This window comes from Ixodes scapularis, unplaced genomic scaffold, assembly GCF_016920785.2.
Source record: "Ixodes scapularis isolate PalLabHiFi unplaced genomic scaffold, ASM1692078v2 PGA_scaffold9__187_contigs__length_104089568, whole genome shotgun sequence".
Lineage (NCBI taxonomy): Eukaryota > Metazoa > Arthropoda > Arachnida > Ixodida > Ixodidae > Ixodes > Ixodes scapularis.
The window spans coordinates 28399524-28471612 of record NW_024609884.1 but is presented as its reverse complement, the minus strand read 5'-3'; the positions used below and the strand labels follow the sequence as shown (position 1 = coordinate 28471612).

The 72089-nt window shown below is 44.2% G+C and overlaps 2 protein-coding genes across 2 annotated transcripts in view; one reads left to right on the top strand and one right to left on the bottom strand.

Annotated features, from left to right (window-relative positions):
- The window catches only part of LOC8028152 (G1/S-specific cyclin-E1), a 27215-nt gene extending 4218 nt beyond the window's left edge, over positions 1-22997 (bottom strand). Inside the window, exons 1-9 of the mRNA XM_029980103.4 lie at positions 22765-22997; positions 22369-22425; positions 22141-22228; positions 20728-21081; positions 18984-19130; positions 10848-10943; positions 9345-9494; positions 4829-4940; positions 1847-1992 (exon numbers count right to left, since the gene is read on the bottom strand). Of these exons, the coding sequence (XP_029835963.3) occupies positions 1847-1992; positions 4829-4940; positions 9345-9494; positions 10848-10943; positions 18984-19130; positions 20728-21081; positions 22141-22228; positions 22369-22382 (1107 nt within the window). The 5' untranslated portion in view covers positions 22383-22425; positions 22765-22997. The remainder of the gene's footprint in view (positions 1-1846; positions 1993-4828; positions 4941-9344; positions 9495-10847; positions 10944-18983; positions 19131-20727; positions 21082-22140; positions 22229-22368; positions 22426-22764) is intronic.
- A 13212-nt stretch (positions 22998-36209) lies between these two features.
- On the top strand, positions 36210-71379 carry LOC8028155 (protein slowmo). The gene is made up of 6 exons (XM_002410576.5): positions 36210-36450; positions 44493-44658; positions 47951-48037; positions 63312-63382; positions 66994-67096; positions 68731-71379. The coding sequence occupies exons 1-6, from the start codon at positions 36419-36421 to the stop codon at positions 68896-68898; spliced, it is 627 nt and encodes a 208-aa protein (XP_002410621.2). The 5' UTR covers positions 36210-36418; the 3' UTR covers positions 68899-71379.
- Positions 71380-72089: the final 710 nt, after the last annotated feature.

The window sequence follows — 72089 nt, the reverse complement described above, 5'->3', positions numbered from 1 at the left end:
CGTTTACTTTTTTTTTTTTTTTTTTGAAGCGCAACTCTTAGGCGCCCACTTCCATGTTTTGCGCCGTCCGTATAACCGCCGCGCTGAATTTGGGAAATTGAATTGGTGTTGAGGTCACATGACATCAATTTTCCCGCTAAATCTAGTGGAGAAACTGAATTTGTTCATGGGTGCAGTGACACAAAGTAATGTGACGTCATTATCCCCGCTAAATATGGTAGGGAAACTGAATTGGCATCGAGGTCATGTGATGTCGATTTTCCCGCTGAATCTAGTGGAGAAACTAATTTGTTCATGGGCAGGGGCGGATGCAGGAATTTCCTGAAGGGGGGGTCAGGTGTTGGTCAGCATACCATTTGTTTAGGAACCTCCTCCCCCTTCCTTGTTTCACGCCCTAAATTTTACACATGCAGAAATCAACATCCGGACCCCCCTCTAAATCCAACCCTGTTCATGGGTGACGTGATACGAAGTAATGTGACATCATTTTCCCCGCTAAATATAGCGGGGAAACTAAATTTGTGTTGAGGTCACGTGACATCAATTTTCCAGCTAAATTTAGCGGGAAAACTGAATTTGTAATGAGTGACGCGACACAAAGCCATGCAACGCCATTTTCCCTGCTAAAATTAGCAGGGAAACTGAATTTGTGTCGAGGTCACGTGGCATCAATTTTCCAGCTAAATTTAGCGGGAAAACTGAATTTGTAATGAGTGACGCGACACAAAGCCATGCGACGTCATTTTCCCCGCTAAAATTAGCAGGGAAACTGAATTTGTGTTGAGGTTACGTGGCATCAATTTTTCCCTAAATTTAGCTGGGAAACCGTAGGAGGAAGGGAGGGTATGGAAGAGGAGGAGCGGAAGGTACGATGGAGAAGCATGGGAGGGTATGCAGGAGGAGGAGGGGAGAGGCACACCCTCCGCTCCTCCTCAAGTGCTGCGCTCTAATTTCGCATTACACATTTGTAAAGTGCGCAATTTTTCGGCACAGTGGCAATGAGCATGACCTCGTGCATTCGAAACTTTGCACGCAGTAAATCGCATACTATACTGTAAAGTCTCTTATGAACGCCCGTCCCCGAGAAATCACCCATCCCGTCTTTGGGGCTGAATATCTATAACATGGAAATACCAAAACACCGAGCCTCCCTCCCCCGATTCCCGACGGATATCGATCGCGCAATGTCCGGCGGGAATCGCATCAACCGCGCAAACCTGCGGTATTGGTATGTGTGACAAGCGTGTTCCCTCGTGCTTATTGCATTGTGACACGTGAATCTGCAGCATCCGCACTCTGGGGTATCCGTTCCCGTGACATACAAATTCCGAACTCGTTTTCGAGTCTTTTGTTTGTTTGTTTTTCCTGCGATTTGGGCGTGCGGTATTGGTTCCCGTGACACCTGAGCTTGTATTGGGTTTTTGCATGCATATCGCACTGTGAAGCACGAATACACTGCGTCCACATTCTGCTGCCGTGCCCGTGACGGGGGAATTCATAGCGAATTTCCACGTATTTATCGCATCGTGGAATGCGAATTCACTGTGTCGGCGATATCTTTAATGAAAGGACAGTGAATATGCAGGCAAGCTGGTGATAGTTAACCATGATGTTTAAAACCCGAGACTGTGGAGAGAGAAAAATATTAAACTTTGAAGTCGAAAAGTTCTTGTTTCACGTAACTTGGAGTTGTAGTTTCTTGTAACCTGACAAACCCACTGCCATGGCAGAATGTCAAGCCATGCAGTGGGACTCCACGATGTTAAGGTTACACAGGAAGAAACCGGGAGAACTTCTACCAACAAAGCATTGCTGTCGCAGGTTAACTATTGACAAAGTGCCTCACCACAAGCTGCAGGTTGACGTGGTGCACTTGAATCTCGTGGTTCCCTTTGACTGCCACAGGGATTCGGTCCTTGGTGGCTCGCTTGATGACCGTCGCAAATGGTGCCATCCACTCGATGCAACGTCCAAGTTCGACTGTCTTGTAGCCTGCAGTTTTGCTCAGGTTAAATGGCAGCCAAGAGAAGCTTTTGGCATGCACATGTGGTGGACCCTCCTAACCAAAGGCTTGGAATCTATGGAGGACAGTTGCGGCTGACACTGCAACCAACATTTTGTTTGTCATAAATACTGCCGACCTTTTCGAGGTGGTAGCAGGAGGGGTTAACAAACAAGTTAATAGGCAAGAATTGCTACATCTATACATACAAGCGTACTCTCCTCCTTGGTGTGCTTCAGCGTCTCTCTCTGTAAAGTTTCCTTTTGAATAAACCTTGTTGTCGAGCATACTATTATCAAACTACAGTGCTACAATTAGCAACAATATCTTGGCACTTTAGTGCACTGTGCACTACACTCACCTTCAAAAAAGAACAAAAAAATAAAAGCAAGCCTTGAGTATGCTATGCAAAGTAGTTACTACGGACTAGGTTATCAGTGAAAAACATTCAGCACAATTAATAACACTCAATAAGGAGTTAAATTTTTATTTTGCAATAGTTGTTGAGGTGAACTTTGATATAACAACCTCAGTTTAACAAAATTCGCAATGGAACATAATTTTTTCGTCTTCCTAGCTACCTTTCATTGAGGATCATGTTTCTCCATGTTTTAGTGATAATGAGTAGTCTGGTACCACAGTATCGATTTAACGGAGCCTTCACATATTGCATATACACATATTAGTAACCACTGCGAGAAGCCAAGGAAAGAACAATAGATTAATTTTATTGCTTACCCCTATATATCAAATGCATATATTGGCACATTACGATATCGCAGATACCTACAACACCGATTCGAAACAGCCTCTTCTGTGAACTAACAACTTCACCGTTAAAGGGGCCCTGCAATCATATTTAAGCGTCTACCTTTTTTGCGGTTTCCAAGTCTCTTGGGGTTTGCGCAAGCCAGCGGGCACCGAGAGAGTAACTAAATATCAGTGCGTCATATTTAATGGCTCAATACAAGCATACTCCAAGGAGGAGTACGCTTGTATGTATAGGTGTAGCGATTCTTGTCTATTAACTATATGACGCACTGATATATACTGGACGACGCAGAAACCTCCTCCAGCTACGGGGGCGACCCGCGGTGCCGAAAGTGCACAATATGTGAAGTCTTTGATCCTGGGCTTACTAATGGTGAGAGCTGCTAAAAGCTTCTTTTTACTCGAAATACAAACTATAAGTGGCACAAACCATTTCAGTTACTTATAAAAGTAGTTTTTGTTCAGTATTTTAGATCAGAAAAAAAAAACAAATGCTGTTTATGAAGTACGGAAGCAAGAAATGACCCGTCGCCGTACCCGCCACCAAGCGGTGGAAAAGGCGGCGCATACTAGAAAGGTGTACTGGGATCCAGCACCAACGAGCAGCAAGCGTAGAAAGGTCCCAGATGTATGCGGTGGCATTGCAATCGTATACAAGCTTGAGGATCCGACTGGTTCCGAGCGTTCCGAAGGCTTCGGAGAGCAGGTTTGGCTTGCGGTTTGGCCGTTTGGCGGTATGGCAGCGCAAAGTGGCTCCCCCTCTGACTGATCTTTACCCCACGTTTGCTGTCGTTTGTGGCCAATGAAGTGTCATGCTGAATTAGTGTTTACTTGTGCAGCAAATGCAATGCAAACCGCCCTGGCTATCCGCTTCATACAGCCTATCAAGAATGTGCTTTGGTGGCGCCCTCTCGAGCCGTTGACACGGAGTGCGGCAGCCGTGAGTGCTCGCTGAGCTCACTACCCCTGCTCTAGTTCACGGCCACTCAAGCAACCAAGGACGTCGTGAAGGAAGTTATTTTTTGCTGGTTTTTGTCATTTTAATTTGCCTATAACTTTTAAAATAAAGCGAAATTTGAGAAGAGAAAAGTTTCATTAAGTTACTACGTTCAGTGCGCTCAGGTTCGGTGCAAATTAAAAACCAGTAAAAAAGTCTTTGCAAGCAGACGGGGCAACTAGTGTGACCTAGCGTGTGCTCCTTGCTTTGAAGTGACTTCATGAGCGCTCGTTTCACAAAAGCAGAGTGCAAAGCCACGACCACATGCCTGGAGCCTTCTCTGCTTTGTAAGCTTAATGCTATATGGAGGTTCGTTTGATCCACCTTCATTGCTACAAGGTTAGGCAATATCTAAAATGATGGTCAGTATGCACTTCATCCCCGTAATTATTAGGGCCGCTTGTAGTGGAATTTTATATATTTAAAGGCCGACGAGCAACCATAAAGGACACCATTCTAATTTTCTCTTTTTTTTAAGAGAGAGGGACACCTTCTTTTCTGCAGGGAGTAGCTCAGAGGCCCGGTTTTGTCTGGCAAGGGGGATGAAGAGTGCGAGTGAATGGATAGGACACTGGGAAAAGGGATTCTGCTACAAAGAAAACGCAGCTAGTGGAGCAGCTGTGAGGTGGGGTGGGGGCGGGGGGAAGAAGCCTCATTGCCCACGTGATCACTCTCACCACACCTCATCCCCCTCTCCCACAACTGCTCGCTGCATAAGGTGTCTTAATTTAAAATGACGGCCAACTAGATACCAGAAATAAAGAAGAACCTAGCACCAAAATAATTTTAATTGTTCCAACTGACTTAGTGTGTATTGTGCGAGAAAGACTTGTTCCCGTGACAACAAGGCTGCATGACCTGAACACTTTCCTGTGTGAGGGGTGTGTAGATGGGGCAATATCTACAAGCTTTGTTCTAATACAGCTGGAAGAAATAACCAAGAAATAGGACAAGACACATTGCATTGGAAGTGCTTCACTTAACCTTCAGTATGACCTCATATTGGCGAGTTGCTCAGAACCTATTGACCTACTAAAGAGAGCAAAAAATTTAGGCACCTGAAATGTCGGAGGCCAGGGAGGGTGACAACATGTGGTGAATTGCTGTGGCAGCTATGAAGCTGTATGTGAATTGGAGGCACTCTACATCCAGCATGCATAGATCTGCCAGCTGTAAAAAGAAATACAAACAATGCAGCATGATCAAATATTTCAGCACTAATCAAAATCAACTGTCTCTAAATGGGTTAAGCCACAAAGAAATACTAAACAATCCAGTTTTAGGTTGGTGTTAACTGCATCATGATCAACAGTAACTTAATGGCACATCGTTCCCCTGAGAGATAAATTGTGGTTGACCAGAAGGGTCTCTACTGAGAAACTAGCACTAAGGATAAATTATTTTGTCAAGGAAAAAAAAACAGAATAAGGCGCAGTTTTCTTTTTTCTTCTTGACCACCATTTTCTCCCACAAACTGATTACTATGGTTATCTTGAAGGCATCTCTTTCAAAATCAACAAAAGGAGTATCCTTTGGGGGCAGATAACCTGTTGGATTCGTTGCAGGTGGAACAACAGACATGCTTTAATTAATTAATAAAACCACAAAAGCACCAAAATTTGAAAAGGGAAAGCCTGATGGCAATAGCCACTGGCAGCATTCAAAGACTCATTGGTGCAAAGTAGAGCTCTGCCTGGGTCCGGGTCAACTCTAAACTCAACTCTGTTCTCGTCCCGAGACGTGCTTGGTCTCCCACTGTCAGGCATCCATCAGTCCGGGCCCGTTAAGACTGTCTACAGGCCTGGGCCTCAAGAGGTAGGCCCGTGCGCAGTGCTCTAGTGTGAATATCCACAATTTGCTAGCAACAGTGATCTGATTGGTCCGAGCTATTTTGGAGCACCTCTTGCAGCAGCCAAAAGTCCACTTCGGAGTAGCAAAAAGAAGTTTTGGAGCATAAACACACACTTCAATTTCATTTGCACTAATGTCGAGACCGGTTATAACGAAATAGCAGCTACAGCAAAGTGATAATGATTTCCCCTTCCCTTTTGCACTTTTTCAACGCATTTAAGTCTGTTTTTAGCGAAGGAAATTGAGCTGCTCCCGCGGATATAGCAAAGATAAATTTTGTAACAATTTAAAAAAATAAAAATAAAATTCGGAAAGTTTACTATAGTCGGTGACAGGTCAACAAGGAAGTGCAAGCTCCTCCCACCTCTTTCCACTTCAGTAGAGCGAATACTGGAGAGAAGGTTGCCTCCACTCCAACGTTCACTCTGCTGAAGCGGAAAGAGGTGGGAGGAGCTTCCACTTCGTTCTTGACCTGTCACCAACTAAGTCTCAGACCACTGCACTTTGCTGCCTCGGCCGAGCAGCCACCCAGAACGGGCCGCAGACAATGCTGAGAAGGCCGCCGGCGGCAGCTTCCACATCATCGTCCGCTCCCCTCTTCTTATCTGAAAAGCGGCTTTTCCGTTTCGCACGCATTGAAGCCGTCGTGGCATGCCGATAGGGGCATTCTGAGCGCTATAGAGAGAACGCACCGACGAAGATGACAGAGAGAGAGCCTATATTTAAGAGAGGGAACAATTCCAACCATTGAGAGCATTTGCTATTTAATGGCAGACACCTCCAATGGCTGCATTAAATCTGGCTGCCTTAGTTGTCCCGTGGCCAGCGTGGCGAGAAAACTGGCTGGAGAGGCACACGTGTTTGCAGAAGGTGAACGCTTTTGAGTTTTGACTCCCTGCAGGCTGCAACTCGTTTTGCAAATGCTGCCCACGAACCACATGACCCCGATGGAGCAGTTGCCCCTCTCTTAAATCTTGGCTCTCTATACCGACGAAAGACAAGCTTAAGAGCGAACTCGGTGCCGTGTGCACTTCTTTGTTTGCTTCGTGTTCCATGTCAGCATCGCTGGTCGGTGTGGTCGCTCTTGCACGGATGTCTAACTTCGCTCAAGCATCGCCACTCTCCATCGTTGAGTCATCGCCACTCAACGATAGAGGGTTTCGGCACCGCCGGCACCTCAACAGGGAAGTCGAAGGCAATCTCTATGAAACAAAAGTGTGCCGTCCTCAACGAAGTGCGCATGAACGTAAAGAATGTCTTCCACCGCAAGCGTCCTCCGCGGCGGGCGTCGCAGCTGTCTACACGGTCCGTACGTAGCTCGCAAGGTCTTTTCTTGATTGGAGCTTCTTGCAGTTGGCGAGAAGCGGTTCCGATCTAGCAGAGAGCGCGTGCAAGGAAGTCTCGACTGCTTTCTGCAGGCACGATAAGCATGTTCCCCTAACAACCAGTGTTATCTTTTTTTTTTTTTTAGGGGGGGGGGGGGGGGGGGGTGTTTTTACGAGTTCAGATATAACGAAGAAGCAGATATAGCGAAGTGATTTTCCGAGTCCCGTTGACTTCGTTATAACTGGTCTCGACAGTGCTACAAATATTATGTCAAAAGTCGTGTTATCCGACCAATCTAAAAGACTGTCTACTTTGCCTTCCCACTTTTATCCAACCGCAGGGATCAATTGCACAGCGGATTTGATTCCCTCAAACGTGGAAATAGCTGTTATATTGCGTGTAGAAACACCAGACACGGCAACAAGGTGCTGATTGATGAAGGACAGCATGAACTGCTGTGAATTACTCATAAGTATTGAATCAAAGGTAAACCAAATAGTAGATTCCACTAGACTAATGATAGAATTATTTTTGGGCACCCAAATTGAGCTTTCATTCAAGCTCTACAGGTTGCAATAAAACTGCAATTCTTAATTCCGACAAAAAAACAAGGCTTCTGTCGTTATATTGACATTTTATACACAGAACTTCACGATAACAAAAATATTTAGGCATGTGAACAATAAATATGCCTTAGAAACTTAATTAAGGCATTAGGGTTATTCCCAAACTTCCAACCACTGCTTCAGCTAATCTACTTCAAATTTAATCTATTGTCTTTGTCATCGAACAGACGGAACCTATATAAAGGTGATAACTAAATAAGAGTTGACATAAAAATAAAGCTATAGAAGAATCCATATAAAACTTGTCGCAATGCCAATGTATCCTTGCTAAATCTGCAACCTGAAAAATATATTGTGAGAGTATTGCAGTCTATTATAGCTGCAGTTTTCTTCAGAAACTTTTACTACAAGGTATAGTTTTTTACATTAACACTTACAAGTTTTTTTGTTTTTTTTAAGATTATTATTGGATGCCTGCATATGTAATGTTCTCCCCTCAAGGGATGTTTTCCCTTTAGCACTAGGATGTGCGGCAGCAAAGCAAGATAAGCAAAATCGCATTGCTTACGCAGCGGAACGTGTGGCTCCACTGCAGTACACCAGTGCACGATGAGAAGCACACTGAACGAAACTAACTAACCCGCCAGAACAGACCACAAAACTTCCGAGTACTGTCAGTGTTTGATGTAGAGATAAAATCGAATAGTATGTTATACAAGGCGATAATGAAAAATTCTGAAAATTTGCGCAGGTTTACTGTAACGATCTGGCCGTGTAGGAGGGCCCATGCTACTGTCGAGACTGGTTATGACGAAATCAACAGGAATCGGAAATCGCTTTGCTATGGGAAATCGTGATCCTTCACTGTAGCCGCCATTTCATTATAATCGACTTCTTTATAACCAATCTTGACAGTATTACATTTTCAGTATTAATCGAGTGAAATTAAGATTTGGAGCAATGTTGGCACAAATTCCTCACACTTTGGCGATATGTAGCAGGATGGATAGGGTAAGCACTTTTGTGCTGCAATCACATCACTGTAGTAATGAATTGAATATTGGAGTATTCAATCCATTATTTCAATCAAATAATGTTTTGAATAGTTTTCTAATTATATCTGCTAGTTAGAACATTTTAGGGTGACAAGTTTCCTTCCACCGGCACTCGTCACATAGCCACCACACGTGCAGTGGCATCAGAACTGCTCAGATTGGGGGAGGGGGGGGGGGGGTTCTAACCAGATAGGTTTAGTGCTGACACTCCCATTATCTTGATGATGCACTGCCATCTTGGGTTGACTTGATTAGAAAGTTATAGCAATTTTAGAAAAGTTTCCATGAAAAAATGGGGCCCATTTCCCGGTAGTCGATGTTATTCATCTCCATGCATTCGTGCCTGGAGATGAGTGGCTTTCCACTGAAAATTTCCTGAAATCACTTAAAACTTTTGAATCAGATAATGGCAAGCTCTGAAACTTGGCATCTGGTCTGGACTGCTTGAGCTACACTTGGGCGGAGGCTGAGCATTCGGCGATGGTTCGTTCATATTTGCGGTGGAACAAACACTGAATTTGTCTCCCGGACACCCGGTACCCCTCTTTATGTGTGTGTGTGTAAAATGTTTAATGAGAAAAAAAGAAGTGGTCGCACTTGCGCATGACTTCTTCCCCTCTTTATAAAGTCTACCCGCTATTCAAAAACTATTTGACTTGATGTCGCCGCCATTCAATTCAGTATGAAAAATCGCTATTCGCAGACCCCTACGCACTGGTAAGAAGAATTATCTTGCTAGGTTTATGGAACAGACACTAAACAGTGACACTACTGACCTGTGCAACCTTGATGAAGGAACAGGTTGAGAATTCCGGAACGAGAAAGTTCTGTCCCTCTCGGTCCCGTGACTCCTTCCTGGCAATTATCTGGAGATAGGTGCTCAGCCAGCCGTTCACGGTCATCGGTGTCAGATCCCAGTTCAGGGCCTGACATACCAGACATACAGACACAGGTCAGTCTCTCAACTAGTCTCGTGATTCAAAAACGCTGTTCTTCTAGCAGTTTGATCTACTCTGCATATAACAGGTAGAAACTGAGGGAGAGGAGGAGACAAGAGTGCGCGGGGACGTCGGAACACCAAGCTATGGTTGGAAGGATTAGTGGTTACATGCAAAGCCTTTGTCACTCTTCGAACCCCGGCGTCCGGCATTTTAACTACCTAGCATTTATAGGCTAGCCTTAGGGATTTCGTGGCCACGGCATGTAGCCTCGACGACGCCATTCCAAAGCTGCTTTAGAGCATAGTATTTGTAAGTGTTCTGTGAAGTTGCACGACGCCATCACGTCACAGGACACCGTGACATGACGTGATAGTGCGACATCGGGATGTCACAAGGCGTGACATTGCATTACTTGGACACACGATGTATCTTCTTTTTGTATTCACAAAACCCTCGCCATATGCCCATCAGTGTCCTTGCTGTACCCACAAGAGGAGCCCAAAGGGGCTTGTATAAATGCTATGCATTTAGAATGCCTCTGGGATATGGCAGAAACTGATTTTTTCTTAATGGCCCGTCGAATGTCAGTGCTGGGTCTATTTATTCGATTTGTCCCCCATATTTTTGTTGCAATACTGTAAACCACTTAATTTTTGCAAGGATCTAATCCTGCTATATCGTGCGAATATATTGCCGTATGGTAATGAGCACACGGTATACCACTCCCAGTCGCGAGAACTTGTGCCCTTGAAATATTCCCGAGAGCCACACTATGCAAGATATTGAGCTTGCAAAAATAGTCATTTACAGTATGTACGTCTGCTATAATACAAGATCTGCACTGCAAAATCTGCTTCTAGCGCAAGCTTCATCATCTGGAGAGCATGCACAGTCAATGCACGACGGAAGATTACGAACACACTGTAGAGGCATAGCTTCTGTCTATGATTTTATGTCAGACTACAGTCAAAACTAGATGCATTGCTGTGGTTAATGAGAATATGAAAATAAATTGCTCAATATGGACCTGCCATTTAAGTTGCTTGCAAAAAACTGTTGCTCACAAATTCCGCATGTATGTGTAGTGTATGTTCCTTTTGTCTGTCCTTCTTTGTGTTCACTGTTTTTGCATCGCGGTCTTGAAGTGTATTGTGAGCACAAAGTTTGTGAAAAGCAAGGTTAGGGCACTAAATTCCAAGCTTTTTATTTTGTGTTTAGCATTCTATACATTGGAGAGCTATGGAAGTGCTCATCATCAAAAATGTGAAAATCGAGTTGCTTTACAAATGAACTTGTCCATGGCCCTTACGGTAACCCAGTGGGGAAAAGAAAACTTACGGTAAGAATGGCAAGTTCCTTCTCAAGGATCTCGCTCTCCTGGCAGGCACCGTCCGTGACATATGCAAACTCCGACAGTTTGGGTGGGTAGATCTCCTACGGGTAGAAGAACAAAAGCCGGCACACTTTAAAGGGTGCTGCTCTTGCCCCCCACACCAGGTCCAGTGATGTGATCTGTCAGAGTCATTTTGGAGCAGCAAAAATAACTTTTGGAGTGTAGACACTCACTTTAGTTTTATTCAAATCACTTTGAATATTATGTTCATATTCATATGCTGGCCTGTCCAACTAAAAGAGAAGTATACCTTGCCTTCCCACTTCTGTGCAACCTTTTGTTAGTATCAGTTGCATGGTTTGATTCCCCCAAATACAGAACCAGCTGTTTAGTTGTGTCTGGAAGCACCAAGCACGGCAACAAGATGCTGAGTGATGAAAGTGTAGAATCAAAGGTAAACCAAATCTAGTCCCCGACAGAGTGGAACAGCAGGGCGTGTCTTTCGAACGCCCGGCCTCCAGCATGCACTCCATGCGTTCTACTGTGCTTTGGCTTTGCATGCAGCCAAAGCACAGAACGTTATTGAGATGCCTTAGCGTTGCTGGAGGTGGGACAACTGAAGCTGCTCCCTGCCAAATTGCTGTTTCATTCAAGTCCTGAACAATTACCACAAAATTTGAATTCTTAATTCAGATGAGGAAAATTTGTCATCCCGCTATAAACGTAAAGGATGTTTTGTACAGAGAGCTGCACGAGAACAAAAATCGGCATGGCAATGATAAATACGCCTTCTTGAAACCAATCCAGCCGAACTGGTTAATAACAGTTAAGAGTTGAGCTTGTTGGTACATACCTGTAAATATATCAGCTTGAACGTTAGAATTATACATGAACACGAAGAAAGAAAGGACAGGAGAGAACAAACAGCTGACTACCAACGGAGTTTTAGTATAAACTTTTTCCTTGCACGTTTGCTTCTTCATTGAGTCCAAAGTAGAGCATGATAAACCTATTACATACATAAACCTATTGCACTAATAAACATCACTACCAATATTTACACTTTATACAAATTATACAGAGCAATTACACAGAATTCCCCAAAAATTATTGTTTTTGAACTGACCCACCACAAGCTCATGTTGTTGTTCGGGACGTGACATTTCCTAGGTATTGTCTTTCCTTTTCGTGAACGATGATTGATGAGGTGCCGAGATGCTCGCTATCGAGGAACATGCAGAAGACTGCATCAGCACCTCATCAATCACCGTTCACAAAAAAGAAAGACAATAGCTATAAAATGTCACACCCCGAACAACAAGAGCATGAGCTTGTGGCGGGTTAGTTCAAAAACAATATTTTTTAGGGAATTCTGTCTAATTTTTCTGTATAATTAGTATAAGCGTAAATATCAGTTGAAGTATTTGTATTACATCTGTTACCACTTCACCCCATGCAGCCGTGCAATAGGGTGAATATAAGATGGGATGAAAACAAGTTTCCAGGTGACTACCTCCGGGTTGAGATTTAAAGATATCGACATTTATCGAAGCAACACTTGTTTGCAAGTTTTGTCGCGAGACAGAGGTGTATTCCCCATGGCAAATGCCAACGCCGAATCCAGCTGAAGAAAGAATGCTTGACACAAGCACATTCTTTTGAATTAAGCACACACCCACAGCCAGATGTTAATTATTTTTATTTTTGAAAAGTAGGAAAAGCTGCAAAATTAAAGGAGCTGTGCAACAATTTCAGTGCTTTGCTTAAATAATTTGGGAGTTGGTGTCTCGACCTTTCTGAATTAAAGAACAAAAAAACGCTTTTGCCTGCATGTCCTAGTTTTTATTTTAAAAATGGACAAAGATTGAGGTTTTCGGCACCTCTCAACTCCTTCACCATCTTCCGAGTCACGTGCGCTGTGACGTCAATGGGGGACGCGCGGGGTTCTGGTGAAACTCTCTCTATAGAGCCATCAGTGAGCAGCGAGAACTCACTCGCTCGCAACCACATGACCACGTGCTTGCACAGAGCGATAAACATGGCGAAAGGAGGAAAGTCTCATCCGGGTTCGGCCATCACCGTCAGGCTCTGTACCCCTCCCCCTCCGGCTTCTGGCGGCTGTTCGCGGTAGCAGATAGAGCTGACGGTTTTATGGACCTACAATAGATGGCGCCACTAAACCTCTGTATAATAAAAGTTTTGTCGATGATACCAGGTTTTGTAGCATTTATATTTATGTTGGAAAGACAAGATTTATAGACAAATTACCTTTTATCAAGCAGGTATTTGCACAACTTGCTATCTTTCTACAAGACCCCCATCGACGTCATGTTGCGTGGTTCTGATGGCTGCCACTCGCGGCTGCAGGTCGGGAAATATTCCAATTTTTGACTCATGATTACGCGGCGGAATCGCAACATTTCGAAGGAAGGATATCTGTTTTCTGTCCTTTGTGAGAAGATGCAAATTCTTTCAACGTTAAAATCGTTGCACAGCTCTTTTAAACTAAGAATTTTGGATAATTGTGAATTTAACAAAAATAAACTGCGATAACCTCTGAAATTTCAGGCCAAATATAAACTCCAAAAAAACACCCACCGAATTTGATAAAAAGTAAACACCAAAAGCACGGAACCTTGCCTATAGCCGAGATGTGTTTGTTGAAGTTTCCTTAGATTCCAGATCACTTAAAAAATCTAATAAAAACTGCAGTCGATTGCATGACACTTGTTGGAAAAACGCACAATGCCAAATGCAAGCAAGATGATCATTTTTATCACCACGGTGGCAAGTTTTATGGGAGATTCCGAAATAGCGCAGTAGACATTTTGTTGGGAGACGTCAAAAGTATTTGAAAAATATTATCACGCCTTCAGGATGTCACTTCCTGAAATCTTCAGGACGTCAAAATAATAGTACACTCATTTTGATGTTGGACGTTGAAAGTCACTGCCTCTTCAAAACGCCGTAAAACGCTGCGCATGCATTTTATCATTGTAATATGGGTGGATTTAGTAGTTTTCAATGATTTGCATCAAGTTTCTAATTAAAACCATACCTTTAAAATTTTTAAAAGTTTATTTACTGAAATGTCATTACATGACCTATGATCTAAACAGCATGATGACTGATGTGGGAACAGAACAGCTTGAAATGATACGGTGCCGGATACGAACCCCTAATAAAGGAGATATGGCTATTGGGGTCTTCTACCGTCCGCCTGGAACCGGTGTCGCGACCCTACAGGCTTTGAACGATGTTGTTTCTGTCTTACCTGATGAGCAGATATTCCTTGCTAGAGATTTTAATCTCCCAGAGCTAAAATGGCATGGTAATGACACCACTGTGCCAAGTGGGGCTGTTTATGCTGAATTTGATGATATTTGGACAACTTATGGTTTCAAGCAATTTGTTCAGGTCCCAACTAGAGGCGAAAATATACTGGATCTACTGTTGTGTAATAGTGAAATAGTTCATGATGTAGCCGTCCTACCAGGAATTAGCGACCACAAGATAGTCACTGCCAGCTTGACGTTCCCTCAGCTTTTCCGTGCCCAGGATAATGACAGAAAGGTCTTTATGTACGATAAAGGTAATTTTGAAGCTATAGAGAAAGGACTGACTGAATCTTTGGAAGATTTCGAGCTTTTCGCTCTAGAAAACAGTGTAGACGCTACGTGGGAATTTTTCGAAAATTGTTTGTTGGAATTAATAGGGAAATATGTTCCCGTTAAAATAATATGTGCAAAAGCAATGAATGATAAGCCCTGGATGACAGCTGCCGTAAAAGAGGTGATAAAAAAGCGCAGACGTGGGTATAAAAATTATAAATTACACCCATGCATATCGGCAGCCGCAGAGCTACAGAAACTGAATGTATCCTATAAGGAAGCTATTACCACTGCAAAAAGCAAGTATTTTGATAAACTTTCCGATGGCATGCGACTTAGTTAGTAGCAAAGAATTTTGGAAATACCTCAGAAAGACGCGTAAGGAGAACATGGGAATTCCAAATATATTATACCTTGGGGAAGTAATTGAAGAAAGTTACAAAAAATCGAGCTGTTTTAATACATACTTCCAGTCTATTTTTGCCACCAGCGTCAGAACTCATTCTTACCCCCCTCTCAATGAACAAATGGTGAATCAAATGCCTCCGGTGGTCATCAGTGTAGAAGGGATAAAGAAGTGCTTAGATGAGCTTGATATTAAAAAGGCTGTAGGTCCCGATGGTTTGTCACCGAGTTTTAAAATTATGCTCATTTGTTGTGTCTCGCTACTTAGGGATTATTTTTTGTAAATCGCTAGAACAAAGTGTACTCCAAGGTCAATGGAAGATGACATGTGTTACGCCAATCCATAAGCACGGATCAAAACACAAGGTAGAGAATTATCGCCCCATATCACTGAGCTGCATATGTTGCAAGATTTTAGAGCATATTGTTTAAAAGTAATGTTGCGAGGCATTTCAATACAAATAGATATTTCTCTTCTACTGAACATGGTTTTAGAAAGGACCTCTCATGCGCCACACAGCTCAAAAACTTTATCATGACTTGCTTTCAACTGCTGAGGGGGGAGGAGAAACGCACGCCATCTTTCTTGATTTACGCAAGGCTTTCGATAAAGTGTCTCACCCTTTGCTGCGACACAAACTGAGCTCCCTTAGCCTTGATGAAAACATATACCGTTGGATTGAAAATTACCTTTCTGGCAGAAAGCAGTGTGTCGTCATAAACGGTGCAAGCTCAGATCTTGTTGATGTGACTTCTGGCGTGCCACAGGGTTCAATGCTGGGACCCCTTTTATTTCTTGTATTTATTAATCATTAATAAATACATTGTGAATATATTTATTAATAAATGTATTCACATAAATGTATAACATATGTAATAAATGTATTCACATAAATGTATAACATATGTAATAAATGTATTCACATATGTGAATATATTTATTAATAAATTTATTTATACATAAACGTATAAATACATTTATTAATAAATGGTCGGTGGTATGTCATTAATAATGACATATCACCGACCATTAACTCTCCCATAAGGCTGTTTGCGGACGATTGTGTTTTGTACAGCAGCGAAGACAATGTTGGTGATTCAGCTTTTTTGCAGTCCGACCTAGATAAAATATTGGAGTGGTGCAGGATTTGGGACTTGGGCTTAAATGTGGAAAAGTGTGTGCAAGTCACTTTTGGGAGGGAACGTAACCCTGTCCAGTCATGCTATTTTATTGATGATCATAGATGTTAAATATTTGGGGATTACTTTGTCAAGCACCCTTTCTTTTAATGTTCATGTCACTGAAACTGCTAAGAAAGCCAACCGCACTTTAAATTTCCTTATTCTAAATTTATGCGGTGCTCCACAGAAACTAAAAGAGACTGCCTATTGCTGTTTGGTAAGACCTACACTGGAATATGCATGTGTTTTGTAGGATCCGCATCAGAAGTACCTTGCAGATAAGTTAGAAAAACTTCAAAACCGTGCGGCCAGATTTGTAACAGGAAATTATAGTAGGAACAATAGCATAACAGAAACTAAAAATGTACTTCGTTGGTAAACCTTATTGTCAAGGTGCAAAGATTTTCGATTGAGGTTCTTGCTTGCAATTTTTAATGATATGACTGGTATTGATAAAAGCAACTACATAAAATTACCTAACTACATTTCAAATTGTGTGGATCATACCAGAAAAATAAGGGAAATTTCTTGTAGAACAGATTATAAGAAGTTTTCATTTTTTCCACGCACAATCGCTCAGTGGAACCTGTTACCACAGTCTTTTTTTATTTGTGATGACATGGGACCATTTATCTCAGGAAATGGTCTTGATTTTTAATGTTGTTTATGTTCAATGTTTATGTATTTTCTTTATTGACAGCCCAGGTTGTATATATTTAAGTGTTCTGTTTTTATTTTATTGAGCATATTAATCCATGGGCTGTACCTGCTATAATGCCAAAGTTTTTGGCGCTGCAGGTTTTTTTCTGTAAATAAAAATGCTAGTAATTTTCCTTAATGGGCCTTTTGGCAGGAACCACTACAGCATTGATCTTTCCGTGAAATGCACATTTTTCGCAAGAATGATTTGGCTCGCATTTCGTAAAACACCGTGTGTGCAAACCTGGGCAGCATGCCAATGTGACATCATGTGCCACGTGATTTTAAGGTGTGAAGTGTGGTGTCACATCATGTGACATGATGTGGCCACAGTGTCAAGTGAAGGTGTCATGCAATAGAGAATGTTACATATGTGACATCACATGTCCTCATGGTGTTTATCAAGTGACACCATGTCACATAATGTAACAAATGTCAAGTCAAGGTGTCATGCAATAGAGAATGTTACATATGTGACATCACATGTCCTCATGGTGTTTATCAAGTGACACCAAGTCACATAATGTAACAAATGTCAAGTCAAGGTGTCACATGAACCAATGATGTCACATAACATGAAAAGCGATCCCATGGCATGTCGCATAATGCGACAACACAATGTCAAGTCATGGTGTCACATGAACCCATGCATGATGTCACATAACATGACAAGCGACCCCATGACATGGTGTTGAGTTATGCTGTCGTGATGTCACATGGCCTGGTGTCACGTAACTTGTTATGCAACACGACGCCACATTACACCACGACTCGACACCCAACGAGATCTAATAATGTTGCCAACGTTATGTGATACCATAACCTCATACCGCAATGCCACATAGCCCCAAGGTGGCGTTCACTAAATTTAGAACAATGTTGGCCATCTAAATTTGGCTAAATGTTGACCCGCCAGATTCAGCGGAATGCTAGCCTGCTACACCTAGCCAACACTGGTACGGTACGCCCATAGCAACACAAATTTTACTTGGCTTGCATTAAAATGCTATTCAAAATTGGTCTTACAACACTTAGTGTAATATAGGTGGAGCGCCCACCCCACCCTCACTGAAAACTGGGTTAACCTAGACATGGGCGCTTGTCTGGTAAAATCGGGCACTCACCGTAGAATACCGCGCATCTGCCCATTCCACATTAAGCGCCCATTACCAAAATTTGTAAAATCTGAGAAAATATGCACAGTACATTTATATGTAAAAATGATGACCAGACAAGTGCCCAACCCCCATTTTTTTGTGATTATCTCCAAAGTTTGAGTGGGCGCTTGCCCGGTATTTTACGGTAATATATAATTAACAGAATTCCCATGTTCGGGAAATGTTACAGTGGAGCTTGAACGAAGTGGGCACTTCCGCTGTATTTGAAGGCAAAAATAAAAAGCCAAAAATGAAGCACTTGACGTCACATGAAGTATTCTTGACCTAAATACTGTAATGACACCTCGTTATTGAGATGAGAACTACAAAACACGGAGGGCGCCAGCAGACTGTACTACCTGGTAGAAACATTTTCTGCTGTGGCATTGTGATCCCAAGTGGACATCGAAGTGCAACTATGATGCTGGCAGTGAGTACAGTATAATCCTTTAAGGGCGCGCCCTCCCCCGAGAGATTGCCCATCCCATTTTTTGGGGGCTAAATATCCATAACATAATTCCGAAACATCGCACACACCCCAATTTCCGTCGGATATTGTGTGATGTCCGACGGGAAGCACATCAACTGCATGATCTGCGGTACCAATACGTGTGACAAGCGAGTTCGCAGCGGGTTCCCGAGTCTTTGTCCGCGATCTGTGCACGCAATATCGGTTCCCGTGACATACGAGTTTGTAGCGAGTTCCCACATATTTTGTCCGTATTTAAGTTTGATATCAGTTCCTGCGACATGCACATTCAGCTAGTTTCCGCATGTTTATCGCACTCTGAAGTACAAATCTGCTGCATCCAGTCTGCGTTATCCTTTCCCGTGAGACAGGAGTTTGTAGCAAATTCCCGAGCGTTTATCGCAATGTGAAACACTAATTTGTCGTGTCCGCGATATCAGTTCCCGTATCACAAGTTTGTAGCGGCCCGTTGTGTTTATAATTTTTTTTTTTTCTTAAGTTTTGCTGGGTTTTTTTTTGGTTTTTTTGCATAGCCCTTTTACGTTTTTCACCATTTATCTCTTCATTTTGGGTGGGCACCTTTACGGGATTTTACGGTAACTTAGAGAAAAAGCTTACCTCCATTTTGGCTGCCAAGAAGAGCGCTGTGATGCCCACCAGCTGAAGCTGGTTCTTAGGTAGGTTCTCAGACTTTGCGAGGTAGCGGTCAATGAAATCTTGGGCAAGGTAGTAGGTGTCCCGTTGTAGCCTGTAGACCTCGCACACCTGGCGGAACGACAGCGCAACGTCACGGGGGCAGCCCCAAAGGCCAAATGAGACGAGCCAGTTTACCAAACTTGCAAGCTGGCTCCTTGAGCGTCTGTTTGGCTTACCATGCTTTTGCCAACGGCTATCGGCCTATAATGCAGCAGTCCGTCCCACCATTACAACAGAGCAGGCGTAGGACAATCATGATTGCGGAATTAGTTAAAAAAAGTAAAACAAATGATTATTAACAGGCAGGATATGAGAAGAATTTGACATAAAAATATATTGAACTAGAAAACTTTCGTCATTCTACACACCGCTTCACCTTACAATGAACCGCAGAGGATGCTACAAACTATCCCAGCCAATCCAATGCTGTGAACCTGTCGTGGGACTATGCGTACCATGTGTTGCTGCACCTCTCCCTAAGGTCATGTGACACTTGCACAGCATAGGATTGGTTTAGACAACTCAAAGCATCCACTGCAGTTCATCGTAAGGTGAAACAGTATAGCCTTGTAGGTTGATGAAATTTGGGAACACCTGCTCAGGAGGTATATAGAATTTAAATTATCTGCCGCAGAAATTTCCATTAAAACCGGATATCTCATGAATGTTTACGGCTTTACAGTAATGATCGATAGCAGGCACCCCCAAGAATTGTAAATAAAAAACAATTTAGGACAACTTATATACAACCATGTTCGACAATTTGATACTGCAAGCAGTTAGCATGACCAGAGATGGCATAAATGGCATTACTGCAATGGACGCACAATGCAGTTTTCTTTTACCGGAATAGAATTACTTGACTAGACAGGTAGTGTAGGAATTAGAAGGAGTAACCTACGATGGTAAATTCAGTATACTGGAACCATGTTTAGGTCCCCAAAACAAGGTTTTGGAGTGCTCCTACAGAAAGAAAGCCCTTGTGATGTTGACATATGCCTTCCGTTGTTCATGTAATGAAACAAGGCTTGAATTGTTGCATGACCTCCAAATAAATTATTTATAGGAAGTAATGGTAAAGCCATTTAAATGGTCTAAGCAAATGTAAAATTACTTTTTGTTTGCGGTAATAAACGAAACCACGTCGGCCACATCTGGTGACACCCACCAATCCTGCAGCTAAGCCAACCTACCGCATGGTCATTTCATATGGTCGGTGGTCATATGATCAATGGACCACAGCAAATGCTATGAGCCCATCAGGTGCCAAAAGCATGTCGCCTGATCTCGAGTGAGGTGGAGTATAGCAGGATCTGACAACCCCCTTTCCGACTGCTTGATCCCTTCATACAGCTCTGGAGTAACATTTCTACAACCCACCCTCCAAGGAAACTTTTTGGCAGGTGCAACTGGCTGACCACCTAATTATTGGCTGCTTTTTGCATTTCAAATTATCAAGCATTAAAGCTAGCATGAAAAGAGGGCATCATACACTCACCCTTTGTTCTCTCTAAATTTAGCAACTCCTTAGGGTTCATATTTTTTTTGTCTTTTACTCAACCAAGCACCAAACCTCGATATTGGCAAAGATGGGCTAACACTGGCGGGGTCAGTAGTCTAAGCAGCCTGTTCAAAAGGACGGCTCCACGGCCTGGCTCAAACATACTTCAATGAGCCAATCCAAGAGGATGGTCCGCATGCGTGGCTGTAGAGCAGGATGCCTTTCCAGAGCGGCGGCGCTGTGAGTGTAGATCACATCCTTGTGGTTCATGAGGCCCCAGACATTTTCTTGGTCCGCCCAGAAGAACTGCGGCAGCGGAGAATTCCGGCAAGACCGTGACTCTGGGGTGGGTAGGCAGTGAATGCCCCTAAAATGGCTGTAGCTCTTTGGAGTCTTGTTGCAGCTGTCCCCAAAGGCAGCCTTGAAGCTACGTTGAGGGCTCTCGAATATGTTGTCAAGGAGAGACAATGACCGTTCTTCAGAGCTCTCGTTCAGAGCTGTGTCCGGCACTGGGGAATCCTGCATGTTTAAGCCCATTTACAGTGTCAGCATAGTGCAGGCAAATTACCGCCTTGAGGCTTCAGCCTCACGTCTTAAAGAAAGCTAACAGCAATAGCAATTGAGGTATGAAAATATATTCCTTCACGTATCCCATGGAGGCAATGATATGCTAACCTGCAATTCAACGGACGCAGGGCATATCGCAACCAATGCAACGGTAAATCTGAATCCTTGCAGAAGCCGCGCAATGGGAGAGATGCATTTTTGCAAGGTGCGGCATTACTTACCAGGTGCAGAGGACTATTCAAGGAGCACCAAATGTTGCTTGGTTCGGACACTACCTGCTTAACGTAAAAATTCACAAAAATTCTCACGCATTAATTACGTCAGTTTATATGAACTACACGACCCAACCTTAGAGGAAAACTTATTATTTCACACAAATCTCCGGAAGAAGCGACGGAGTAACCGAAGCTTGACGTCGGCATTATGCATGTAACTGATGAGTGCTACAACGCTTAAGAAGTGCTAAATGCAGCGCAAACGTAACGAAATCACAAACACTACTGGGAATAAACTAGGGACTTCGCACCACAATTAAAATTACGTAGAGCCCGCGAGGCTACGACATGGACACAAAGGCACGTACGAAGGGCGGGTTCGGGATTTTATTTCAGGCCTGCGCGCTAACAAAGCTGCCGAACAAAAGATCAAGATCGTTGAAACATCTCATACAGAAATTTTTCACACCATATCCACTCGCCTAAATCATATCTGAGAAATTAAAAAAAAATCTAAAAAGGGACAAGGCCCCGCGGTGCTCTATTGTACGGCGCAACTGAGTAGGCCAAACGGGCGATGAAATTAAAAATGCAAACTCTTTTTCCGCGCCTACCCACCAAACACGATGGCTTCGCGGTCCATTCGAGAAAGTTTGTTAATGGTTAGAGCACCGCAGGATCGAGTTTGAGCCCGCAAAAGCAGAGGTCGGTTAGCGCCAAAAGTACCGCCCCGCGATTTTCCCCACGGAAGTAAGCCTTTCTCGGCACCCGGTAAAAGGCTGCAAGAGGGTCAAACCTCGCTCAATGTCGCTGCCCGACGTTTTCTACGAAGTATGGTGGGTTCCATGACGGCACGGGATCGCTTGGGTCTCGTCAATCGGGTGCTGGAAAAGGACAGAAGGCACTAAGGCGAGATCGGTCACTGCCGCCAAGCCCACTGATCGCCCGCCAACTCGGCGCGAAGAATTTCTCGCCCAGGTAAAAACGAGCAAGAATTTCGCATAAAACGATAATAAATACTTACCTTCTCTTCGACATACTGGTATTCGAGCTCTCCGGGACAGTATTCCGTACAAAATACCTGCACAGAGCGGGAAAAAAATTGTCCCACCGTCGAGTTTTTGGCGCGGTAAATTACGCGCGATCAGCCGTCCGGATCGCCCGCCGAAATTGCGTCAAAGTTCTGGGATAACTTTCAAAGACCCGTCACTGCCTTTGTAAATGTTACACGAGTCTCGCGGATAAACGGGGTGACATAGACATAGTATGTGGACCCTGCATCTTTCAAGAGAATGGCCGCATCACCGTCGATTGCCCGCGAATCGGCCGGTATTTTTCACGCTCAAATGAATTCTGTGACCTCTCAAATGCGAGACAGCTCGTCGCGAATCGAGCAAGAGGCCAAAAGGATTCAACTCACGGCTCCGCTGTGCAGAGAACGTCCCACGGAGGCTTTCAATGCGGCACACGGACACCGGGCATCTTCAGGTAAATGATCTCGAACACTGCCGGGTTCCCCCACACAGCTTCGGAGGCCGGACGAAGAATCCCGCTCGCTGAAAGCGCGGGGCCGCGCAAGTGCAACAGCTGAGTGGAAAGGAGGTGCCACCATCGCCGCTGAGAGAAGGCGCTTTTTCTCCTCTGTTGCCAGACTTGGCTGCACGCGCTCTCACAGCGCTCTCTCCCCCGTCGCGGCTGGTGTCGTCTGCTCAAAAAGGAAGAGACGCGGAGACGGAAAAACTGGTCGTTTTCTTGCTTACCTCAACCGATTGCGTTTACACGCCTGTGACTGGTTTGGAACGAGTTTTTAGAGCTTAGCACACTAGTGCGAATTGTCACCAGTCGATTGGAGGGGGAAAAGAGAGAGCGCGAGCGATTCTCTTCACCGCCCTCAGTAACGACTTTCGTGTCGTAACACCTGAGACTGTGCTGCAGAAAAAGAACACTTCTAGCCTAATGCGAGAGAACGCGCAGACTAGAAGTATTTGTTTTCTACACCACAGTTTCAGGTGTTAAACGACATTATTAGATACCACCAGCTTGCCTGCGCATTCGCAGTCTTTTCACGAATTTCGTGCTGACTTATTCAAACCAGGTTTAGACCAGGGTGTTGAACCGTAACCGAACCGAAAACCGGAACAGAACCGATATTTTTAGCCGAACCCGAACTGAACCGAACCGAAATCTTTGCCGCCATCTTGGAACTGAACTGGAACCGAACCGAAAAAAAATATAACGGTAACCGGTTCAAAACGGTTCAAGCTAATATTTCTTTTTTTTTTTTGTTAGTATCACAAAATGAACATATGGGAATAAAAAATTGGCGGCTGTATTTCTATCTAGGATCAAATCGTCATATGTACAGAATTGAAAAGTATGGTAAGTTGTGGGTTTTCATGGCACTATGATTAACCATGTGTCACGTTGTCACGTGACGTCATGGTGTCAATACATGTTGTCACGTGACGTCGTGAAGTCACGTGACTCACTGCGTCAACTCGATTTAATTTGAAGAAGTCACTAGATGTATTAACATTATTGACAGCATGACGTAACATGACATCACGATTTCGCACCGAGAGTCACGTGACACCGTGACGTAAGCGATTTTCACAACCCTTAGTTGAGTGCTCGGGTTCATGACAATCAGCACCGCCAAACATTCGGGTAACGGCTCATGTCAATTACATATGATAATAGCCCAACCCTAACAATATCTGAAGCTACATTCCAAGATGTAAAGGGGGAACAGCGCACCCGCAGAACAGTCATTCAAATCAACATACACACAAAAGAAAGAAACACTTACTTAGCGCTGACTGACAGCTCTCTATATTTACACTTTTTCTTCTTCTATTTGTGCTATATGCAAGGGCCAGGGAGAATAACTGGTCTTTTTTTCTTTTCTTTCGATATGATGCTAAATAGTGAACTAAATTGAAATTAATGTAAAGCTAGGCAGTCTAATTCTTTTTGTGACAAGGTTAAAGACGGAGTACTAACGCATGTGCCGTTATGTTTCGCAATGTTCTCTGCCTCGATAATTTCTCTTGTGAGCTTGTTGTGGTGCTTGCCAAGCACGCCGCAGTTACTCAGCTGCACTGAGCACCCACAGTCACGGCAGTGAATCCCTAGATGACCGGAGCTTTTGTTGGTGAATGTGTTGTTATGCTCTCGAAGGCGATCGTTCAGAGACCTTCCGGTTTGACCTATGTACAGCTTTCCACAAGAGAGCGGAAAGGAGTAGACCACCTTTTCTGCACAAGGGACAAAGGTATTCTTGTGCTTCTGTTTGCAGTCAACTGTTGTTATTGGTGGAGTATTTACCTTCTTGCATAAGCTGTGAAGTTTGTTGGGAGCTGAAAAGATGACTTCCAAGTTTACTCGGTTAGCTATTTTCTTCAGTCCGTGAGAAAAATTATGAATATATGGCACAATGATGGGCTTCTTTGTTTTGTCTCTTTGCTTTTGTTGTGTGCATAGGTCTTGCCTGCTTTCGTTGATGAGCTTTTCAGCCACTGATGTTAATAACGAGTTTGGGTATCCTGCGCGCTTTAGTCTTGAGACTTGCCCGTTACTGTCCAAGCTTTTGCTTTCCAAACCCTAGCCGCCTAGAGCATGACTGTGATAACACTGGCGGTATCAGATCATGTGGCCGCTTGCTTAAATTGCGAGTTGAGGAGATATCGACCGCTGTCTCTTTCCTTTATTTTTTCTGCATCTGCTATTAAGGGAAAACTGATGGATGTTTCTGCAAGCTATCAACGTTAGGGGTTATTTCTTAACACTATTTATTTAATGTACAAGAAAAAATGTTGCAAGACCCATTTTACATTATTGAGGCACCCAAGTATGTTATCGTTGTTGCTGAACTGCATCCGAAAGATGTCCCTGAAAATAGAAGTACTGAAATGACTAAATGCGACTTATTAATATGACGTTACATAGAACTACACGTGTGTACGGAAGGAATACTAAAGAATAAATATATATATATATATTTTAGTGACCTCAGAGAGACAGCCGAACGTTGGCAGTCGCTGCAAGTCTCACGCGAGTGTCGTTCTGAAGTTATTGCCCAAGTTTCGACCCCCTCTGCACTTTGCTTAACTATAAAAACATTTCTATACATTACTAAATACTACTCAGGATCACTCCCTAACGTTAATAACTGAATAAACTTGACTTTGCTATTTGTTCTAGGCAATGGCAATTACCAAAAAAAATCGAGAAATATGAGCATCGTTCATCCCCTCAACTCGGAGCCAGAAGCGGCCGTGTGGCCTGGTGCCTATGGTATGCCGCCAACGTTAATCATACCCCCGCGCTGGGGTTTTAAAGGAAGAAAACGCGTGCTCAGCTCCAGGCATTGTTAGAGATCGGCTATTCTCATCACCGCGGTGGCTGGACACGAGCCACAACCCAAGCTTCTGCCAAGACATTGATTGTTACGAGCCGATGTACGGTACTCACGGAGTCCTCCTGTCCAATCCATGAGCCGCGCTCGACTGTCGTCAGGCGAGTGGTTTTCATCCTACAATTGCGACATCCATCTTTGCGAAGGCAAGACTAAAAGAAATGGCCTCATTTAATCCTCGCAATTTCACCGCGACAAAGAAGCTTCTGAATTAGTGGTGGCCTGTGCGAGTATACTTGGGTCAGAGTACAAGTACGCCCCGGAAAAGTCATGAACATTCCAACCCGATGTCGTTTTTTGACCCATCTGAACTTCACGGGGTGCAAAATAAAAGCAATGAAGGGTTGCGGTTAACAAGTGTCAAATAAAATTGTCGAATGAACATACACCAAAGGAGGAGGCAATTCCTCAGGAATACTTTCAGCCTTTCCAGTCTGGTGAAGAAGGAAGACCAGCGAAGCTGTACTATGGTGGCAGTGAAGTAATGGCCGGCCGGAAGTCGGCAAGCCAGAGTGGAAAGGTTGCCGCCATCTATGCGCGACGGCGGCAACCAGACAACCGGCAAGCCGGTTGTCTGGTTGCCGTCGTCATTTATAGATGGTGGTAGCTGTCCAGAGTTTAGTGTCATCATTTGTTTGCTGAGGGAGACGACATTGGGGAAACTAGCCCTTAGCGGCTCCGCTGTATAAAGAAGTGCGTGTGTGTGTGTGTGTGGGGGGGGGGGGGAGGGGGGGGGGAAGGGGGGAGTTTTAAAAACATACTGTGTTGTAAAGGTTCCTCTTCCCTGCATCTTTGGCGCAGACCAAAAAGCGTGGCTCCGGAAACTACTTTGCTTGCAAAAACGCTCTTACCAAAAAGCACGTTTTTGTCGTGCTTAAAATTCTTGCGCGAAGGTATGTAGTTCTGACGTCATGAACCTATCGACCAATCAGGATTTTCCAGTCACGCCACCGACATCGACTTCTCTGCGACATGAGCTTCTTAACGCTATCGAGTTAAAATCATGAGTTAGCAAAGGTGATGCTCATTTGCAAATTAAATTGACCGGCATCTTGTCAAGAACAAACCTCAACATCCAGGCTATGCCAGCTTATTCTGAATAAGAACATGCTCACTTGGGCAAGCGCTATTTTGGGCCAGATTCGATTTGAATGCGAAGGTGCGTATAGATTAGAGTGAACAATTGCGATTACTTCTGGCTGCATGATTAGTTGCATGCATGCGGTGCTGAGTGTAAACAATGTTTGGTTAGAACAACAAGCATCTGAATTGCCGCTCGGTGTTTCTATAAAAAATGGACTGAAAGGAATTATCCTAAAACTTTTGTTAGATTCTGAAAATTTCCTTGCTTTTAGATCAGTTGTGTCGTCATCATATACATATATATTGTGATGTGTATCTCGTAAACCTTATTAAATAATTAGCATGAGCACGACGTGCTCATTTCATAATTTTATGTGATGTAATTAATTCCTTAGTTCAAGGACACAATCACGATTTCATTTTTAACACTGCGACACAAAGTTGTACTAATCACGGGTATTTTAGACGACCTACCACACTTTGCGACAACATTTTATACCGTGTAAATAGACCAGCTTGGACTTTAGAATTTTACTTAAACACGAAAAAAGCACAATAAAACACAGTATAGTTCTAAATTTGAAGCTGATATATTTACAGGTATGTACCAACCAGGCTCAACTCTTTACTCCTGTACTTAAACATTTTTAATCAGGTAAAATATATGTTACTGGTAAACAAAGGGATGTGGAGTCGTATGAACACGACGTTATGTATGCTAATGTAGATTTTTCTTTCTACTCTTGCGTCGAAATTAAATAACTGAATTTAATACTTTTGGTACCTAAAAACAAAAGTAAATTGCACGGACGATCGGAGAAACTATATAGTTAATCGTTTCACGGCGTAAATAGTGTATATTGCCAGAACAACGCGAAAAATATATTCTCAATTTATCGGTTCAAACCGGTTCGAACCGGTCCGAACCGCTCTGAACCGTTATTTTTTTGCTCCCTGGAACTGAACCGGAACCGAACCGAAAGCCGTGAACCCGAACCGGAGCCGAACCGATAAAAATTTCGGTTCGACACTCTGGTTTAGACTACTACCGTTTCAGTCACATACAAGTCAACGATTCATATGTGCAAATTACTTTCAGCGGCACAATTACAATTTAATATTATTATTATTATTATTATTATTATTATTATTATTATTATTATTATTATTATTATTATTATTATTATTATTATTATTTATTCATTTTTATATACTTTTTTTCCGTTTCCGAGCTTTCCGTTTCTGAGCTACATTCCCGTTTCTGGGATGCAATTTTCATTTCTTTTTTTCTGCTCGAATTCTTTCTTTCAGATCCCGGGAGCTTCTTACAGGGCACTAACGTGAATCAAGAGTTCCCGGCCGCTGATACAGTTATGTATTACGCGTCGACGACTCGTAGAGGGTATTCACGATGAAAATGCCCCCTAACAATTAAAAGCCGGTGGAATCTACCGTATCGACACACTCGAGGTGTGAACTCGAAGCAGAGAAAATAGTTAGGAACTTGCCGCCTTGGAAGGGTGCACTGGCTCGCTCTTGCATCAACGATGGCAGTCGCCATCGAGTGGTTGATGTCGAATCGCTCGATTAGCCATGAAAAAAAAAAAAAAAAAAAAAAAAAAAAAAACCCTGTAGCCATTTTGTTTGCACCAACCCAAAAAAAAAAAAAAAATCGTAAAAAAAAAATAAGAAAAAAACTATTTTTGCTGCAGCGTAAGGTCGGCACTATTGGGAGGAGGAGCGTCCGTGACGCCCCAAGCGGTTAACTTTAGAACTAGACGGATGGGGACGACAAATACAATGACTCAGCGCTCGGCCGACATAACCGAACGCGGCGTCAGCGTTCGGCTGGAGTTCGCGTTCTCCGGTGAGGGGGAGGAGGGGCTCTTTGGTTACCTCTCCGGCCTGCATGAACAATGCAGCAAGCACGGTTCCAGCTCAGCACAAAAGCCCAAGTGGCTCAAGCTCGCATTCTCCATTCGCATTCAAAAGTTAGTATTTTTTTACATTAAACTGTGCCCCGCGCTCTATTGTAGAAGATGACATGGACATGCCCATAAGGCCTGTGGGCATTTGCACAGACCTTGTGTTGAGTAAACACCGAGGTGTGGAGAAACAAACACTCCGTGCGACGCGACCGGCGCGCCGCCGCGCGGCCGTTACCGAGGCTAGGCAGTGTGAACCCCAGCGACACAAAACCATGCACGCCGCGTACATTGCTACGGATTGAAGTCGGAGCGGTGCGGTTGCGCTGGGTTGATGAACTGCTGTGTCGTCAAGTGCTCCAATAGTTATGCCTCATGTCTCGTGGGGACAGAGTTTCATTGTTTTTTTTTCAACTGGCCAATGATTTCTGGGACAGCGACAACGATAGACCCGTGCCGTACGACGCCAGGAATTTGGTCTCCCGATCATGTCTGCTACGGTATCGGCGAGGCTGACATATTCGATCTACACTGCCGCTTTGGGCTCTGCGATTGTTTTAATGCGTTAGCATTAGAACACACGTTTTGACGAAAACTTGGCAGTGTCTTTCGTTTGTGAGCGCCGGGGAGAAGGGGAGGAGGAGCGGAGAGAGAGCTTTGAGAAAGCTTTATTTCCTGCCATACTTCTTTTCGTTGTCTTTTTTTGCGCTATTTTATATGTTTTAATAAAAATATTTTCGAGTTTTTATAAAAATCACCAGGAAACAGCTCGTTCCCACCAGATTGTTTTCTCAGCTTCGTGCACTCGGTGCCGTTGTTGCCATTGCTTCTGAGGCCGGTTCCAAACAAAGTATTAAAGGTCTCAACCGCACCAAAAGTGAAAAACAAAAAACAAAAACAAATATATATATATATATATATATATATATACAACGACGTAAAACTATGGTCTCTGAACTCGATCACATTTTCGAGCTGTTTAACGAAAGTGACTTTTTCCTCTGATTTTAAAGTGCGCAAGGTGGGGGTGTAATTTTATGAAAAAGCGGGCAAGCTTGTATAGGACAAAACGTATATATACTGACCGATGTAAGATCAACCGTACCGGTACAATTAGATCGGTATGTGCCTGTCTCGTTCAGTCACACCCGTTGTCTGTGTGTGCGCGTGTGCGCGGACGCATACAAGTTTTTGTTTGTTTCGTGCGCATTATGATATGCTTGCATGAGATGCCACGTAACTAACGAAATAAGTGGAAGATAGATACAAATCTCACCTCTCCGATTAGCGCAGAAGAGCACCGCATTTTGCTCCTGTTCAGCTACACATTTTCATTTGCCTGATTTTTTTTTCTTCTTATTTTTATAAAAATAAAATAAATTTACATGGACGGCATCAAATTACAAACAAACAATAACAAACGCATATTTATGGTATTAGATTTGCGGGATGTGATTTTTGTGAAAAAGGTGTTGTTATGGAAAATGATCATAGTGATATTGGTGTGGCTTAAATCACGATTTAAATCATTTTGATTTTTTCTCCACCCTAACCTCAATGAATTTTCGGCGGATTAATTTCAAGATATAGATGCCGCGTCGATTTTGTGAAAAAGTGCAGTGACCGCAGCTTCTCGAAACCGGGAAGGTTTCTTGTCGGAAGCCAGCATGCAGTGTGATTGCTAGAAGGTGTAAAATGTATTTTCTGGGATATGTAAGAAGCGGAAAACCGCTAAACGACCTTCTTAGCTCTGCTCTAGCCCTCATGCAACGTAACCCTCCATGTATCGAAGCTCAAAAAGCCAAAGTTTGTCCGTGCGCGCTTCCGCCGCCACAGCTTCGCACGCGAGAACGCGCCGCAGGCTGCTGAACACGCCTCACTGTCGAACGCCAGCCCCTCCGCTAGCGGCGCTACGCGCGTTTTTCAAAGCGCCCCGCACAGAGCGTTATTAGCGACGAGATATTTTGGTGGCGCCCTCTAATGGTTTCCATCCGTGACTTCACGACTGGGATTTGCCTCGCCGTGACGTCACCAGTTGTTACCTTGGCTACTTGCCCCGAGGTGTGACGACGAGTTCGTTGGTGTGTTTAAAAAGCACAGTGGAAGCTAGGAACCATCGCAGCCGGAACTAACACCGTCAAAGTTGACAATCTGACAATGCTCATATGCCCATGGTCTGGCCAATTCTGGAAAGCTGACCGCAGCGGCGCTTTTGGTCGCGCACATCGCTAATAGCCTTCGCTGCGGTACAACATAAGGTGAAACGGAGTATAGACATCCCTCCTCCGGCGCGAGCTTTCTACCCTTCCGCCCCACTGAGCAAAAGACGTCTCGTAGCCGGCTTGAAACGGCGCGACTAAGCTAGAGACGTCTTGGGCTACGCAAAACGTCTATAAGACATCTTTACATGACGTCTCAAGATAACTTGACGTAGACGTCTAAAAGACATCTCAAAGAGAAGACTCACGTCTTGGGTGCCTTGTAGCCGTCTCTAAGATGTCTAGGAGACGCCTTGCAAGACGTTTTGTAGACCAAAAAAAAAGGGAGCGTTATGAAGCCTACACGGCGGCTACAAGATGACTCAAGATGTCTTAGGCGTCTAATAGACGACTTTGTGTTCAGCGGGCACACTACGGCGCACGCGCAGTCAAAGCACGACGGAAGGCAGCAGCACGTGTGGAGCGCTGGAGGCAGAGATCCAAGCTTTCGGGTCCTTCTCGCTATCAACATGTTAATTAAAAACAAATTGCAAATTGTCATCACTGTCCTTGTTTACCATAATGGTGGGTTCTCTCGTCATTGGGCTGTGGCAGCCTGCGTTGGCGCAATTCCGAACCCTGGTGGTACCTAAATTTCCTCGTTTTCTTTTTTTCTTTTGTGTTGTATGAGGAAGAGAATTTCTCGAGGTTTTTAAGAAAGCATTGCACTATTTTTGGGAACAAAAACAAACAAACCAAATCTATGTCTGTTGAGTTCGTGCGCGACAGAATAAATGCAACCGGAATGTTCGTTTCATTTTATGTTGATTTTTTTACGGCACCATACACTCAGCCCTGTCAATCTACGAAGGTATTAACGAATTTTGGGCTGGGATAAATCAATTTAGATCGGGATTTTACTAATAGCACATCGTTCAGTGGGCCAAAAGAAAAAAGGTAGAAAGTCAAAAGCCTGACTTTCGGTACGAAAATTTGAAAACACAGCGGTCTATATCGTACCTCCTTCCCTTGGCAACCTTTCACTGCGATACATCCGTGGTCTCCAAAGCGCGTCACCGGGTCCAAACGCACGTCAAACGACACCGGACCTCACTTATTCCCTTCACCCCTAAGCTGACATTGCGGTGGAAGCTACGCGCTTGCCGGACTAATCAGCCACCTCCCTTTCATCACCTGACCTCATTCTCTGCGTGTGGGTATGCGCGAGAGCAGTGGCGTCGGAAGTATTTCTGAGGTGGGGGAGCAACGGAATTGGGGTGGGGTGGGGGGGGGGGGGGGGGGGGGGGGGGGGGGGGGGGGGAGGGATGAAGCATCTAGAACAGTATGGATATAAACGCTCAAAAAACGTTCATTTAGAACGAATATATGTCCTTCCCCTTTTGGAATGTGGTGATCTTGTTTTTCTCCCATGTTGACGTCTTCAAACAGCGTGAAATAAGAAAGAGCTCACTGGTGCCCGAAAACGGCTCGTCGTTCAGCCGTCCTCGACACGAACTCTCCGATGATAGAGTTCAGATCAAGTTTTGCTGCTCGCTCACTATTTACGTGCAGCAGCATCACCTGAGTCAGTCGCTTTTGTGACATGGTAGCTCTGAGGTAATTCTTGATACGCCGAAGTGTGCTGAAACTTCGTTCAGCTGATGCCGCTGACGCTGGCACAGTCATTTTAAGTGCCGCAAGGCGCATCACCTCAGTCATTATCCTCTTGACCTCTGGGACTTGTCCGCCCAGAGCACGGCACAACTCGGGTACGGAGCCGATTTGACCGAGTGAACCATGTTCAGCTGCCTTTAACGGCTTTCCGGGTGAAAATCAGTAGCGTGGGATCCTAACTTCCTTTCAAGTTCTTCTGCAGTTTGTGGCTTCTCTTGAATAGCGCACAAAATGTTTTGCTCTAGTTGTGCGAGACTCTGCATGCCTGGTTGCTTGAATCGTCTTGCAAGCTCGGCGCAAACACAAACTAACGCTTCGTAGAACTGCTTCCGAAGGCCTGTCTCCGCGACTAGAAACGCTGGTTGACAGGGCTCGCTGCTGTGTGCGAACCTTCTTGGAGGGCCGCAAATAATTGAGCCCTCGAATAACTAATCCCATGATGATGAATATCATCATGCCACTCGTAATGCGAGAAACTCATGCCCGCGAAATATCTTAAAAATCGCACTCTGAGAAATTTGCGAAATATCCAGCTCGCGAGCCGCCATTACTAAAAAATCTCTGGGGGGGGGGGGGGGGGGGGGGCGGTCGCCCCCCCTGCCCCCCCTGTTCCGACGCCACTGCGCGAGAGATCGTGATCACGTGGCAAAGGTGTGGCTGGCCCAGTGAGCACGTAGCTTCCACAGCACTGTCACCTCTTGAAAGTTTCCACTTTATTTTTTTTATGCGTGCTGCGTACCCTTTCTGTGTTGTCTTCCATTGTGAGAAATAAAGCTGGTAAGTCCCTGCCCTTCAAGCTTTTCTGCTCGACATTCACGGGAAACGAAGGAGGTGAAGGACGTCTAACGACCCTCGACGCGATTTTGCGAACATTGTTCTCCCAACGAGAAAAGAGTCGAAGTACAGGCTAGCTGGTGGAAGTCAACCTGTCTGTTTTTTCTGTTACTCCTGCTCTTCAAAAAAAAAAAAAAAAAAAAAAAAAAAAAAAAAACCCAGTCTCAGGGTAAACGACGAAATGATTGTTCTCCCGCCTCTCAGAGATAATCCGCGTAGAATCCTCAGTCATCTCCAAAAATTGCTGTCCGGGTTGGGGTGGGAAACGGGTCAGTCGCGTTCGTTCTTTTGCCTTGGTGCTGTTGTAAAAAAAGGAAGCTCTCCTCAAAGCGTGCCCCAGAACGAAGTCATCTTGGTTTCCGTCCGATCGTCAAGATGTGACTGTCGTCGACTGTGACTGTGTTGTTTAAGATCCTTCTCAAATAAATGCTTTTCAGATAACGCTGCATCGTGCGGTACGTACTATATTGTTTGAATGTTAACACTTTCCAAATTGTATGTCCGCGTCCTGTCCATCGGTAAACACGTTATTTGTGAGGGCGAAAAATGCATGCCTTTCGGCTCTCTTCTGTTGTAATTATTTTTTGACTGCTAAGCGCTTTGTCGTTTGACATGCGGCGAATCGCGCGGCGCCGTCAAAACTTATCGTAAAAAACACAAAAACTAGAACTGTACATTCCAGTCGCATTCGTTCTGTCGCGCGCGTACCCAACAAAAATAGTTTATACATTTTTTTATTGCTTTTTTATTTATTTTTTCAAATGTGGTACAATGCTTTCTTAGTGACTTCGCGAAAATACATGCACAATGAAACACAAAATTCAGCGGGAAAAGACGAGAATTTAGCCGCCAGCAGTGTTTGAAACTGCGCCTACGCAGGTTGCGCATATCGAAATCACAGTCCACCCGGTTAAGGTTAGCAGGGACGCCGGTGAGAGCCTAGCCTCAGACCCAGTGACTGCACTCGTAAACGGTTTGCTGCCCCTGGGGTCGAGTGTTTCTTGGAAAGCAACATGGCGGCGGCCTAGGATTTTTTTTTTTTTTTTTTGGAAAGGTGCATATAAGGAGGATGATTAAATAAACGTATTAACTTTGTTCGAGACGTCGTCTGGGCCCTAGGGCCCTATTCCCCCCCCCCCTTTTTTTTTTTTATTTACGGAAGGACGATTCAATTAAAAATAGCGCGTGACTTCCTGCGACAATAGCGAGTTTTAGTAGACCGTGTTTCCCCCTCCGCCAGCCCTCCGCTACAAAGAAACCGCCACTGAGCCTGCGTGGCGACGGCCTTGGCTGTAGAGTTCCGGGTACCGGAGGGGGGTAACACGGTCTACTAACACTCGCTAATGTAGTCCGCGCACCTTGAGCGTCAATCAAAGCTGTTTATGCGCGTTCTTCACACCTCCGAAAGAGAGTTGTCTCCAAGTTTAGTGAGCATGGCAGCAGTGATGGCAGCAATCGATTCCTGTGTCAGTTACCCATTACTCGCAATGACAATAAATTACTCGCAATGACAATAAACAATAATGAAAGATATGGTTGTGTTGTCCCTGTTTAATTGTTTTATTCTTTCTTCATTCATGACTTAAACCAACACACTCTTCTCCCAAGCTGACAATAAAGGCAGGCGGCTGGTATTAAAATGTTTAGCTGAAAGTTCGCCGTGTTCATATATTTTTTGTCCCCATTGTTTCGTCGTTTGAAGCAACTGCCTTCATACCATTCTCAAAATTTCAACCTACTCGCAAAATCCAAATTGTAAAAAGCCACCCTCTCCAGCAAGACGTCCCTGCTTCTGTACTTTTTTTTTTTTTTTAAATTATGTATTCATTGGCCAAGCAGCTGGATGTTTGCGACAAAATGACCAGACACTGCTCGAAACAAAACAAAGCATAAAAGTCCTTCACACAAAAGAACAAGAAACACAAGAAACCAAGCAAGCTACCATGCACAATATACGTAAGCATGTGTGCCAAAGTGCCCATACAATTTTTTTTTTCTCTTCAGTCTCTGGATCATCCCTTTTCCCACACCTCGACAAAGTAGCCAGTCGAGGGTACGCATTGGCTTATCCATTTTTTCTGCATTACTTTGACAATATCAGCTAGCAATTGAAACATGCAATACAGCGATATCTGATTGAAGATAGAGTGAGTAGGCAGGCGAGCTGGTTGATGACACACATTTTTGAAAAACCGGAGACGGGGACGGACGAAAAAGGGGACAACGCACAAAACGTCTCGAACAGACGTTTCGTGTGTTGTCCTCTTTTTCGTCCGTCCACCCGTCTCCGGTTCTTCAAAAATGTGTAACTATATCTAATTTCGCGTTTCTGACAATACACATCTTGGAATACGAATTCGTTTCGATGCCGATCCGAAGGAGAGCGCGTGCAGCTATGTTACAAGAATAAACGTGGACCCTGCATGCTCTGATACAGGAAAAGAAAAAAAAAATAGAATCACTACCAGCATGTTTTGTTTTTTAATCAGTTCGCTCTCGAAGCCTCTTCGATTTATGAGGGTGCCGTGGGGTTCTCCCGTATTTTAATGTGTGCTTTACCGTTCTCACCTAGAACAGGCGGTAAGACCGTACGACTCAAACAGCTGTACTACACCGCGTTGGCGCGTCGGGCGCGTCAGCGTGAAACCGAAACTAGCTCAGGCGCAGTTTGTGGCCTTCATTTTTTCCGTTGATTTTTTTCTTGAACCTCCCATACCGGAATCGCCGGAACTGCGTCATGAAAGTAGATGGCGCTGCGGAAAGTCAAGCTTCCCTTTTTCACCAACACTCGGAAGCGGGCAGGGGTTTCATCCAGTCAACGGAAAAAAAAAAGAGCTTTGCGATTTGAAACGTAACGTATTTAACACATTTGGGGGTCATATCTTCAAGATTTAGATTCAGACAGCTTCCGATCGACGCCGACGACCAGCCAGTAAACCCACGATGAAAATATGGACCTCGGAACACACGTTCAAGTAAGTGCGCGCCGTGTCTGCCGCGACCTTGGCCTGACGCAAGTACTCTTGGCCGAATACGACAGTTGGTTTGCACTTCTGTAAATCATCGCATATATTCGTAGCCATTGCTCTCGTAGGTGCGTTCCTTGTGTGGATTAGCGTTCCGCTGATCCGCTCGGCCTCGTGCCGATTCAGGTTAGACTTCCATTTCCGGAGGCAAGTGTCGTTCGCTAAGCCCACTTCGTTCAAACTCGTCTCCGAGGTGCAATGTCGAGTCATATACATGTATTACATTTGCGCGACAGGGCGGGAGTACTTGCCGCCGCTTGTTTTCGCTTGTACAGTACCACCCAGTCTTGCCGCGGATGTTTCTACGATCGCTGTACGATGACGAATTTCCCCGTCCGCACGGCTTCATTATTTTTTGTTTAGTTCCTTTATAGTCGCAACTCGCGTTGGCGGAATTTCGGAGAAAGTCTGCGCAGTGGCGTTTTTCAAGCTTCGTTGGTTTATTGTACCGCTGTATCGCGTTCACACTGACTGCAGTCGCTCTTCGAACCGCGTAACCGAAAGACCTCGGTGACGTAGGATGACGTCCAATCGTGACGTCACGAAAGTGCAGCGTGTTAATGGATGCATCGGAAATCTACCGCAAACTTATCAGCCCCTGCGCGCAGCCAGTTTTCATATCGACCCTGAATCGTGGTAGCGGTCACACAGGGTCAAGTTCCTTGTGCCATCAACTGGATTGGGACGTAAATTGTGATATGTGAACTTCCCTAAATTTCATCTAATTTAATTTTGTTTACTCCCCCGAACCCTTTTAAAACGGAAATTTTAAAAGAATACTGGATCGTAAGGGTATGCTTAATTCCGAATGTAATGGAGTCATTCCATGCAAGCACAGGTATGTCAAAAGTGGCATCCTGCCAATATAGTGTGGGTCCTCTAATTCGGCATGTTTGAGACAGTATAACTATTCATTAATAACAATGTCTAGAGGTATGCCAGACAAACCCAATCAATTTTTTTTACAAGTATGTTGAACATAGGCAGTACATTTCTTTTAAATACATTGTTGTAGCCTGTCGGTTTGCTCGGTGCATTTCGGACGGTCAGTTGTAATTGATGGCTTGTTCACACGTCATGCTTTTCTTCCCAACTTCCACGTGACAAAGGTTTCATGCCACCTCATCTATGTAAAATAAATTATTTTAATGTCAAGTCACATTATAAGCGAATAGTGAGATGACACCTTTGATATCCAAACATATTCATGCTTAGTCGATAACTTCGGTGAATGGGCAGTAACCTTCGTCAGCAGAGTTTTGCCAAAAGAATGCTATACTCCGTCTCACCCTAGGATGGACTAGGGCCCGAATGCTGGCGGGCGGAGCACTGTCTCAGAAAAGCTTGCATCCGCATTGCGAAAGAATGCGCGAGAGAAATTTCGATATGCAAAGTATGAAGATCACTAACCTTGCACATATGGTTCTCTGATGTGATGGCACTTTATTTTATATTGGTGAAGTAAAGCTACGTGGTATTTAGTTTCACAAACATTCATGCCATATTTTGTAAACATGTCAACTGTTTGGAGATGTTGGAGGGCGCACAGGCAACATTGACATAAAGTCGTTTCGCCTTAGCTGTAACAATTCAATCCAATCTTTGTCTATGTAAAACATACCCGGACCCGTATCTCCCTTCTGCATGTCACGTGGTCCGTACATATGCTCCTGTGTCGAACACTCCATCCGACTCATCTTCATTTCTTAATGGCCACTGGTTCTGATCCCAGGTTCTCTTTTGCCACATCACTTCCAGACGACATTTAATCTTTTCAGTAGTAGCAAGCAGACGGAGCCGCCGTGAGTTCTTGATAAGCAGACAAAAAACTCTCCTCCGCAAGACGCGTCTTGGTACACTGATACATACGGCAGAGCAAATATACCATGTGGTTTCTAACAGGCTCATGATTGGTTTCGGCGGCCTGTAGCATTGGGCTTTAGTCCATCGTAGGATGAGACGGAGCACAGTATCGGAGCTTTAGCCTGTTTAAACAACAATTCCACACAATTACAAACAAGGTAAATTGACTATGAATCCCTTTGTTCACATCCGTTGACTGTACCAGTCGTTGCCAACTTGTGAGGTGAGGTTAGGTTGGTGCCTCCATGACAATTGATGTGGTACCTGTGACAGACATCTAACGATATAGGGTTGATTTGTCCAGGGTACTTCTATACACGGTGTTATAACAATTCCTATAGCAGTGGGATGCAACAAAAGGCATTATAGCAAGAACCATGGCAGACACAGGAAGAGTTCAGCGTCTGAACATACCTCTTTGTACTTAAAATGCTAAGAGGTGTGTCTTCCTTTTACTTTTTTAGAATGTAGAGACATTGCGTAAATTCAAACAGTAACATTGAACAAACATTTCGGGAAGGGCCTTTAAGTGTTCACACTCTACATGATGTGTGTTCACGCTTGAAGAAGGTAACTTTTTTTCCACAATGTTTGTCCAGCTGTTCCCTATAATGTTAACAATATAATATTTTAACATATCTACTTTTTTTGTATGTAGAGGCTTGCTCATTACACTCTAAATGAAAGATATGACACTGAATGGAATATTGTTTGTCTGTATACATATTCTACTTTCGTTGTTCCACACAATAATTACTGTATTTTCCAGGCTATAGTCTATCTATGCGTGCGGACTATACAAGAATTGTGTTTTTCTATATTGTTCATTAAGACGAGATGTGGCGGATTTTGTGAATGAAAGAGTATGTTGATGATTTATGTATAATACAAGCATATATAATACAACCAAGACAACAATATTTCATGCACAGATGAACTATATACAGGGCAACATACTAGCAATGTTTGAAGACTTTAGCTTTTATAGATACACAGAAAAATAAACTAATCCTAAGCGTTATTGTGTAATACGCTGTATTTGCGATTTTGTTTCTCAAAATAACGACCCTAATAGTCGGTGATTAATACTTTTTGTCAATCCTTTCTGTGTCTAATTTGTCAGGAAATATTTCTCGACTTGTAGCCAGAACAGTTGTTTTGGGGGAAGCCGCCCGAAATGCCAACATCGTGCGATATGCGAAACACGCCTGTGACTGAGGTGGTGCTTACAAATTTATTTAGTGTATTTTCATCAAAATTAAAAATGGTTACCGGATATGGTTGTTCGATCTTACCTGATATCGCCCACTTGCCCCTCTGCTTCCTGGGCATGAAAGGGCGCATTGTTAGTGTTTCCGATTGCCGTCTCTGTGTTTGTGTAGACTGGGCAACGGAGGAAGCATTAAATGAGGAATTTCCCCTTTTTTGTTTGTGGTAGTAACTTGTTACCTATAGTTTTTTTTTGCTTTCAGGGTTGCACTCGAAAGAGGAAAAAAAATTATACCATCTTAATCACCATTAGCAGGAACATCGAAGTGCATGGCATCAGGCACAATCGGAGCACTCTAACGACCAAGCACTTAACTGCAACGCATCCGCAACGCTGCAGTTGCAGTTGTGCGCTGGGTCATTAGAGATCCAGTGCCATGCTAACTGTGATTAAGATATTACTAGACGTTGTCTGTTTTAGAATTTGTCATTGAACGTGTTTAGTGTGAGCTACAGTGTCCCTTCACTTAAAGGCCGCTGTACAAACGGGACGTTCTGCAGGGAAGAACCTTCTCTCCCGAAGCTGGAGACGGGGAGGGAAAGGGCCAGCGTTGGGTGGAAAGGGCGTCTAGAGAATGGGATTAGCCTCGGGGCGAGCCATCCTCTCGAGAGGGAGTGGGGACGGAACAAAGCTGCCGTGGGTAGGGAGCCTTCATGTGCGCTTTGCTGGGGGTTCCGGCTACCAGGTGGAAGATAAGCTTGTCAAACGGCGACCTCGGATGCGAGGACGAGCACGTCAGAGAATTTGAAAATAGCTGCTTGATTAGCTGGAGGACCCAGTGCGGTCTACTGGCTCTAGAAGGTGACTCAGATGAAGAAACTCGTTTTGCTCCAAAACTCTAAAAGCATTCTGGAACCTGAACTCTTGACACAAATAAAAATAACACATACATGAAAAACTACGAAGGCACCTAAGCTTTCTCCTATGATGTGAGAATGCGTGAGCATTACAGGCAGAGTTATGTTGGCGCAACTTGCAATAAAGAAAGGAAAAAAAGAAGTTATGTTGGCGCAACTGGGCGCAACGAATAGCGCGCTAGTTTCACGATCAAGAGGGCCTAGCTTCGAAACCGGGCAGGGGATGGTTTTTTCCTCGTGTTCTTTTTTTATTTCGCTTATTTTTTTTTGTTCGGTCACGTGACAATAAAAATCACATGAACAGAAATTTTTTTGGCCACGTCACCAGAGATTTTTTTTTTCTTATTTCTCCTATTCTTCTGTCTTTTTTTTTTCCCCTTTTTTTTCGGTTTACGCTCCCTTTTGCAAAACTCTTTGCACCAATTTCGCGTTACTTTGGCGTCAGCCAAATAATTTTATTTATGGAAGGGAATTCTGCCGTACGTATCTTATGTTACTATTACCAACCCTGGCTTGCAATACGCATAGAGAATTTCGTCCGGCAACCAGTTTGGGAATGACGAGGCCAAATTTGTGTTATAATTTTTTTGAGGTATAAGCATAATTTCGGCCTCGTTATCCGTCGGTCTCTAAGATCGGCTCGTCAAGTATCTTTTCGGAAAGAGTAGACGACTGGCATTTTTACAGTGCACGTGTGTCGACCAGAGTGAACATTGCTGAAGCGCCTCCAGTGTGATTTTGGCCGTAAATAACTGGAGGCCCCGGGCAAACCCACCCTATGTAGAAAAGTATCTACCTTTCTGGTTTCATAGAGAGCTATGAAAGGGACGAATCCGAGGCGAGTCAAACTACCGGCTTGCAAACGCAATCGTGTTGGCAATAGCTCTAAGGAGTTTGTATGACTCTCTCTGGCGGTGTGCAGAGGGTAAAGGTACGGAGGTAACATATGCTTTCGCCTAGTCACCTCGCAAACGGTTGGGTATTGGCTACAGAGATCCATTTCGCTTTCTTTTATCACCGGGATTATAGCTTGATTTCTGTGTTCCTAATTTCACAGACAGAACTAAATCGCTTTTCTCGTGTGGCGTCACGACGGTGAGACAGAAATCAATCAGTGTACTGGAATTCGACGCTTGTGCTCGTTCTATAGCGCTTCTAAAAACCCTGCAATCACGGCTGTGCAACGTCAACAATGCATAAACTGCAGTTACTTGTACACGTATTGCATCGTGAGGGAACGACTATGACTGGGTAAACAGGAATAGGGAGAATGAGTGCGTGTGATTTGTTGAAGTTCGAATCAACAAATCAAGCTTCAACGAATGCGATAGTATTGCATTCACTCAACCAGCTATATGAGTTTTCAGACGGTATATACCTTCCAAGTATGCGATTCGTGTTCTGCCAGTGGTATTTCAGCTAAATTAAAAAGCAAAATCCACGTTGAAAAAAAAAAAAAAAGTTTACGGTGATTCGAGCCGCTTCCGCGCAGAATCATGTTTCACGTAAGCGTAATCTTGGGGTCGATGCACGACGAGGGGTCTTCAATCATAAAAATAGTTTGATTACGATTATTGGCAACGCTAAAAATTTGAAAGCCAAGCAGTGAAGACTACGGTGTTCTTATAAATATTATATGCATTTCATTTTACACTGTTTGAATACGCTGCCGTCGTTATGTTCTTGAATTATTGGCTAGCTTGTGGCGGACAGGGAAGTCTTGCAGGACCATATGATAGGACCTACACTAAACCTGCCGCGCTGCGAAAAATGTTAGTCCAGTGCATACAAGCTTGTTCAAAACGGACGGAGCGTTGCGCATCCGGCAAAGCGCATTCGGTCGCTGCCCGCGGCGTTTTTCTTTTTTTTTCGAGCAGCGAAATAATTTTTGGTCAAGCAGCAGGCCCCCTCTTCGGCGGGTTAGGCCGGATTAACGGAGGCGTCTCCTAATCCATTCTCCGTGTTGTCCCCTCGGGGAAGGGCGGTAAACAGGGGAGGGGGGGGGGGGGCGGTGAAGGAAGGAAAGGAGGGCAGGGGAGGAGGAAACGCAGAAAAAGTGGAAAGCGCGAACTGTACGGCGGCCTTTAATGGGCAAACAGGATAAATTAGGCCCGCAGGGTTAAATAATCCTCTTCTCTCATTCGGTTAACCTGATCCTGCTCTAAATATGTTTCGTGCATGATCACGGCATTTTGTGACATCGTCCAAGTTCACCAGAAAATGCTTTTCCTGTAATGTTCCCGTTTGAAAGAATCACACCTTCAGTCTTCTGTTTTAGAAATCATTGTAATTTTCTAATTAAAAAGGACCATGCACACGGTAGCCTTCAACTATAGTTATGGGGAGTTGCATTGAGATACAGCTGTGAGTTAATATGACATCTGTGCCTAATATGAATGAAGCATGACAATTGATTCGGGAAGCGGCTTGGCATGTGGCATATGAAGCGTGAATGCCGTGGTAACTCGCAGTTGTATCTGAACGTAGCGTAGTCGAACGCCGCTGTGTGAATGGGCCTTAACAGGAGCCATGCAACATTTAGAACATTCAAGAATCTGCAGCATGTTTTATTTCGTTCATCATAGCACAAGTGAAAGAAAATGTGTCGTTTTTTCCCGGAATATGGCGATTCCACCGTATAATTGCAAAGCAGAAATCTGACTGTTTGCCGGCCTGTGGCCATGTATGTTGTCTGTGGGAACCACATCAAGACGTCATGGGGTACACTATAGTGAATAAAAGCCAAGTTCTATAAATCTTGTCACTAAACATTTTTAAATTTGTCGGAAGCATTTGATTGTCATCAAGATTCATTACACATAGTGCCTCCAGTGCCACCTACCTGAAGTCAACAAGATCATGTCCTCATTGCTGCTTCCGTGATGAATGGGCAAAAACACATTCAGATTTGTGTGTCTTCTCGATCGTCTGAGATCAGTTACCGGCTGTGAACATCAGCTGTGCCAACTGGTTGCAGTGCTTTGATGGGATTAAACTGGAGCTTGAAAAGTGTTTAGATTCAAGGCAAAAACCACTGGACCGCCGGAGAACAGACGGAGTTTGCAAACGTGTTCAAGAACACAACTGGAAGCTCTCCAATCCCCCTGATCAAATCATTGTGCACGTGACTCGGCAGACCGTAAAGGTTAGGGGGTACCATAAACTTCAATTTGCTTAAAGGTATGCTGAACCAAAATTTTGGAGCTTACAAAGCAAGGCTGGAGCAATAGGTGGGATGCTACAAAACTCAAAAACATCACTCATACAACAATATCTCTTATGGTTTGCTGTATTTTTGGAAAAGAAGTGCGCGATTGAACACTGCTGACGAGGTCGACGAGACATGACACATCACGATTCTCATTTTTTGTCCTCTTCGCTTCATCCCCTTGAGCAGGTGAACCGAAGCGAGGAGGAGAGAAGCAAGGCCGCTTCTCTTCATTCTCAACTGTTCCAGGGGGATTGTGACATCATAGTCCTTACTTGATCGTGCCCTGCTTTTCCTAAAATACGGCCATCCTTTCGAGGATGTATAAGTGATGTCTTGGAGTTCATAGCATCTCGTTCAACGCTTCTGCTGCCTTATTTTGCAAAATACAAATTTGTTTCAGCATCCCTTTAACTCTTAAAATAGAAACTAGCATATTCAAGCAAAGGCGGTTTTTAGTTCTGCAGTCTAGAAGTGACAGGGACTAATTCCCACAATTAATGGGCCAAAGTCCGAAAATTGTTGCACTGTCCCTTTAAGCTGTCATCTGCTTAAGACTTGCAAACACTTTCTTTATGTAAGGTGGGGATTGTGTATGAACGTACAGATAAAACAAAAATGAAGCTCATGCTCCCGCAGCCTTGCTGTGAAAACACCCTGTTAAGGCTAGGGGGCAACTTCCACATTCAAAAGGCTCGCTGCACCTCTTGTGCAGCCTCCGTTTGTGCCTGAATTCTCTTGGATGTCCTTCAACTGTGTCTTGTAGATTGACATGTTTCTTTGTTCTGGACAGCCATCCCTGGGAGACAGTGGCCCAAGCGGCTTGGCGCAAGTATCCCAACCCGATGAACCCGGCTGTGGTGGGAATCGACGTGGTAGATCGTCAGGTCAGGGACGGTGTCCTCAAGAGCCATCGCCTTATCAGCACCTGCTGGGGACTACCTTCGTGGGCACAACGGGTGAGGACCTGTCAAAACCAACGGCATTTGTTCAGAGTCACGTCTGCTCGAAGCTGTTGACTTTGATCCTTCCTTCTATCACATTGGCAGCCACATGATTGACGACTTCTGCCATCTTGAGAACGTCCCGACAGAAGCATACAATTTAGATGCCGTTTCGCTATAGTGTGTGTACTGTGCGACGCTGTGGCAGCAGGGCGCATTGACGCTTTTTTGCGTTTTGGGAACCTGCACTTTTACTGCTTAAGCTAGTGCCCCGGATGAGCACGTTTCAGCACGCAAGTAGTTTTAGTGACTATGCTTCAGTTGCAAGAGGAAAAACTGGCTATGGCTTGGCCACACTAGCTGTATGTGTGATATGCTTTATACACAATAGCTTGAAGTAAACATGTCAGTGACATTAAAGGGGCTGTCACCTGCTGAGCTCCAGTACTCTACAAGGAAGCCTTTGTGTTTTGCTATGTGAGATTGGAGGAAGGGGAGAGGACAGGATTTTCCTTGAAGTGTTGCCAGATGGTGAATTTTGCCACGAGATTTTGGGAATCTGTTGTAATTTTTTAAGTTTTTTGTGTCCTGGTTAGTGAACCATTGCACCAAATAAAACCTGATGTAATCTGAGGAAAAATGTCTCATGGCCCCAAACAACTGAAACTGCTGCATTGAGGTAGCCAGTGCTTGGTGGCACAAGCCACTGCTTCACGGAAGCAGAGCTGTATAGCCGTAGAGCCACAGGTTGAAAATACCAGATTGAACTTTCCCACCAGCCCGATGGTGACAATATTTGTGTGTCCACTTCAAACATTAGTTCTTAGTTATTTTATCGAAACTTAAATGTTTCTAGCTCAAAAAAGTTTTTTTTTTTTGACAACTAAATGTTGTTAACACTATTTTGTGCAGTGCATCAACTGAGTGCACAACTTGTTTTTTTTTTAGATAAGTGCAATGAGCATGGTGCTATTTGTGCTCAGTTGGTATGTTTCATTTCACTTAAGCTTCATGTTGTTGAGCATGTTCAGCATATATGCACTTGAAACTGATTAGGTTAATTTATGCTCTTTCTAAAATATTATTGTGAGCATGAATGCTTGATCTCTTTTAGGCACTTTTTATAGCCATCATAATTTTTATACCTATCATTGACGAGTTACGAATCCACACAGAATCCGGTGCTTGCTAAGAAAACCTAGAAAAGCCAAAGTGCTCTTACATAACAGTGTATTTGTAGTCAAGATATCTTTCACAATATCTAGACTTGAGCAGTAAGGGCTGTAAGTTATGTTTTGTGGGTATGCACACATCAATCGTTTGGCACCATTTTGTTGCTTCTTAATTGCGATACTGATTTGTAGAGGATAGAGACAAGGGCACCTAACGTTGACATGATGGTGCTTCCTTGGCTTACAAACTTCTGTCACCTGCGACTGGGTATGACATAAAAAGCAGGTTGGGTTTTACCTTATGAGGTAGTATACCCTGTAAGTAGGACTCTGAGTCTCCATATTCACCAATGAATGCTGATAAATTCCCACCGATTTCAATTTTAGAATCCTGGTATAAAACGAAAAATGCAAAATTTTGGAATGAGCTTGAATGAGAAAAGCCCCCGCAGGACTATAATTCTTTCGCCTTCCTACATGTAAGCAGTCTTGAGTGTCCTCCTGTAATTTTTTGGCACTTGACCTGACAGTTGGCCCATCCCATATATTTTACTTGATTTCTTCGTAGTTTGGGTGGGCATTGTCTCTGAACTTTACGATATATATATTGTTTTAGAGCGCAGCTTTTAGGCGCCCGTTTCCGCGTTAAGCGCCATTGCAGTCGGCGTAACCGCGCGTGTTGCGTTATGGGACGTCGCAGACCTATACACCAATTCAATTCCCCGCTAAATTTAGAGAAGAAACTGAATTGGTGTGTAGGTCTGTGATGTGCCTTAGTGCAACACTGCGCATTCAGTTTCCCCGCTAAATTTAGCGGCAAAATTGACATTACATGACCTCAACACCAATTGTTTGCCCACTAAATTATGTGTGGAAACCGACTTTGTGCATAAGTCACGTGACATGAAGTCATATGACATTATTTTCCCCGCTAAATTTAGCGGGGAAACTGAATTGGTGTTGAGGTCATGTGACGTCAATTTTCCCGCTAAGTCTAGCGGGGAAACTGAGTTTGTTCATAGGTAACGTGACACACAGTCATGTGACGCCATTTTCCCTTTTAAATTTAGCGAGGAAACTGAATTGGTGTTGAGGGTACGTGGCGTCAATTTTGGTAATGGGCGCGTAATGTGCAATGGGGGCATCCGCCCCCATTGCACATTACGCGCCCATTACCAAAATTCATAAGATCTCGGAAAATATGTGCAGTACATTTATATGTAAAATTGATGACCGGACGAGCACCCATTCCCCATTTTTTTGCGATTATCTCCAAAGTTTGAGTGGGCGCTTGCCCGGTATTTTACGGTATATACTGTAAAATCCCGTAAGGGCGCCCGCCCCCGAGAGATTGCCCATCCTGTTTTTCTGGCTGAATATCTGTAACATAAAAATTACGAAACATTGCCCACCCCCGATTACCGTTGGACGTCAGGCGATGTCCGACAGGAATCGTGCGTCAACGACGCGATAGGTGTTACCAGTGTGTCCAAGAAGCCGAGTTCATAGCGGGTTCCCGCGTTTTTGTCTGCGATCTGCGCGCGATATCGGCTCGCGTAACACACTAGTTGTTTCCGCGTGTATATTGCATCGTAAAATGTGATTTTGTGGCGTCTGCGATCTGCGGTATTTGTTTCTGTGACATGCGAGTTTGTAGCATATTCCCGTGTTTTTGTCCGCGATCTGCGCACACGATATCGGCTTCCGTGACAGACAAGATTGTAGCGGGTTTCCGCGTCCTTATCGCACCATGAAACTTTAATCTGCTCCGTCCGCGATCTGTGGTATCCGTTCCTGTGAGATGCAAGTTCTCGGCGGGTTTTCGCGAGTCCTTCGCACGATGAAACGCGAATCTGCTGCGTCGGCAACCTGCGGTGTCCTTTCCCGTCACACAGGAGTTTGTAGCGAATTCCCGCGTGTTTATCGCATTGTAAAACTCGAATTCGCCGTGTTTGCGATCTGCGGTATCAGTTCCTGCGTCACGTGGTTTGTAGCGGGTGCCCCGGCGCTTATAATTAATATTTGATAAAGTTTTGCTGTGGCATCCCCAAAGATAGCCCACCCCATGTTTTTCACCACTTATCTCTTCATTTTGGGTGGGCGTCCTTACGGGATTTTACGGTATATTTCTACAGATCCTGGGTGCTGACCGAACCTGCTATGCTAGTGAACACTCCGTGGTGGACCCCTCACAACGCACAATGACCATGCTTTCCAGAAATGTAAGCAGGCTTTTTATTTTACTCTTTATGCTAGTTGCATTTGATTAACGGGAAGTGTAAAAACCTGCTCTCGGTGTGGTTACTTGATGGGGGGATTTTGCGTCAATATGCCATATGCGAAATGCACAGTGCCATCTAGTGGGGCGCTGAAAAACATGCTCCACCTCATCAGTTGGCTTCGGCGCTGGCAAATGCCAGGGCGTGAAAGCGTAGTTCCGAAGAATGCTCGCACAAGCACTCGCGCGGAGAAAGTGCTTTCGAAAGCCAGGCGCCCGCGCCCATGCTTTGCCAGCACTCAAAGCCAAATTTCGAGCTGAAGTGTACATTTGCCATGTTAGTTGCGGTGAGAAACCAGCCACCGTCGGGGCGACGAGCACGTACATGCGCAAGGAGAGCGTAAAACAGTATGATCCCTTAGCTGGTAGTTGTGGTTGAGAATCGATGACCGTGAGCAGTAGGCCACAATTGTTACCGACAACGCTCAGAAATTGACAAACAGCAGAGGAATCTTTGCCGGAACAAAGATGGCAGCGCACGAGTGGTGCCAGACGTTTGGACAATTTCGCACATGGTCTATTCCTCACGTGCTTCAAAGCATATGCAATGCAAGGCATTCTTAGTAGAGGTGCGCTTAAAATTACTTACCTTTTTATGAAAACAGCTAACATGCTCTCTTTACTGCCATGCACTCGTAGAGCCATTCATTGTCATCTGCAGTGTTGGGAAATACTTTAAACTACTGCTTGAAGTAGGTTTTTACTATCTGGAGCATGAACTTGTACTTTACCTAACATATTTTTTTCTACTACCCGACTTTAAAATACATTATCTTAATTCGGTCTTACTCAGTTTGTATCACAAAACGATGCTTGGTCACCTGTGTGTGCCCAGCCTGCATTAGCGAGCTTCCACAGTACTCGTCTTTTATAGTCATTTTCAAAGGCCGATAACTATATTCCATCTTGGACATTGTGAACATAGCTGGGAAAGGCATGGGTACGAGGGCATTGACTTGGGCTGTGCCTTGCTGCATGGCGGCTTAGGAAACTTTATTCAAGCCCTTTAAAGGGCAATTCCGACCAAAATTCAAAACGAAACAAATTACTGGTATCGCCTTAGTGACACAAAATACGACCCCAGCCAAAATATTACGTCAAGGGGACGCCGCATTCCCAACTAATGCCGATAATAAGAATGCGACCTGCTGCAAGCAGCCGCTCCTTAGCGGGCCGCCAGCGGGTCACCGATCGCTAAAGCAACCTTGGGCCGTGACGTCACGGTCATTCTCTTTTTCTTTTTGCCCCGGTCCAGACGGGCTTGCCCGTTGCGCGGTCGAGCAGTGTAAAGTTTGCTTTTTTGAGACGCTACCGCCGCTACTTCGGCTGGTGCTTGGCGTGTTTAGCTGTTGCTTTTATCTGTAGCCCGTGTAGCTTCGGTATTGAGGAGTTTCAGCGAATATAGGGGGCGCTCCGATCGATCCAACATGGCGGACAAGAGGGGGATAGATTTGCGACGCCCGTAGACCGGTAGCGTATAAATAAAACAAAGCGTGTAGTTCTCTGTTTATTGCCGTGTGCGAGACGATCATTGTTTCAACCAAGACCTACCGTGATGCTTCAGACGAAGTCTTCAAGCCAGTTGAAGGCAAGAAATCTTGCCAGAGTCAAGATATGTGTGCAAGTGTTCGACGTGAGCTCTCACTTCTGGTGCAGCTGTCATCAAGTTGAACCGAATGTACGCGGGTCCAAAGAAAGGTACATATCAACAATGTTTGCGCGTTGAAACTATGACGCGTACTTTATCTAAGACTAAACTTATCGGTCTGCGGCTACAAACATTTTCGTTAACGTTATTTAGATGATGTAACCATTCAGGCCTCGCATTAAAAGGTGTCGCGAATTCTTCGGTTGTTCTAGTTAATTGAGCAAAAAAGCGGTTGGATAGAAAGTATGACAACTGCAGCATACAAGGGACGATTGAGGTCTTTATCCTGCGTATCGAAACATCGGTATCCTTGGTGTTATCTTGCGATCAGCTGGTCGCCGGTCGTCCTGTTTTTACGCGTAATGTAAACAATTCCCGGAAGTGCCAATCTCATTTCTATGTGCTTTTGCACCCATACAAGCCTCGTTTTGGCTCTTGTGGAAAGCTTTATTGTAATAGCAATAGTCTCATCGGTCATTCGAGTTGTATGTGCCACGGTGATATCTGCTGACAAACAAGTCTGTATTAAATGCAAGAAGGAGAACGAAGGTAAAGCTTTTTTAACTGTTTTATTTTTACAGAACAGGGCAAAGCTTCTAAAACAAGACCAAACTAAGCTGATATTTGAGTGTGCTCAAGAATGAATGCCAAAGGTGCTTATGCTAAGTGGTAGATGTATGCAGTTCATTTGCTATTTGCCTCTGCATTGTAAATTGGAAGATATGTATCAGCAGAAGACACATGTCCTTTTGGAAATGTCTTTTATTAGGGCAAAAATAGGTTTTCATACACAGCCGAAGAGTCGCAACACCATTTAATGCGAGGCCTGAATGGTTACATCATCTAAGCAACGTCAACGAAAATGTTTGTAGCCGCAGACCGATAAATTTAGGTTTAGATAAGTGTGCGTCATAGTTTCAGCCTCAAACACGCAACATTGTTGATATGCACCTTTCTTGATGACAACTGCACCAACGTGAGAGAGCCCACGTCGTCGAACACTTGCACACATATCTTGACTATGGTATAACAAGATTTCTTGCTTAAAGTGAAGATCATCTCGCTACGACTAGCTACGACCACCCACCGCAGCGATGCAGGCGTCGAAGGGGCGCAACGCGGTCAGTCGCCGTCACCCGACGCAGCTCGTTTGGCATTCACAGCTTTCCGCCCAGGTGCTTCGTTTGTACTTGGCACTGAGCGTTATTTTCTGTGCTTGTGTGTGCTCCGTGGCTAGATATGGGCCTCAAAAGCAGTTCTTCAGGCTCAATAGCGTTCACCGAAGAACTTCTGAAGAAAATGCCACTTAGGAAAAAAAGCACGAAGACACAACGCACCAGCTTGGCGGACTATGCACTGGGCACGGAAATCGGGCCCTGCGGATTATACAACAAATGCAAACTATCTAAACAAAACAGAAACGTTTTTAGGCTCAAACTGATTACTGCGGACTATACGCCTGGGCACTGGTGCCTGTTGTTATGCATTGTATATTCACTGCTGTTTGTTGTGGCTTGAGACTGCCTTCCTGTAATGATGCAGAGGGATCCACTGAACCTTGAAATAAAGATATTTGAGCACATCTAGATGCAATGCCCCTTGAAGCCAGATGGTCAGGGAAAAGGTGTGCCATTATCTAATTTGCCAACAGCACACCAATGGTCACAATCAAAACTCACCGAGTCAATGGGCAGTTTTTCACCACAACATTTATTGCCGTGTAATCACCAATTTGGTCCATTAAAAACCTTGAGGCTGTAGCCTATAGCACATCTATTCTGGATCTGCAAAGCTTATGCTGTAGACATGCATCATCACATGAGCATGTTTCTTATCAATCTTAAACGTAAAACGCTAGTTATGCAACGAAATTCCCATATCATCACGTTTTTAGCAAATTGAATGGTCCCACCTGTCACACTGTTAGCTTTGGAAGTAAACCAATTCACAATACCACCAGTGGCAAACATCGTGCCAAGCATTAGTGCCGCATGTAGCACAAAAATGTCCTAACTAGGGAAGCAAACTTAATCGATCGTGTTGATTAAAGCACTTAAGTACGGGAGAAATTATCAATCAGAAGGTCACTCGAAAGGGAAGTTTTCTTGCTGAACGAATATGACTTTTTATTGGGCGTTCCGCAATGTAAGGCCGAAGAAATTCACTCCGTGATCCGTACAGAAGCATTTGCTTAGCAGTCGGTCGTGCGTGCTAAAAACAACAAAAACAAAGGTGGATTAGAAACGCGATAGATGCGCCTTTGCACGGAGTACCACTCAAAATCGTGTCAACATAAAGCGACTATGGCCCACCTTGCTAGCACCAATCTTAAAAATTTATCCGTGTAGTCGTCGCAGCCGTGCACCAACCGAAAGCGTTGCCGCAAGCCCTTCTGCCGTCAACTTTGAATCGCTGTTGAGTCTGAAGAACTGCTCTATGAGGTCCATATCCAGCCACTGAGCACATACACAAGCACAGGAAATAATACTCGGTTCCAAGTACAAGCGAAGAACCCGGGGCGGAAAGCCCTGAATGCCGAACGATCTGCGTCGGGCGATGGCGGCTGACTGCGTAGTACTGGTAGTACACAGGTTGCGCTCCTTCGACGCCTGCATCGCTGCGGCGGGTGGTCGTAGCTGGTCGTAGCAGATCGTGTCACCTCTGTTGCTCGTACCGAAACACTAGAGCCGCGTAATATTCTTGCTGCCGAAGTTTATAAGCCTACGTTCGCGGCCAGCGCATATACACAAAGCCACCGCCCAGCGAACCTATCCCCCTCGTTCTCTTTCGGCGACCGGCCGCCAGGGCGGTGACACCGTCGCTGAAACTCCTCATAGCCTTTTGTTTATTTGCTTGTGAAAACTCTATGGCTCGCTTTAGCGAGCAACTCGGTGCGCACTCGCGCGCATCAGTGGTGTTCGACAGAAACACTCTTCCTGCGAAGTGCGTCAGCACGTGGCAGGGGGTCATGTGCATAGGGGTTAAAGCTCCAGCTATTGTAGTCTTCGATGTCTTCACTAAACAATGCGTCTGCTAAAAAAAAAAAAAAAGAAAAAAGAAGCTTGCTCAGTTTGGAAATTGGCACACGACCTTGATGCAGGGATTCAAAATCAAATGCTTTATTTATCCCATATAGAGAAAGGAGGCAAAGGTTACAAAAAAGCAACATTTGTGGGTTGTTGATATGCGTCCTGCATTAAATTAGTGAAAAGGATGATTCCTGCCGTACCACAGTGAAGATGTAAGGTAAAATATGCAGTCAACATAGCAGTGAACTTCGCATTACTAAGTGGCATGTCTTACACAAAAGGTAAACATGATAAAAGTATCCAGATCAATAAAGCAGTCATTGTCAAATGCACTGTTGAACATGGAGCATTCACGCTCCATTGAATGTGGAATGGTGGGCATGTAGACTACAACCACTAACTAGCTCCAATCACAAGTTTTTTTGTGTTTCTTTTGTTACTTTTGAGTGCGGCAAGCCTTTTCTTTGATATTTTCACAAATTAGATACACCACCTAGACAAACTTATGTGGTAAATTACAGTGTCGTAACTTACAAACTCACTCTTTACGCGCCTGAGGAAAAAAAAAACGAATAGACAAACGTATACAACCCAGCACAGGCGTGTTCGAATGCCGCGGCTTGCGCCGGAAAGCCCCAAAGCTTCGCATGTGGGACTGACCCCCAGTGTGAAAGCGAGAGGCCTAGGTACGAGTACGGACAAGCACACGCACGGCGAGGGCCCCTCGAGTACTGTACGTCACTGGCAGCGCGGCGTATAGAACAATGCCGCTCCATCCACGGAGCCCCGATGACAATTTAGGCCTAGAGACGAGTACGGACAAGCGCACGCACAGTGATGGCCACCGGGTACAAAGTTAATCGACGCCTGCCGCACGCGCGCTCCACTGCTCGTATAAACAGCAACAAACAGTCGGAATATTTTGCCGCAGAAAGTTACTTCCGCCGTTTTAGCGAAATAAACAACTACGGTATTGATTTTGGCGTACGCCATAACCACTACCGTAGTCGAAGCAGAGGAGTAGTGAGATCGGCGTCCTACACCGGCACCGAACGAGTTCACTTGCCTGCCAGTCACTAGCTTTTGGGTTACGCACGAATTCTTGCAACATATGCTGGATATCTACCACATATACAGAATTAAAACGAAAGCAGCTTACCTTTTATATTTAAATGGCTAGCGCCACAGAGGCAGATGCCGCTTGGACCGCATACTCGTGGAACGAGAACGACCATGACGTCAACTCCGCCTGGCAGCTGATTTCCAGTGTTGCTGGGGCCTCGAGCGGCTAGTTTCAGTTTTGTCGACCGTCCCCCCCAACAACACTTTGAGGCGTCGATATCTTTAAAACTACACACAATACCGAGAAAAAATTTACACCTTGTAATTCAGGGACGCTGGCTGCGCTAAAAACAGTCATAATTCCAAAATCGAAACTATGGACCGGAGTTTCCCTTTAAAAGAACCTTGTGCTCGCATCCCTGGCTTCTCCATTACTGTGTACAACTTCTGAGGGGAAGTATAAATCTGTACCAACCGCTAACAGCAAAATGGCGGATTGTTATCACGTGAAAACGCTCTATTGTCTTTTGAGACCTTATCTGGTAATTTCTCCGAGAAAAATAATGGCGTGTATAAAATCAATACAAATAAGTGCCTCATAACTGAAGTTAATTTTTTTTTTTTTTTCAAATTTGGTACATAATGTTATTTAAAAATAATTTTTTTTATTATTTATATATATGAAAATTTTGTCTTTTATGTGACACATGCAGGTATCTTCATTTAACCTACTGTAAGATCATATATAATCTTTCTTCTATTTTTATGAGCACTAAGCAAATATTAACAAATGGTTGTGTTTAGCACACTGCTGCCACCAGGAGTTTGCAACTGCCATATGAAAGTGTGACAATCTGACAGGTATGTACTTAAACCTAAAATGTAACAAAGTAAATGAATCAAATAGCATTTTTCTTAGTCACAGTTCATTCTAAAAAAAGGAAAAGTAATATGTGTTTTTTTTTATCGGTAAAGGCCCATTCACACACTTGCGACTCCTTGGTTCCCCCTAGCCCATATCCCTTCAGTTGGTCCGGGAGGTTTTCCTGATTCACATTGTCATATGCCCCTTTGATGTCCAAAAATGCTATCCATAATGGCCTTTGACTTGTCATTGCTATTTGTATGCACTGAGTGATTGCGAATAAGTTATCTAGTCGTTTATCTCTCCTGAAACCCTTTTGAAGCTCCCCCAGAATCTGCTTTCTCTCTGCCCATTCTTCCATTCTTCTTCTTACAATTTGCATAGCTAGTCTGTACTGTGATTGGTCGGTATGATTTGATACTGTCTGTCTCCCTTGCCCTTAATCTCATCCTGCTCAATTTCCAGTCACTGGGTACCTCCTCTCCCATAATTATCTGGTCAATCACCTGCCTCAGTTTCAATTTGCTTGTTTTGCCTAGAACTTTTATCTGTCTCATTGGTATGCCATCTGGACCTGTCGCAGTTCCAGCCTTTCCTTCTGCTTTTTCCCATTCCCCTGTCGTCTTCCTCTTCTTCACTATGGTCCGCCTTTTGTGTTGTGTAGTTGTTGCCATTCCCTACGGCCTGACCTGGTTCTAACTCTGAAAATGCTGTTTCGATTGTATGTCTAATGTGTTCTCTTGCCTCTTCCCCCTCTACCTTTGTCCCTTCCTGTGTGGTTAGTGTCTGCTGGTATTCCTCAGTCTTTTTTCTCTGTGCACTGATGTGCTCCCAGAACCTTTTTGCCACATTCTTATCATTCTAGTTTATCTCTATCATCCACTGGACCCCCGCCCTCCCAATTTTGGCCTGTATCAATGCGGATGCCTCCCGCTTTCTTTCCTGAAAGTCCTCCCATTTTGATGCTACTTTGGCTGGTGTGGCCCCCTTTTTCTTTGCCCATCTGTGTTCTCTAGATGCCGCTTGGCATCTCAATATTGCTGCCTGGACCTCTTTACCCACCAGCTTTTGAGCTTGAGTTTTAGTTTTCTTCTTTCTTCCCCCCCTGGCTACGTGCCTGCCTTGGGCCCATAAACCATTTGTTATCCATCCTTTTCGCTACGAGATGACAGACCTAAGGTCATTATCACCGCACTATTCAGCACTCGAAGCAATAAAACATAACCCAACTTTCTTGACTGCCGTAACAATGCCACAGATGCCGTGCTTTTCATTGATGGAATTAGCGCCATGTGTGTGTGCTCCCTCGCGGCCGCCATCTTTGCCCAGTGTGCACAGACGCTCCCAACAATTCCTGCCAATTCTAGCAAAAAAAAAATTTTTTTTTTTGTAAAGTATTTTTTTAAAAATTGTTACTGTCACCATATATATATATTTTTTTCACATGTGTTATTCGGGTAATTGGTTTCAACACAATACCAAACAAAAAAAATCCTGTCATTTTCAGTTTCATTTGTCCTCATTTTTAGATAAAAATAAGTATGTGTAATTATTAGGTTGAGTCCCAAGAAAATTTTTTACTGTTTGGAATTTTAAAGAGATGCCAAATGGCAACTCATTCCATTCGGGAATTGGAATCAAAATTCAATCCATTAAAAGGACCAGTTGAAAGGCAAGTAGAACCACTTGGAAGGCAAGTAGAACCACTTGGAAGGCAAGTAGAACCACTTGGAAAGCAACTGGAACCACTTACTTCAAAGTGGTTTTCTTATCATGACCACTTTGAAGGCAAGTGGAACCACTTTAAGATCATAGCCACTTGGAAAGCAAGTGGTACCACTTCAAAGTGGTTTGCTGACCATGACCACTTGGAAGGCAAGTGGAACCAATAGACCCCTTCCCAAACACGAAGTGCCTCATCACGGCAAAGTCCATGCAATGCATGCAGCGAATTAGTTGACCATGGAGTTTCGGTTTTGAATGTTGGACATGTGGGGCGGTATGGCCGTCTGCCGTGTGGAGTCGTTGGTGTGGTCGCATGCAACTGCGATCCGCGTGAGGGTGGCATTCCTTTTTAATTTATTTTTAATTTTTATTTTCATTACTTGCCGATCACGTCTGTACTTAATGTCACTAGAGAATTTTAGTAGATCGTAACTTTGTTAGATTTACCGGCACCTCCTGCACCATCGCAGAAAAGTGTAGCGCAGTGTACTTCCGGTATGTGTATTAAGGTACGACCGGAAGTACACCGCCCTACACTTTCCTGCACTGGTGCAGTTAAATCGAACGAAGCTCTTGTTTTCAGGCAACACTTTGTGTAAGAGCTCGCGCTGTCCATGAGCTTTCGTTCTGCCACTTCGAAGCATGCCCTGAAGTGCGCACCCAGAGCGATAACGGGCCTCTGAAAACAATCTACAAAACTCACTATTTTAACATGGTCTAAGCGCAAAAGCTACACGTGCGAGTGGATGGCATTGACCGGTGGCCCAGCTGCTTGAGCGCTCGTAGCCTTAGAGCCTATCCACGTTAAGGTGACACGAAGTATAAATTCACAATGCATAATAGGAAGTTTTAGTAGATCGTGTTTTCAGGTAACGCTATGTGTAGCGGAAGCTCGCACTGCCACTTCAAAGCACGCCCTGAAGCACGCGCCCAGAGCGATAGGGGGCCTCTGAAAATGATCTGAAACTCACTATTAAGTGCTTGCACTACGAGGTTCAAATAGAGGTTTGCAATGCAACAGGAAACGCGATTGTATGCGCACCATCCTATGAATCACGGCTGGTTGCATACTGCTTGGGAGGTCAAAAGCGGCCGCTACAGTGTCAACCTAAGTTTTACAGAAAATCTCCGTTGCAGCTTGCAAGATAATTTCGTCAGAGGGAAACATTTTGACACAAGCAGAGGTGTGACATCTGCGCCAATTGCGCCATTTGGATACAAACCCAATTTTCTGCGCCTAGTTGCGCCAAAAACGCAAAATCGGTCAAAATTGCACCACACTGCTCCAAAGTAACTCAAAAACTAATAAAAAAATTTTGCGGCGACGCTGTGTCATATAGGTTTAAAATACTGACCTTTTTGGGTTCAAAACTGAGTTCTGAAAAATTAATTCAGCATACGTATAAACCAAAAAAAAACACCAAACTCTACTTATAACTTCATTGTGTTGAATAGTAAATACTGCATGACCACTTGAGGATATCCAGTATTCGCCATCAAAATAATAAATGTACTCTAAGTGACACATTCAAGTACCTCTGGGGCTGTGCGTGCCAGTTTATTAAACACTGCATAGGTGAATGAAGATATTTCATGAAAGATTGTGTTAAACATTGCTTATACCTTAAAATCCCAAGATATAGCCCACCTAAAATCGAGGGAAAATTGGGTGAAAATAAGTGGTATGCTAACTTTCGGTGTGCAATCAAGACAGTTTAAAAAATGCTATTTTTAGATTATGTGTTCCTTTCAAACATATCTCGGCAAGGGGTAATGAAGCAATGATGAGAGTACTTCCCAGTCAGCAATGTTCACTTATATCCCGCCATAGCTAACTAGATGCATTTACCGTGCTTACTCGAGGAATAGCCGCACTATTTATGAACAAGGCCCTTGCGTCTGCTTTCCCGCAAAACACATCACACCCAATCATCGCATTGCGAATAAATTGCAAAGCGACGAACTACTAGTTCGAGAACACAATTCTCCGTACAAATGCAATCTTCACAAATGGCATCTTCGTGCAAAGACATTATCTCTGTCCTGTAAACCGCTGAAATCATGCTGTCGATTGAGGTGATTGGCAATTAGCGTGCTCTGCGGAAAAGTGAACTTTCAGGTTTTCTTCATAAAAAGTGTGGCTATTACTCGAGTAAATACGGTACGCCAAGATCATCATTGATTCAAACACTACGATTCCTAGGAGTGGGCTATCTTTCGGCGTTTAAAATGAAATAGCAAATCGAGCCAAAGATAGGGGTGGGTTACCTTTCGGGGGTGGGGCATCTCTCGGGATCTTATGGTACACTACTTTGAAAGTATTGTATTTATAGTATTTCACTTCAAGTACATTGCGTGCAGTGTACTTACTACTTTACTTGAAGTACATAGCCTCTCGGTTACTTTGCACTTGACTTCAAGTACTTTTTAGATGTACAATGCCCAACACTGGTCATTGCAGTAAGGACTTAGCCAATGGTGAAGGCAAGAATGTGTTTAGCACCAGACTTGGTTTCTGTTTCATCAATCTGAGTCTGTAAAATAGCATGAGCTCATGCCACAATAAGCACCCATCCGCCACTTGTGCAGCGTTTGAAAAAATAAGCAAAGGTCATATCAAGTGGCCACTTCTGAGATGACCTAGCTAACTGAGGTGCTTCTCCACATGAGCCGCTTTTCCGAGCATGCTGGTGCCAAGTGGTGAAGCTCGACACATTCTTATCGGTGCAAAATGGTGAACCATGTTGCACAGGTGCAAAGCTGTGACCTTTCCTTGTGCCCATTCTGCACTTTTAGTCTTAAACCTAAGTGCCCATCTCCTAGTTTTTCAAGATTATCTCCTAATTTTGGGTGATTGCTTGCTTTTTATTTTATGGTGTGTGAGACCTCATGCTCGCCACCGGAGAGCTCAACACATTTCACATTATCAACAGATCCTTGCCCTTGCCATGTGATGGTTTCTGTCTACGAACTACAGTTGGCAGCTCTTTACATCTTCTGTGCACATGCAGGCTGTTTTCATATAAAGGTTTACTGTAATTGTATTCAGAAAACTATAGTATACTAGGGCATTATTTGGTTAATATTCCATCTGGCTTTTTTATTTCTCAATTTGTTCTAGCCTGGTCCAGAGGCAGTGATGCATCCACAGTTATGAGGGCTCATCACCTAACATTTTTTTTACGTTCTTCTACAGAGTTGGCCACAGAGTTTGGTAGCTCTGCCGTTTGTAAATCAGATTTTGACTACTTAAAGGGACACTGACTGGTTATTTTTGCTCACTGTGGTTTTTATTTGAACATGACCTATAGACCAACTCATGTTTACATTCAAACCGGAGTGCCCCTAGCGGACGCCACCGGCGCTGCGCATGCTCTATGGAGTTGGGCAAGAAGCTTGTCATCGCCCATAAACACACCATTGGAATGTGATGTTGTCGGTGTCGGTGTGGGTTCCTGTGCTCTTTTTCGCATTGGACTCATTACACCACAAACTCTGCATGAATAATGTGACATGCCTATATTCATTCCACGTGGGCGCTGCAGAATGGATGTTAAAGCCTGATTTGTATGATGAGGTTCTGCTCGCTATTTTCAGTCATGATGTCACTCGGACTGCAAAAGCGTGGACCGTAGCTGAGATGTCGACGTCTATACTGAAAATCGCTAGCAGAATCTGACCAAGTGAATCAGGCATAACAAGGGCCACTGGTAACAATTGTCAACATCTTCTTGAATCTACTGTTTACACCGAGCCTACTTACCCCAACCAACTTTTAAACTTAAAAGTCTTTTGAGGCTTGCACTTACTTATCGCAATCACCGGATCAAGGTTTGGTCTACAGGCTACTGTCGTTTGAACGAGCAAACGACAAGCAGAAACGTTTGAGAGAGCAGACGACAACTTGAGCGATCAGGCGACTGTTTGAACTCGATGACACTCTAAACGTATCCGCAGGTGGTCTGTACAACTTGGCAGTTTTGCCGTATTCGTGTTGGAACAAAACAAAGAAATCTGACGACGACAAGTATCCGTGAATTCAACCCAAAGTGCTTCTTTCACAAGCAATCGTGGTTCGACGGCGTCTGGTTTTTCTTTTGCACGGTTCCTATCCACGTTCTCGGATGAACCGAACAGGCAGAAAACACATGACAACTGATTTTCAAGCCTTTCCCAACTTTTTTGGATCAGCCCCAGTCGCGGCATTTTGACGAGAAGGCAGGTTTTTGTCTGGTTTCTTCCAAACCAACCACCCGACGTGCCACTACTGCACCATGATGTAACAGAGCTGAGTTCGTTTATGAGAGCCCAACTACCCAGAACACAGTTTATGGTAGAAATTTGTTTTCTTTCTGCCCGTAAACAGCCGGCCGAGAGTCTGCCGGTTTCAGTCGCGCTCGCTTTCATTTCCATGGTCATGTGGCGTTCAAACTAAAGCATACCAAATATATTCAAAGTCGAGGGTCACCAAGGCACGCATTCAGTATTAAAACTAGAAAAGAATATAAACCTCATTTTGTGGCCTCCAGAAACCTGCAAATACATAATAAAAAAAAAAAAAAAAAAAGGTTACATTGGTCACAGAAAGTACACATGCACGTCATTCTCAGTTTGGCAACGTTCTGTGGGCGGGACGACGCGATGGCAGCGCACGGCAGACCAACGTTGTGAGTGACGTGGGGCCACTACTTCGGAACTGTCGTTCGTGGTACCAGACAATCAATCTTCAATGCAGAACATTGAGTGGAAGAGGTTTAAGTCTGAAACAATCTCACGACAAACGATTGATGCAAGTTCTTTGTCGTCGTTGTCTGCTTTAGGGGCCGGAGAAACTGAGGAAGAAAAAATGCGGTCGGGTGTAGCCACATGATTTCCGGGCCATGAGCTTCTGTGCTTGTGTTTTGGTTTCGAGCAGTTGAGTTTTTTGGCTTTATTAAAAATATATGTGACTGCAGCGAAATGTTGATTGGGTATTCTCCTGACACCATAATAAATCGCCTGGCAAAAAATAACAAACATTTTTGGGGGGTGTCAGTGTCCCTTTAACTCTTTCAGTACAATAGCTTTCTGTTTATCTTCATTTCATTCAGCAGTCTGTGAAACCTGTGCGTAGAAGCAAGTATCTTTGTTTGAAGATCTAAAGGTCTATTCACACAATGCATCTTTGTGGCAAGTCTAGTGTTGTGAAACTAGGCTTTGGGAAACAGATGTGTCATTTGAACCAGACCGGTAAAGACTCCCATGTCAAAAGAAGGATGCATGTGCTCCTCGCTCTTAGAGTGAAATTTTGCTGAAACTTCACCGAGGCCCGTCAATCATCCGAAAGAGGAACATGGACGCTGCCAATGGCTGCTTAACATCGCTGTGACGTCTCTTCTTCGGGACAGAGCGAGCTTTTGGAGGAGCCCGATTTCTGGCTGATCCCATATCCAAGCCAAAGCCGAAAAAAGAAAACAAACATGGCGTTGAGCGACAAGCAGGGAAGCGGTGCATACAGGTGACACTGGTTGGCGGCGAGGTGCAGATTCAACAGAACATGATGACTAGAAATTACTGATCTTTTAGCAGTGCGAAAATTTCAGAAATACTTTGAGATCATCCTTCTGTTCTTTGACGTTCACATTGTTTCCTCGGTTTGGCAGGCCTAGCAAACTGAGCGAGCCAAATCTGATGAAGCTTATCAAGTGATATTAATAAAGCAGACTATCTCTTCACACTCTGTGTACTTCATGTCATCTGCTGTGAAGCGCTTGACATTCTCGGTGCAGATGACAATGTTTGGCGAAATTCTCGTGAGTCAACATGTCGCAGTTTTCGCTCGTCAAACTCGACGTGCGGACTAGCTGATTGCATGAAATCTTGGTTTGGCGAAACCATTGCGTGTTGAGATAATGCACTGTGTGAATCAACCTTAAAGGGCACTGCTCACAGCTTTCTGAAAAGTGAAAACACTAATCTAATCCATGTGGGTTTCTCACACTGAAAGGGTTTAATCTTAAAGGGGTTATGACACGAAAATTAAACGGATAGATTATTCTTGAAATGGAATGCTCATATGCTAGTTAGTGTATACACCAAGTTACATGATTTTTAGAGCTCTGTTAATTGCAATATTCAATTTACTAATTTTCATCATTTTCATCTGGCGACCAGGCAACACTGCCCAAGTTAGTCACAGCATGGTGTCCATAAACCATGTGACCATGAACGCTCTCTTATTCTAGGCGCCCCCATGATCGCCCAAGCTCTCCTCGCCGCGGTACAATCAAAACCGCACACGCAACTCGGTAACCCGAAAGCTATTCTAGCTCTCACCCCCGGCCCGTTGACTTTCCACTGTGCATGCGCCTGCGAGATATTCCTGGACGGCGGTGACCACGGCGAGTTCGTCCGTCACTCGTCGTCGCTGGAGCTGGTAGCCAGCGGGTCGCTGTCAAAATGAACAGCTTCCAACATAAATTAATAGCAATCACTCTCATCGCTGCTGCGATCAGTGTAGAACACTTTGACAAGGTGAGCGATGCCGTAGACGTAATCGTCGGGGACCGCATGCTTGAAATGCGGGAGGTAAACGAGGAAGCTGAAGGCTCGAGACGCCAAGAGAGCCAAGTCTGTGAGTGCGTGCAAGGAGACACCGTGGTGGAGGCTGGCTACGTAGCCGGCCTCCAGCCCTGCCCGGTCCGCCCCTCCGAGGGACCCGCTTATAAATCGATTTATCCACGAAACTACCGCGTAATTTTCAAAACAAATTTAGAGGGATTATAGGAACATACAATGGGTCCTAGCAGTATAGTTATCTCATATTTTATTTTTGCCGTGTCATAACCCCTTTAATGTTTACAAGGTACTTTTTGATCCGAGCTCTTATGCTGTGTTGTCTACCTTGTAGCTGACCTTCTGCAATGAGATTTCCATAGTGGAGAAGCTCACCTACACGGAACACCCTCAGGAACAGAGCTGGTAAGTTGTTGCAGTTCTTGAAAGGAAACGGAGCAGAGCAGGCAAAGCATAATGCCTCCTCAATCTTGCTCTTAACCCAATTTTTTTTTTTTTTGTGCAGAACTTTGAAATGCTTGCAGTCTGATGGATGCTTATGGCAGTGTGGGCAGGTTGTAGCCACACATTTAAGATTTCCGGGTAGTCTGCATTATAATTCTGAGATTTTCATAGGGGCATGCAAGATATCCTTCAGTTAGTTTGAAAAGAGTATGTGAACTGTCTGCTAGAGCAGTGGTTCTCAAATGGGGTTCCGCGGAGCAGCTGGGGTCTGTGAAGCCCTCGCCTCAACCCCCCCCCCCTCCCCCTTCCCTCTTTTCTTTAAAAAAGAAAAAAAAGAAAGGTTTTTTCTTAACCCTGGCTATGTGGCACTAGCTACCGCCCGTCATAAAGGGTACAGCCGTTACCATCTATCCATCCATTCATCCTTTTACTTGATTCTCACATCTGTAAAAAAAATGCCCTTCTTACACTGCATTTAGTTGTCTTATTTTGTACCTCCCCTTGCCCCGCTGGCATGGTTCACCCATGTGTCGGGTATGGGGTCCCTCATCACCGACACATCCATGCTTGAGAACCACTGTACTAGAGGTCATATTAGTCTGCACAAAATTTTCTGTAAACTCGCAAGTGGATATACTGTAAACGACTTAATTTTTGCGAATTTTGCAACTTGAAAAGTATTGCAGAATATTGATCATGCGAATATGTCACCCCATGGTAACAAATACATAGCATACCACTTTCAATCGCAAAGTTTTATGCCCCATGAATTATTCTCGAAACCTGCACTTCGCAAAATTTTGCGAAATAATGAGCCTACGAATATACAGGGTGCTTCATTTTAATTCAAACAGATTTTTTTAAAAGAGGAGGTGAAAGTTAGACGAGTGCCGTGTTCACCATACATTTATCAGGTTCGGTGGACATTGGATAAGGGACTATTCGTCATGTTAAGTTGACTAATTGACTAATATCTGGTAACTAACTTTTTAATAATTTGTTTAGGGGTCATGTTGCAATTAGAGGCGAGACCAACTAAAATAATTTGCGAAAATGTAATGATTTTGTAGATATTAATTGACAAATTTTCACAATTTTTAGCCCAACTTAAAAATTGAGTGCAAAAAACACTGCAAGCCCTGCCCACAATGGTGCTTAAAAGATTGACATAGTCATTTCAGTCACATAGTCACTTTTGTCGTATGCTTATCCACCGAGGACACACTGCCGAGATAGTGACGACACTATGTCACTCCTTTTAGCGTCATTGTGGGCAGGGCTTACGGCGTGCTTGTTGCATGCAAATTTTTTAAACGGGATAAAAAATGTGAACATTTCTCAATTAATATATAAAAAACCATTACATTTTGGCAAATTCTTTCAATTGGTCTGGCCTCTAATAGTAATTGCCATCAATAATGCAATTGCAACATGACCATGAAAACCAATAATTAAAAAGCTGGTTAATCACCCTACTTCCCATGATGACTATCCCCTCATCTAATATTCACCGAGCCTTATAAATACATAGTGAAAACGGCATTCGTCTTACTCTCACGCAAAGCTGTTCAAATTAATATTAAACAACCTTACACCGCAAGATACTAAGCATCCGCTCATCCCACAATAAGTGCTCACCCCTCAATTTTGTTACATTCGGAAAATATGCAAAGGACATATCGTTACTTATTGTTGATCTAAGGAGCGCTCATGCCCCAGTTTTACATGATTACCGTATTTTTGCGCATATAACTCGCACCCCCAACCTACGACCTCTAGAAAAAGAAAAAAAAAAAGACACCTCATATTACCCGCATAATAACCCACGGAAAGCAATGTCAGTCACCAAAAACAGTACCTTTATTGGAACATTACTCATCGCTACAGTCACTGCAGCTATCAGTTGAAGAATCTTCATTGTCCCAGAAAGCATCGTCATCCATGCCGTCCAGGCGATTGCTGATACAGCACTTCCTAAAACTCTTGCAGATCATCTGTGCAGGAATCGCCTTTCACGCGTTGATAATCCACTTGCAAAGTACTGCTATGTCAGATTTGCAGATCCGGCCCGTCGGCGTGAGGTCGTACTGCTCCTCGGCAATCCACTCCGTGTACATGCGCTTCACGTGTGCCTTACATGACTTGTTCAAGAAAACGTCCATCGGCTGAAGCATGGACGTCATCCTGCCTGGGATCATGACGAGGTTCGTCTTGTCATCCGCGAGACGGGTCTTCACTTCCTCGGTGTTGTGGCCCCGGAACGCATCCAGCACTAGCATGGACCTCCGCGCTAATGTCGTGCTCGCCCTGTTCTCCCACACGGTTTTCAACCAGTCGACGACAAGATGACTGTTCATCCAGGAGTTGTCCTCCGCATGCACAACTATCCCGGAGGGCAAATCAGTGGGAAGCGTCTTGCGCTTAAAGATCACATACTGCCGTAGCTCGTGCCGTCTGCTAATACGCACAACATCACTGCAACGCAGTTTCGAGTTGCCGCCCGTCAAAATGCTCACCGACTTGGAGCCCTTTTTCTGAAGAGTTGTGTCCAGTGGCATTTCAAAGTACACGGGAGTTTGGTCCGTGTTACCAATCTGCGAGTACAAGTAGTTGTGTCGCTTTCGGAGCCCAATCACGTGGCGGTGGAAGTTCACTAACTTCTCCTCGTAGGCGTCAGGAAGTTGTTGGCATAAGGTCGTCCGCCTCCGGATGGGAAATCCTTGGCGTTTCATGAATTGGTGAAACCACCCGCAGCTGGCACGAAACTGGTCGCGCGGTATGCAGTCTTCTCTTGCCAGCCTCAGAGCTTCGATCTGGGCCATCTCTGTTGATACGGCGTGGCCGCGGCTTCCCTTCTCCTCAATGAACTCCGCCAGCTTGGCTTCGATCTGGGGGTAGGCTCCAGTCTTGGGACCGCGGAAGGACCTGTGGTCACAGCTTGCACTTTGAAGATCCTGCTTCTTTGCTCTCCACTCACGTATACAAGATTTGTCGACATCATACTTTCGGCCTGCCACACGGTTCCGATATCTTCGGCAATGCTGATTATTTTCAGTTCTGCTCCACTGTAAAGGACTGCCGCCGAGCACACCTCTTGTCGAACGGATCGGGTAGACCAAGATGGCAAGATTGACGTTTCTTGCTTCGTTCTCTCTTTGTGGGTGCGCGGCCACTCCAGCATTTTGGCGCGCAGACGATGCAAAGATGGCAACTCCAAAAAAGAAGGTAAACAAGGAGAGACGGGAGAAAGTACCTAGGAAGCAACGGCTAAGAGGGATTCTGGGGAATTTACATCCCTATCGACCATGCGGCTCGGCGCGTACTGCCGTGAAACCACTCTCGCGTCCAAATTCGCGTTTTTTAAAGTTTTGATGCGGGTAATACGCGAGAAAATACGGATCCAAATTTTGTGAGTGGGCACTTGCTCAGGATTTTGTGGTAGTCACTTACAGTAGTCAGTCAGAAAGGCTTAGTCCTTATACTGTGTCGGTTTCTTGTGCTGTCTACTGAAGGTTCCTCCCTGCAGTGTCTGCAGTTCAGAGCTGGGTTTGTAATGATCAATGCTTTTGCAGCACGCTGATGAAACAGGAGGCAGTCATCACAATTCGAGGGGTACCTTTGAGCAGTTACTTAGAAGACTTTGTCGCTAAGGCCATCTCCTCAAATGCCGGAAAGGTAAGTCAGATGCGTGTGCTTTGTGGTTCCTTTCATGTTTTCTCAAAATCTAGTGCCTCAGGAAATACCTTCCATGTACACTTTCCAACAAAAGAATCACATATCTTTGGCGGCATTTGGTAAAGTGCCCAGAGAGTCATTTGTATTTCAGGAGACTACACCAGAGGCTTTGGGTTGTTTCATAGACCAAGTTATATGTGAGGGAGCCACAAAGTTTTGATCTTGGGATGTGTTTCAGGTGTGCTGCTGAAAGCACTAGGCCTCTTTCTCAACTAGTATACGTGTCTTGGTAGCTCCAGCTTAAAGTGCCAGCCTATGAGTATTCATTTGAGGGACTTTAAACTCTGCTAAGGCATCCCCACCTAGTAATATGTACTCTCGGGAACAATATGAACGGGAACAGTTCACCTTTCTTCTTCCCAGTTTTGTGGCTCCCACAACCTTCGTTAAACCTGTCAATCAGTATGTAGTTTGGGATCTAAACTGCCCGTTCTGGCCCTTCTCTTGACCATAACATGTTCCAAAATTTGTAGTTGTGTCAAAAAAGTGAGGAAGTGTCCCCTTTCATATTGTGGCCTATAGTACACTGGTTGGCATGTAGCTAAAGTTTTGGTGGATCTAGCTATATCTAGGTGATCTGAATGGATCCTCACTTCTTCGCCAGGGAATATTTTCTGTCTTCACTTTCAAATGAGATATAAATTCCCAATATTCAGAAGCTTTTTTTTTTTTTTTTTTTTTTTCAGGTATTTTAGATAATCTTTCTATTATGATCTTGCTGGCTTCACATTTACTATAGAAGCACTTTTAAAGGTGCAGACACTGTTAGAAATTATTTAGATACCAACTTCATTGCTTGCAGCTTCACATGCAACACCTATATAGATCTTATTTTTTGTTGTCAATTTCTCAACATTCTCAGTGCAGATATGTTAATTAACACAGTTAGGTCATTTTCAGAGTAGATTTTGTCAATGTCTTGGGCATTCCAGCTACATTTATATGTAGTAATTCGCTTCCTAGTTTACGTAATTTTTCTGGATGGCAAACTGTGGAACTTTTATTCCCTTTTGTATTCCCTTTCAACCATTTTACTAGAGTCTACAATTCATTTTGTAAAATGTAAACTAGCTAAAGGAGCAGAACTTCTAAAATGAAGGACAGACAAATTTGAATTTGTATGGGTTCATTCTAATAGTATTACCATATTTTCCGGACTATAGTCCACACCTGGTGTATAGTTCGCAAAAGCAAGTTTCAGCTAAAAAACGAACCAAAAAAGGATCTGGTTTTGTTTGCACATAAAACATTCTCATACACTGCACACCTTGAGAATTGCCCACTCTTTTAGCTGACAAAGAAGTGTGCGTCGCAGATCAATCCCTATTAACATAGTCTGTCATTCCCAAAATCTTCCACGTCTCATCGCGATGTACGGTCTGGAAAAACAGATCCTTGTATAGTCCGCATAAAATTTTAACTTTTAAACATGCATAGTCTGCAAACTATAGTCTGGAAAATATGGTACTCTGCTTTTGGTTTGAGACAAGTGCCAAAAAGGAGGTTTGCAAGGCAAACATTGCTCTCTGCGTTCTGCTTTGGCCGTGACACCCCCCGGGCATTGCCTCTTGCAGGGTCGTCTGGCCATGGAGTGGGTCATCGGCCGTATGAGCCAAGAGGTCCAAGAATTGACCAACCGAACCGTGAAAAGTGTGGATGAAATCACAACGGCTGCCAAGAAGGGGATGGATGACCTGACACACCTGACGTCCACAGAACCTCACTACCACTTTAAAAACTGACATTGGGCCTTATTAATCTGTTGTATGCGATTTCTCCAAGACAGAAAACAAAACTTAGGAAACTTAACCAATTGATTATCATTATTGTCATTGTTACGGAGGAACCACTCTGTCGGATGGCAGCAGTGTCTGTGCTTTCTCAAGTGTCTTGTGGACATATGTGAACACTATTTGTGAGCAGAGCTGCAGCATATGAAATCGTGGCGTCCTTCGTTCCTTTGGGTCAGCGGTTTCCAACGTTTCCTGTCGTGTAAAACGTTCGCAAAGCAGGAATTGTCTCTGTGAATTTCTCGTGTTTGTGGCCATATTTGTAGAGTCGAATTTCAAACAAAAAAAAAAAATGGCAAAAAATTTTCTGTATAGTATCTTTTGCATTCCAGCTGCAGAATTTCCAAGGCTGGCCCGTGTGGCTCTTAAGTTCTGGAAAATAAAAGTTGGGAACTACTGACCTAGAATAAGGGACTAGTATGTATTTGTGCTTTCTGGGAATCGGCAAGCCAAAGTCACGTTAAGTCTGGGTCAGATCTGTGCATTGCTTGTGTTCACTCCAGCACCAGCAACTGTGGATTACCGCACCCACCTTTGGTCACTGGTGCTGCTGTTATGAGGGGAAACACCCAAAGGTGCACATGTTTGAGCCAGCCTTCGTTTGATGTCGGGATTGGTATGTGAGGGAAATGTATTAAATGCAACCTAGGCAGATGGAGCCATCACACTTTCTTGAATTGGCTCAGCTTGGTAAACTGCTTGCTTTCCCAGTTTTGCACATGTTTTATGTGGTTTTGCTCTTGAGAAAGCTTTTTTTTTTATTCACTGCGCATCTGGCATTACATCTAGTTTTTACAATGATAAAACACTCCAACATTCAGTCATATTTCAAAACTGCAGTCATGTGGAATTCTAGAACAGGGTAAGCTAATGGCAATTCTGAGAAAGAAAGAAAAACGAAAAAAGCTCGATTTGTTTTAGCTCATGCTCTTTTTCAAGGGGTTGTGTACTGCAGTGCTACCAATTCCTTTTTATGTCTAGCAACTTAGAATAACAATAAATAATTACCTGCTAGGACAGTCGAGGAAAGTGCATTTAGTGGTTATTATGATCTGGCTAGGGGGTGTGGGATCCAAGACAAAATGATCCAAGACAAAATGGTCCCAGTCAAAATGGCTTTGGGCAACGTGGCCCCGGGCAAAATGGTCCCATGTGCAAACCCGGACACAAAATGGTTTCGGGCTAACCTTGAAGCATAGTTGGCGTGCTCTTCGGGGAATAGTCAATTGTTTGTACTTGATGAAATTGCATGTAGAGAAAGGAAAATGTTTAACTGAATACTTAAGTTATGACATGCTTACCATTTTAAAGTTTATATATTCAATTTACAACAGATTGCATGTCAGTAGCTGAGCCAAAGAGAAAGAAAAAGTGTAATATGGAAGTATGTATACCAAAAATGTATTTATAAGTGACATTCAGCACGGTAAAAAAAAAAAAAGTTTCGTTATACACCATCACATGTAGTATGTGCACAATAATGTCCTTGATTCATCATGTGCATGCGTTTTCTTCCAGCTCCATTGCACTAATTCGAAATTTAATAAATGCTGTCGTAAGATGCACCTATTTTTCTCCCACACCTATATATTACGTTTTAGTAAAGTCGCAGTGCAGCCGGTGCTACAACCTGATAGGACCAGTCGAGCAGTGCTGAAAAAACACACTAATGGCGCTCAACAACTTTTTTTTTTTTTGTATGATATCCTGGCTAGTCCTATCAAGCGTAGAGAGTGAATCGCGACCTTGTGCTTTTAGTGTGCGCGTGTGTATTTGTGTAGCGATTTCCGCTCTAGCTTTGTACAGTGCTCTTATGTGAATAGCAGCCATATATCTAGCCGAATGAGCGATGATAGACCTTTAACGTTTGGGCTTTGTTAGTTGTTTCCTAAAATAGATCGCCAAAAACTTGAATGCATTAAAATATATCTTGCACGTGTGTGGAACAAGACTTCAAAGCAGCAGTTCACTAAGACTATCGGAGTGCCCAGTGTCAATAAATCACTGGGGACCATTTTGTTCGGGTTTGCGCTTGGGACCATATTGTCCGGGGCCATTTTGTCCAGAACCTTTTTGTTTGGGACCATTTTGCCCTATACCCAGGGTGTGTACTGATAAATGTTGATGTTAGATGTTGGGAAGTGGATGTAAAATAAATGTGCATGCACTGCGTTTCCATTTCATAGGTCACTCTTGACACCTCCAGTTTGAAGGCGCAGGGCAAGTAATGCCATGTGAACGGCGAGTACCTAAGGGAGGGATTTTGAGAGATGGCACGCAAGTTTTGCTTGTGTGCAGTTTCTTTACAAGTAAAAAGTGCTATTTTTTATACCATCTTGGAAGTTCGTTGAAACCTTCGCACAGTTGCCTTCGATGGCTGAAGCAGTTGGTGGCGCGGATCGAGTTTGGTACGAATAAAGACGGCATAGAATATTGCGCTTGTCTCAATTTCGCGCTGCCCGGCTCCTTCGCCGCGTCCTTCGAAGCGAGCGTATTTTGGCGCCTTCGCGTGCGCTCAGAAGGTGACAGGTCAAGTACGAAATGGAAGCCCCTCCCCCTCTTTCCACTTTAGTAGCAAATGTTAGTAGTGCGAACGCTGCGTTCGTTGCGCTGAAGTGGAAAGGGCTGGGAGAGGCGAGGGCAACGCCAGGCGAGGGGGAGAAAGGCAAGCACTAGGAAGGCTGGGGAAGGTAGAACCGAAGCCTCCTCCCATCTCTAACGTTCCTAGTGCTCTTCCATTTCTCCCTCGCCCTTCTACTACCTCCTCTCCCGTGCCGCCTCAAAAGAAAAAAAAAACAGTTATTAGGGAGTTTTAGTAGACCGTGCTTCCCTCTCCGCTACCCGACACTCTACAGCCAAGGTCATCGGCACGCAGGCGCAGTGGCGGTTTCTTCGTTGCGGAGGGGGAAACACGGTCTACTAAAACTCCCATCCCTATTGTTGGGCAAGCGCTTGAGGCATTTATGTACACTGCGACTGTTTGCAGGGACACGACATCGGAGCTTTTTTGCGTTTTAATCTTACAAGAAACCAGTCTTGTACACTATGAAGCATGGTGTAAGGCGCAAAACACAACGGACATGAGGAAGACGCACACCCAGGCGCCATTCACAACTATATTTAAAAAAAAAAGTGACGAAAAG

Excerpts from the sequence above, each read along its gene's own strand:
- LOC8028155 (XM_002410576.5), top strand. The coding sequence starts at position 36,419 with ATGAAAATATGGACCTCGGAACACACGTTCAA. Across the intron at positions 44,659-47,950 it reads TACCTTCGTGGGCACAACGG|ATCCTGGGTGCTGACCGAAC; the intron begins GTGAGGACCTGT and ends ATATTTCTACAG. Across the intron at positions 67,097-68,730 it reads TCTCCTCAAATGCCGGAAAG|GGTCGTCTGGCCATGGAGTG; the intron begins GTAAGTCAGATG and ends TGCCTCTTGCAG.